The sequence below is a fragment of the Lactuca sativa genome, chromosome 7, assembly GCF_002870075.4.
Source record: "Lactuca sativa cultivar Salinas chromosome 7, Lsat_Salinas_v11, whole genome shotgun sequence".
NCBI lineage: Eukaryota > Viridiplantae > Streptophyta > Magnoliopsida > Asterales > Asteraceae > Lactuca > Lactuca sativa.
The window spans coordinates 124080812-124152900 of NC_056629.2; positions in this window are offsets into that span (position 1 = coordinate 124080812).

A 72089-nucleotide genomic window follows, 5' to 3' on the forward strand; every position below is an offset into this window, starting at 1 on the left:
AAATCAAGGAGATTTTTGGAAATAAGTTTTAAAATGGTTTTCAAAATAAAGAGGTTGCAGGATGCAGAGGGTACGATCAGCCGGAGCCTATAAGTAAACACCAAAATACCATGTAGTTATTTGATATTCTAAGATAATAGAACAACATGATAGTGCTAGGCTAGGGATCTTCAGGAATCACATGATAGATTTGCCTGATTGCATGATGCCTATTAGCCTAGGGTTTCTTGTATGTGGAATTGACATCATAACTGTAGATGTTTAGTGTATGCATCACGGTTGTGCATATTAAAGACCTTATAGCCTAAGAATGTTGATTCAACCTTCGGGTAGGATTGGATATTCGAAAGTCTATTGGGTCCAGCGTCATGTGCAGCTAGCATGCACTAGTGTTGCAGGGGATGATGAAAGTTTTATGGATGTGTGAGTCGTGATAAGTGGTGAGACTAGATGCGAGATATTTGGTATTCCCCTAGAATGAGGGTTGAGCGCATTTCCTAAAATGATGATACTGTTAGGGCGTAGTGGTGATACTTGAGACAAATATGGGTAGGTGTGGAAGGTAGTATGGGCACATACTAATGAAAGCACAGGACCGATACGCGTAGCAAGGAAACCACAAACCCAAGGGTTCTTGGGTTTTGGTCTCCCGACATTACGTTATTTATCTGATGACTTGTATATATATATGTATTTCAGTATTTGTGGTGATGAGACGTGTTGCTTCGGGATCTGTATTAGGATTAGGATCGGGGTCGGGATACAGAGGATTGGAGGTGCCGGTAGCACCTGAGCCCGTGGTCAGATAGGGAACGAGGAGTTGGATGCCAGGATCTAGGAGATCATGCATGACGAGATTGCTTCTGCATTCTGAGTGCAGCTGCCAGAGATGTTTGGGTCGATTAAGACCGCGATGGTTGAGTACTTTGATGAGCGATATGCAGCTTTAGCAGAGACAGCTGCCACTGCAACCACTTCGGCTGTAACTGCGGTATGGGTTGAAGGAGGAGCCGACAGGGCTTTCCAGTACCGGGACTTCGATAATACGAAGCCCCGACATTTGATGGTACACAGGACGCGATCAGGGCTATGCGATGGTTGTCTGACGTGGAGGGCTATTTCTTCACGTGCTCATGTCCTGCTGACCAGAAGGTCAGGTGTGCTCTGAACCTGCTTAGGCTCGGGGCAAAGGACTTGTGGAGATTGACGACAGGTTCATATTTTGATGATCAGTGGGCTGCTATTACTTGGGAGCAGTTTCGGGATATGTTTCGCACCCGCTACGTTCCGTGAGTGGAACGGGAGCGGCTTGCTCAGGAGTTTTTGACATTGAGAGAGGATGGGGAGTCTGTGATGGAGATCACCCGTATGTTCACGGAGAGGGCTATGTTTTCCTAGAGTTTCCTTCAGAGTAGTCTCAGATTTCTCTTTATCTGAGTATGCTTAAGACTGATATTCGACAGTCCATGTCTACATAGCGACGTGATACCCTCCTGGACCTTCAGGAAGTCGCGAGGTGGCGTGAGTTGGAGATAAAGCTGCAGCTGAAGGAGCAGCGTCAGGCACCAACACAGTCTCAGCCGACACCTAAGCGGTCTAAGACCGCTGATACACGGTCTGGGGGTCAGCAGAGCCGCACTTGTCGAAAGTGTAGCAGGGCTTATTCGGGAGTTTTTAGAGCAGGAGGTGGGTGCCACAAATGTGGCAAGGAGGGGTACTATGCCAGGGACTGCCGTTAGTCCGCCTCTCCCGCAGATATGAGGATTTGTTACCACAGTCATCAGGTTGGTCATGTGGAGGCCAACTGTCCACAACTCGCCACCAAGCCGGCACAGGGTTCCGCGCCAGCTGCTGCAAGGATTGGAGATGGGAGGCCAGTCAAGGTGGAGCCTCCAAAGGCTCAGGGTCGCGCCTTCCAGCTCACGGCCGAGGAGGCCAAGTCAGCACCAGATGTGGTTGCTGGTACGTTTCTATTCTCTATCTCATTTATTGTTTTTATGTTATGCTTATTGATTGTACCTGTGATTAGGTACGTTTTTAGTGAATTATTTGCCCGCTTTCATACTATTTAACTTGGGGGCTAGTCGGTCGTTTGTATCTCAGGTATTCTCTAGAGTGTTCAGTGTGTCGATAGATGATCTTGAGTGTCCGTTGCGAGTTTCGATCGCCAACGAGCATCGGGTTTCTGCTTCCTCGGTCTACCGAGGATGTGAGTTGGAGATTTTCGGGGTGTCCTTCCCGATAGATTTGATTCCTATCCACATGGGGGATGTAGGCGTGATTGTGGGGACGGATTGGCTTAGCCGTTTTGGCACCATGATCGACTGTGAGGGACAGCAGGAGGTGGTTCAAACCCCAATTGGGGGAGAACTTGTAGTATATGGTGAAGGCACCAGGTTGGGATCAGGGTTTTGTTCGGCAGCCAGGGCTCGACGGTATATTCAGCACGGGTGTGCCAGTTATTTGGCGTATGTGGTGGATACGCGGGTTAGAGAGCAGCTCTCAGTTTCTGAAGTCCCGGTGGTGAGGGAATTTGCTGATGTGTTTCCGGAGGAGTTTGTCACACCCCAAAACCATGAACGGCGGAAACGTTCATGGGTGGAGGACGTCATGTACAGTATCACAACAGTGTAATTTAATAAACAAGCAATAACATCATCCATTGCATTATAAGTAGAGTTTTAATACATGTGTGTTCTTTATGTAACAAGACACCAAAAATATACAATCAAAATAAAAGACGAGACTTGTCTGTTCCGTCTTCTCAAAACCTGGCCACCGTATTTGTCTACTGATGACCTGAGAATACAAGTTATTTTGAAAGAGACTATCAGCTTTAAAGCTGGTGAATTCATAAGTATTTAAGTGACATTGTCTTGCCTTGAAAAGCTGTTTTAAAAGTCATGAGAACCTTTAAATGAAAATGTTGATATAAGTATGAAAAGCCCTAGAAAATCCCTTATTTTCTATCAGTTTGAGATGTAGTCTTCTACCAAGACCCGAATGTTTTGTAAGTAAAATGATAGTTTTTCCTTCAATTGATTAGTACTAAAGTACTTAGTCTAACTCGTCGTTTATGTGAAAGCATCACAAAATAAAGTAAACAGGAAAATGTACTACTGTCAGTGTTGTCACTGGGTACTAGGACTAACACAACAGCGCATTAAGCGAAATATGTAACCTAATGAACATCCGAAGATTGTCCACAAAAAGTAATAATGTAGGTGTCATCGCTGGGTACTAGGAGTAACACAACATCGCAATAAGCGAAAAGTATAACCTAATGAACATCCAAAGATTGTCCAGAAAAAGTAATAATGTATGTGTCATCCCTGGGTCCTAGGAGTAACACAACATTGCAATAAGCAAAAATTATAACCTTATGAACAATCGAAGATTGTCCACTTGTCCTCTGTAGTAGCAGCAGGTGGGTGGAGGGGTTAACCTCGGTTATCGATCTACCTAGTATAAGTAGTAACCTTAGACCTCCATAGATGGTCATCGACCACTGGTGCTAATCAGTGGGGTTCGGAATGGTAAGTCCCGCCGAGGTATCCCATTGAACCGGGATAGGAAAGATAATTTACACAGAAAGTACTAATAAATCATCCTCGTAGTTCTAAGTACAAGTATACAGGTAAGTGAATACAGGATAACGCACCTATGTAAAAGTGTTCCTGTATGGTATTCATGTAAGTGTGTTCATGTAACGGGTAAGTATATGTAAACATATTCATGTATCAGGTAAGCATATTTATATGTAATCACGTATCAGGTAATGTACTAGTATAGACTCATGAATGAACTGACTCTTGTGTGATTCCTTGTAATAGGAAAAATGTTTGATATCTTCAAATTATCCCTATGATAATTTACTGAATGGTAATTAGTTGTTCAAGTAGGTTTATACACTCTTACTACTCAAGGGTGTGAGAAACTAAATAAAAGATGTAAACTGTAACATCAATACATATATAAGAATATAAGTGTATATGCATAGTTTAGTTCAAGAATGTAAAATGGTTTTGTAAGACATCTTATGGGTTTTGAACAATAATTAAAAATGACTTGATGTCATTTTAATAAACATTTCAAAAGAAAAACATTTGATAACAAAGTATTTTTAAGATTTAAAACCATTTCATGCATCACATTTTGTAGTATGTGAAATCTGTTAAATGACAAACACAGTTATAAAATACATATCAATGATTTAATAACATGTTTGTTTCTACTTGTATTCCCCCCCTTTTAAAGCATTTAAAATCATTCAAAACATTGATTAGGGGTATGAACTCACCTGTAGTTGGTAGTTTCGATGAACTGGACGGTGTAGGATTGTTAGGTGTCAAGCGAGGACTTGTACAGACACTACGATCCTAAAGAACATATAATCACACATATATGCACTCAATTAGACTTAAATTACTAATTGATAGAGTTAAGACATCCTAGAACATAATAAACACTTTATATAAGTGCTTTAATCCCTAAGGATTGCATTTAAGCTATTGTGGGACAAGGTACTTGGGTTTAGGGTTCCAAAGGACCCTATATATGAGTTTACTCTCCATATATCATCACACATGGAGTTTACGGTTGTAAACTCTTGAGTTTACGACCATAAACTCCCAACCATGGGTGTATTGTGTGTTTTGAAGTTCCAAATGATTCCTAGAATTATTCCAACTTGGTGGTTAAATTCTTGGAAGGGTTTAAGGCATATAAACACCCCTTTAAGGAGTTTACGGCCTTAAGGCCATTTCCTTTAAGAGTTTGCGGCCGTAAACTCTTAAGGGTGGGTGTTTTTGATGTTTTCAAGCCTCATGCACAAGGGGTATTGGTTCTAGGCTTTTATTCCAAGCATATGAAGACTCTTGACACACTTTGGTGTCCTTAAATCATGTTTACGGCCCATGAACCATGTCATGTCCGTAAACTCATTTTGAAATGTGTTATTGTTGTGTTTAAGGCCTTAGATTAAATGGGAACAAGTCTAGGTAAAAGTCTAAGGCTTTAGGTGCCTTAAAAGCACCATTTTGAGCATGAATTTGGCGTTCACGGTCCAAGATACTCTTGGGCCGTAAACTCCCAAACTTGGGTGATTCTTGCTTGATTTCATGTCCCTAATACACTCCTATAGAATTCCAAGGCAGTGGTATATCACGGGGGACAGTCTAGGTTCGGTTTCGGGAGTTTACCGCCCAAGAACACCATGGGGAGTAAACTCCTAAATCTAGTGATTTAGCCATCTAAATCATGTTATAACTACATAAAAAGCTTTCTAACACTACTAGAAAGAGTTACTCATGTTTTGGTATAAAAACCCGAAGATCCGTGAGAGAGAAAATGGCTTTTCTCTAGTTGGAAATGCGAATAATGAATGAATTTGGTTCAGAATTCTATTTATAGTCCTGAGATATTTTTGGCAGAAAATATTTTTATTCCTGAAATGATCTCTAATATAATAGAGTGTTGGAATAACAGTGTTGCACAAACCCCAAGTGCACCCACTCTCCTGATATTTCCTAAAGTATAAACCCTGACGTATTCAACTTAAACGAAAAAGTCTGAAAATCAACTGTGACTGTTGTATCTTCTATTGAATTGATATTGTTTGTACATAATGGAAATTTTGAGCTATCACATCATCCCCCCGTTAGAAGGAATTTCATCCTGAAATTAGAATTTAAGCAAGTAAGAAATTACACATAACTAAGCGAACATATGAGGGTATTTAAGTTTCATCTGATCTTCCCGTTCCCAAGTGAATTCAGGTCCACGCTTTGTGTTCCAGCGCACCTTCACTATCGGGATACGACTCTGCTTTGTTTGCTTGACCTCTCGGTCCATGATCTCTACTGGTTCCTCCACAAAGTTGAGGCTCTCGTTGATCTCGATCTCGTCGAGTGGAATAACAAGAGTCTCGTCAGATAGACACTTTTTCAAGTTTGACACGTGGAAGGTTGGATGTACGTTACTGAGTTCTTGCGGTAGATTGAGCTTGTAAGCCACAGGGCCGATTCTCGCGAGAATCTCTAAAGGCCCTATGTATCTTGGATTGAGCTTCCCACGCTTTCCAAAGTGTATCAAGCCCTTCCAGGGTGAGACCTTCAGTAGGACTCGGTCGCCCACCTGGAACTCCAATGGTTTCCTACGCTTGTCAGCGTAGCTTTTCTGTCGGTCTCTAGAGGCTTTCAATCGTTCACGAATTTGAACGATCTTCTTTGTTGTTTCCCGAATGATCTCCGGACCCGTGAGAGTGCTTTCGGGAACTCGTCCCTTAGCTAACTGGGTATCACCCACTTCAGCCCAGCACAGAGGGGATCTGCACTTTCGGCCATAGAGGGCCTCGAATGGAGCTGCCTTTATGCTCGTATGATAACTGTTGTTGTAGGAACATTCAACAAGGGGTAAATGGGTATCTCAAGCTTTTCCAAAGTCAATCACACAGGCACGCAACATATCTTCTAAGGTTTCGATAGTTCTCTCACTTTGCCCGTCGGTCTGTGGATGGTAGGCTGTACTCATGTCCAGCCTAGTTCCTAGGGAACTTTGTAATGACTGCCAGAACCTCGAAGTGAATCTACTATCTCGGTCCGAGATGATAGATAAAGGAACACCGTGCAGCCTTACAATCTCCCTAATGTAAGTTCTGGTAAGTTTCTCCATCTTGTCTGTTTCTTTGATCGGTAGGAAGTGTGCAGACTTGGTCAGTCTATCGACGATGACCCATATGGAATCAAGTCCACCCGTCGTCTTGGGCAACTTGGTTATGAAGTCCATAGTGATCTTCTCCCACTTCCATTCTGGTATCTCTGGTGGCTGCAGGAGACCGGAGGGTTTCTGGTATTTGACCTTTACCTTTGCGCATGTAAGGCATTTACTCACGAAGGTAGCAATATCTGCTTTCATGTTAGGCCACCAGTATAACTTTTTAAGATCCAGATACATCTTATCTGAACCCGGGTGGACGGAATAACGAGTGTTGTGAGCTTCCGTCATGACCAAGTCTCTGAAGCCACCGTGTTTCGGTGTCCAGATCTGATCCATGAGGTACAGGGCTCCGTGTTGTGAGCTTCCGTTATGTTCTTATCCATTCCTCGAAGGGATTCACCAGCCACGTTTTCAGGATTCAAAGCGTCGAGCTGAGCCTCCTTTATTTGCGTGGACAAGTGTGAATGGATGGTCAGAGTCAAAGATTTGACCCTATGACCAGAATATTCTTTCCGACTTAGGGCGTCGGCTACTACATTGGCTTTACCCGGGTGATAACAAATATCGCACTCATAATCACTGAGTAGCTCGACCCACTGTCGTTGCCTCATGTTGAGCTCTTTCTGGTCGAAAATGTGCTACAGACTCTTATGGTCTGTAAAGATCGTGCTTTTTGTACCGTACAGGTAATGTCGCCAGATCTTCAGAGCAAACACAACTGCTCCTAGCTCAATATCGTGGGTAGTGTAGTTAACCTCATGTGTCTTTAGCTGTCTCGAGGCATAGGCTATGACTTTACCTTGCTGCATCAGAACACATCCGAGCCCTTGGTTTGATGCGTCGCAATAGACCACGAAGTCTTTTATCCCTTCGGGGAGGGACAGTATTGGTGCGGTGCACAAGGCTCGCTTGAGCGTTTGGAACGCTCTTTCTTGTTTCTCTTCCCAGTCAAAGGCCACGCCTTTCTGGGTAAGTGTTGTAGGAGGTTTTGCTATGCGGGAGAAGTTCTGAATGAACCTGCGATAGTAGCCAGGTAGACCTAGAAATTGACGAATTTCAATTGGTGTCTTTGGTGCTGACCAATTCTCGATGGCCTTAATTTTGGAAGGGTCCACGTGTATACCTTCTTCGCTAACAACATGGCCCAAACATTCGACTCGCCGAATCCAAAATTTGCACTTGGAGAACTTCGCGTAGAGCTTCTCCGCTCGCAATGTTTCTAAGATTTTACGGAGATGTTGGTTATGTTCCTCCTTACTTCGAGAGTAGATGAGTATGTCATCCATGAAGACGATGACGAACTGATCCAAGTAAGGACGACACACCTATTCATCAGATCCATGAATATTGCGGGCACGTTAGTTAATCTGAACGACATCACTACAAACTCGTGGTGCCCATAACGAGTTCGGAAGGCTGTCTTGGGAACATCCTCCTCTAACACTCATAGTTGGTGATATCCGGATCGTAGATCTACCTTCGAGAAGTAATTGGCTCCTTGAAGTTGATAAAACAAGTCGTCAATACGGGGTAAAGGATAACGATTTTTAATGGTAAGTTTGTTGAGTTCTCTATAGTCGATGCACATGCGAAATGATCCATCTTTCTTCTTGACGAACAAGACCGGTGCTCCCCATGGTGAGAAGCTTGGTCAAATGAATCCCTTCTTGAGAAGTTCGTTAAGGTGACTGGAAAGTTCATGCATCTCGGCTGGCGCCAGACGATAAGGAGATTTGGCTATGGGGGTAGCCCCTGGCACTAAGTTGCGGTGGTAAACCGGGAAGTTCTTCTGGGAAGATGTCGGGAAAGTCGCGTACTTCTGGGATGTTCTGAATGTCTTTCAGTTCTTGACTGGTATCGACGACGTGTGCGAGGAATGCATGGTACTCCTTTCGCAAGCACTTCTGAGCTTGAATGCACGAAATGATGCGAAGGCTCATACTAGGTTTGTCGCGGTAGATAATTAAGGTTTCGTTGTTAGGAAGGTTAAGACGAACTGCTTTTTCGAAGCACATAATATCGGCACGAAGAAGACTCAACTAATCCATACCGATGATAACGTCGAAACATTTAATTGGTACTGGCATAAGATCTATCTTGAATGTATGGCCATCTAAAGTTAAGGTACAACCTACGTATATGCAGTTTGTACTCTCTGTTTTCCTGTTAGGCATTTCTACCGTGAATGAATTATCTAATGCACATGGTTTTTGTTTAAGCAGGTGTGCAAATTTGTGACTTACGAAACTTCTCTCTGCTCCAATGTCAAAAAGTATGCAAGCATATGAGTTATCGAGGAGGAACGTACCAGTAACTATCATGGAATCAGCTACTGCTTCCTCGTGGCCTAGGGCCATAACTCTTCCTACCCCTCCAGCCATTCCTGCTTTAGGGCAGTTCCTCTTGTAGTGGCCCACTTCGCCACAACCGTAGCAAGCTTTGCCCATACCGGCGTTAGGAACCTGGGCGGCCTGAGTTGTTGGAGCCTGGCACAAACGGGCTGTGTGCCCCTTCCTGTTGCAGTTGGTGCATTTCATCTCCCTACAAGGTCCGCGGTGGTGGAAGTTGCATTTGTTGCACTTCGGGAGAGATCCAACATAAGTTTTTGCTGGTAAGGAGTTCGCAGGGACAACGGGAGTAACAGTGGCAGCATTGATTGCCACAAGTTGTAGTCTCTTGGAGGATTCCTGCGAATCCCCACTTTTCCTCTTTGACCACCCTTTCTTGTTGTTGTTGGCCTTTTGTGGTTCGGGTGCAGGGATTGTTGGGTTCTGAGGTTTCCGATGATCAATGAGAGATTGTGCTAGTTCCTAGGCGCTATCAAAGGTAATAGGCCTGGAAGCTATCACACTTGACTGGATCTGGGGCGACAGTCCCCATATATATCTCTTTATCTTTTTGCTCTCAAGAGCAACCATATCAGGGCATAAGTTCGCCAGATCACAGAACCTATTTGTGTAGTTCGTGATGTCGGATCCAACCATTTGAAGACCCCAGAACTCCTGCTCGAGTTTTTATATTTCACCTCGAGGACAGTATTCTTTCATCAGCATGTCTTTCAGGTTTTCCCAGCCGATGGAATACGCCACCACCAAAGTCAGATACTTAACATGGCTGTTCCACCATGTTAATGCTCTATCAGAGAAGGTACAAGCTGCGAACTTGACCTTGTTGCCTTCTTGGCATCCGCAGATCTCGAAGACAGATTCCATCTTCTCAATCCACTGCCTTAACACCATAACCCCACCAGCACCATTGAAGCTGTGGGGTTTGGCGTTTGTGAAGTCCTTATAGGTGCATTCCCGAGAGTGTCCATGGCTTTCGCCGTGGTTGCAGGGAGGTGCACTTGATCCCAATCCACTAGGGATAGGAGCATTGATTGCTGATACAGCAGCTGCAACCGTCGCTGTGAAAGCTGCCTGGAACATGTTGGCATCGAAAGGAGTAGATGGTTGAAGAGGTTCAGGTGGTGGTGGAGGTGGTGGTGGTGGTATCGGTGCTTCGTTGTTTGGGTCACGTCTTGTACTTCTGCGTGGCGGCATCTTTAACTATACATTTTAAAGATGACGACATGGATAAGAATAAAGGATTAATGAATGTGTCTCATGGACTAACTCCCCATAGCCCAACAACAGAATGAATAGAATGACTAAATGATGATGACAGCATTTGGATAATAATTTCCATAAGATTTGATATCTGTCAATAATACTGGAATTACAGATGTAACAAGTTTGGGAAAAATGGCCTAGAAGTAGGCCTTACATCAACCAAGATGGAAAATTTTGACAGAATTAAGATTAGATCAATACCTAAAAGATCTAAGATTTATAAAGACAGGAAATTAGACCAAAGTTTTACATAAACTAGGTTATATCCAAAAGATGAGTTGACGATATTCTATCGGCGACGAGAACTGCTAGCATGAGTCCTCGATCCCGACAGTAGACGTTCAATGTCTCTTATACGCCTGTCCGACCTTGCTTGCTGAGCTCGAAGTTCTCTAACTTCAGCTCGGGTTTCAGCAAGTTCCCTTTGCAGATTTGCATTGCGGACCAGAGTCCTTTAATGAGCAGACTCTAGTTGGCGAATGTGGACAGTGTTAACGCCAACGTTGGCTTCAATCTCCATGACCCGGTCAATAGTTGCTTGACCCAGTATCGTGTTTCTGGAAATTCTACGAACCATGATGGGTGGGACCCTGTCAGTAGAACCTCCTTCGGTGAGGTTGTAGAAACTTCGGTCTCCATTGTAGGGAATGGGCTGACCTTGTTCCTGGCTCCATTTAGCCAAGTTAGTGGCCCACAGAGGCGTGGGTCCTTGAAACGTGGGACGGGGGTTCAGGTTTGGGTTTTGAGCAGCTGGGGGTAGGTTGTTGACTTCAGGCTCTAGTTCGGGAAGTACGGATCGCCGTGGTGAAATCCAGCCATTTTAATCTACGCGAGAAAAGGGATATAAGAAATAGCTAAATAGACGAACCGACTATGATACTTACAGTAAGACCAAATACCCCTATGGTATTTCTTTATGGTTGTGTTGGTAAGTTTTTAGACTTGTTGTCATATCACAACCATTCTTGGGCATAGGCTAATCACTCCTCGGACCAGCATAGTTGATCAGGCTATGCCATTCCCAAGACTGACCATATATCCCCAGGCTTACTTTTGATATTCAACAATCGTAATACTTTTGTTCTTGTCATTGTGACACTGATTTTAGTATGAATGCAGGCACGTATACTTTGTTAAATATTTTATTATTTAAAAGTATAACTCTTAGACAGAGTGTTTTAATCCCAATGTATTTATAGTTAGTATATCTTTTATGGGTTGATATACTTTATTCACTATAAACAATGCTCTGATACCAATCTGTCACACCCCAAAACCACGAACGGCGGAAACGTTCACGGGTGAAGGACATCATGTACAGTATCACAAGAGTGTAATATAATAAACAAGCAACAACATCATCCATTGCATTATAAGTAGAGTTTTAATACATGTGTTTTCTTTATGTAATAAGACACCAAAAATATACAATCAAAATAAAAGACGAGACTTGTCTGCTCCGTCTTCTCAAAACCTGACCACCGTACCTGTCTACTGATGACCTGAGAATACAAGTTATTTTGAAAGAGAGTATCAGCTTTAAAGCTGGTGAATTCATAAGTATTTAAGTGTCATTGTCTTGCCTTGAAAAGCTGTTTTAAAAGTCATGCAAAACTTTAAATGAAAATGTTGATATAAGTATGTAAAGCCCTAGAAAATCCCTTATTTTCTATCAGTTTGAGATGTAGTGTTCTACCAAGACCCGAATGTTTTGTAAGTAAAATGATAGTTTTTCCTTCAATTGATTAGTACTAAAGTACTTAGTCTAACTCATCGTTTATGTGAAAGCATCACAAAATAAAGTAAACAGGAAAATGTACTACTGTAAGTGTTGTCACTGGGTACTAGGACTAACAAAACATCGCATTAAGCGAAATATGTAACCTAATGAACATCCGAAGATTGTCCAGAAAAAGTAATAATGTAGGTGTCATCGCTGGGTACTAGGAGTAACACAACATCGCAATAAACGAAAAGTATAACCTAATGAACATCCGAAGATTGTCCAGAAAAAGTAATAATGTATGTGTCATCGCTGGGTACTAGGAGTAACACAACATTGCAATAAGCAAAAATTATAACCTTATGAACAATTGAAGATTGTCCACTTGTCCTCTGTAGCAGCAGCAGGTGGGTGGAGGGGTTAGCCCCGGTTATCGATCTACCTAGTATAAGTAGTAACCTTAGACCTCCGTAGATGGTCGTCGACCATTGGTGCTAATCAGTGGGGTTCGGAATGGTGAGTCCCGCCGAGATATCCCATTGAACCGGGATAGGAAAGATAATTTACACAGAAAGTACTAATAAATCATCCTCGTAGTTCTAAGTACAAGTATAAAGGTAAGTGAATATAGGATAACGCACCTATGTAAAAGTGTTCCTATATGGTATTCATGTAAGTGTGTTCATGTAACGGGTAAGTATATGTAAACATATTCAGGTATCAGGTAAGCATATGTATATGTAATCACGTATCAGGTAATGTACTAGTATAGACTCATGAATGAACTGACTCTTGTGTGATTCCTTGTAATAGGAAAAATGTTTGATATTTTCAAATTATCCCTATGATAATTTACTGAATGGTAATTAGTTGTTCAAGTAGGTTTATACACTCTTACTACTCAAGGGTGTGAGAAACTAAATAAAAGATGTAAACTATAACATCAATACATATATAAGAATATAAGTGTATATGCATAGTTTAGTTCAAGAATGTAAAATGGTTTTGGAAGACATCTTATGGGTTTTGAACAATAATTAACAATGAATTGATGTCATTTTAATAAACATTTCAAAAGAAAAACATTTGATAACAAAGTATTTTTAAGATTTAAAAGCATTTCATGCATCACATTTTGTAGTATGTGAAATCTGTTAAATGACAAACACAGTTATAAAATACATATCAATGATTTTATAACATGTTTGTTTCTACTTGTATTCCCCCCCCCCCTTTTAAAGCATTTAAAATCATTCAAAACATTGATTAGAGGTATGAACTCACCTGTACTTGGTAGTTTAGATGAACTGGACGGTGTAGGATTGTTAGGTGTCAAGCGAGGACTTGTACACACACTACGATCCTAAAGAACATATAATCACACATATATGCACTCAATTAGACTTAAATTACTAATTGATAAATTTAATACATCCTAGAACATAATAAACACTTTATATAAGTGCTTTAAGCCCTAAGGATTGCATTTAAGCTATTGTGGGACAAGGTGTTGGGTTTTGAGTATTCTAACACTCCTAAGTGTACATGCAACCCTAAATACCTTGGATCTATGTTTTCTCTATTATACATGCAAATAAGAACTTCCAAGGTATTATCCTAATCTAGCATACAAAACAATAACTATAGCAAGATAGAATACATACCTCTTTGATGTAGAAAGTCTTCATGAAGCTTGAGTGCCTAGTGCCCCAAGTGTGACACCTCAAATGGAATCACAATCATCAAAACACTTAGAATAACTTGAGAGAATTCTACAACTCATGAAATCGGCTAGCCCTCTCTAGAATAATACTAGTGACCGATTTTGCCAAGAATAATATCTTTATATAGTGTTACAATTAGGGTAAACTCTTAATTGTCATGGCTTTCCATTTCCTTGGATCCATGGGTTCAAATACACCATGGAGCATCCATGAACCATCCTATGGGTTTTAGCCCAACTTGATTATCCATGGAGCATTAGCCCACTATACAAGTATGGATGATTTACACAATCAACCCATATATTTAATTAGTCTTCTTTTGATCACTTAATTAATCCTAGATTAATTCTTGATCAATACTAATTAAATAATCTTATTATTCTTATTATTAATATACTAGAACTTATAATATATTAATAACCATAAGTGTCTTATTTCTCTCATTTAGTCTATCCAAGTGCATGATGGTATGCAACCCAAATGGACCATGCCGGGTCGGGTCAAGTCTTACCAATTATAGTTATGGACTTAGACATTAATCCAACAGTCTCCCACTTGGATAAGTCTAAAACTATTATTGCGTATGATTTCAGGAACCAACTGGCAATCGTAGCTCTCAAAAGCTTCTGTCAAACTCTGACCTTGTAGATGAACTCTGACCTTTGTCAATGACTTGTCCATTAGATAAGGGATCATATATTCCTCCATTCTAGATATCATATGGACTGAGACATGGATTATAATCATTCTCTCTGTCCATTTGTTGTTTCCCGATTTGCGATTTATGACGACTGACTAATTGAACAAATCAAATCAGTCCTGGCCCGGCCGAGCACTTCCATTTGTCATCATCAAATCATTGAGGGGCCCACAGATATCGCTTTTATCCCGAAGGTAAAAGGAACGGATAAACTTCGACTCATATGGCTTGTTCTACTACTTGTTGAATCATACACAAAAGCACGTTTTATAGCACCGAGTTACCAAATGCGGTTTCATGCAATCAATGTACTCTCAATTCATCGTAACAACTCATATCTCTAGGTTTGAAGAATATAAGATATTATCGTCTCATGATCACTCGTGATAAAATCCATGAAGTGATTCCAATGAGCACGGGTTGAATCCAATACTCAGAACTTATGAGCACTCATGATTGTTGTAGCCTTGTCCAACACCTTAGACCTCTACAACCCATCATGACAGTCTTAATTCATATCTACTTCCAACATATGACCGACTGTGGATGGTTTGAATAACTTAGTTATTCTGGAAGAATAACCCAGTTTATTCGGGAAGTCAAAACATGCAAAATGAAACACAATAATAATAGAATCCAATATGCTATCAAAACCTATCACCACATGATTACACATTATTCATTGTATACTGTTTCAGCTATCAACTTTATTCTTGAATTTAAAACAATAGTTGTCCCATGCTCCAAGCATGTACACTATGTTTTCTAAACACTAGTCATGCCATACACCAAGTATGCATACTATGTTTGTCTGTGATCTTTACTTTGTGAACTAGATCCATTGAACATAACTTCAATGATTCTCTTTTCACACTCCCAAATCCTTACTGCAAATGCAAGAATTCCAAATTCATGCCATTTACTGAAATCTGTTAGATTCTAAACTTATATGCATTGATCCTCTTGTAATGATTATGTACAAAGTCACAAAGACTTGGCAACAATCATTACAGAGTATTCCAAAGGAGATCAACTCCTTGGGAATATCCTTCTTGCATTAAGTTTCCTTAATGTTACACAGAATGAAATTTCTAACTTTGAAACATTTCCAGATTCCAATTTGACTATCACTTCTGATCAAGAGTTGCCTCCTTACAGATTATGTCAATATGGTCCTTCCAAAATTATCACTATACTTCCAACTGTCCTTGAGCAACCAATCTTTGGTAAACCTTAGATTGTCCTCGACAATTGTTTAATCCTTTTAGTCATATCTAGTTCTAAACCTTTTCCTTTCTTAATGCCCTAGGCATTTGGAAAATTTTAGAAAGGATGAATATAGCACATGTAATCGATCTTATATCCGAAGCATATGGGACACGATTCATGATGTCTCACATAAAGACTAAACTAGTCTTTTTCTATAGCATTTCCATTTCAATTTGCCAAGTTCTCATAATTCAGATTATGAAAAGGGATGCCGTAATCATAATCGAATTTTAGAACGCAAATAATGGACTCATATACAGGATTTCCTTATGTTGAGCCATTCCAACATGAAATTCATATATATCCTTGACTAAATGATTAAAACCTCACGATCTAAGCTTATAGATTTGAGATGAAGTATAATTTCCTCTCCCTTAATTATAGCAAAACAACTCTTTCCCAATTGAAACTTTTGTTTTCTATAATTAACATTGCTAACTTGCAATACTTATCATAATTATCATGCTCCCACTAACATGATGATTATTAGCATATCACTTATGCTCCCACTAGCTTTGACATGTACTCAGAAATCAGCTGGACTTCTAGAAATCAATACTTCATTGACTTTCTTACCAAAGTTCAGATTTCTGATACTAGATTGTTTTGATAAGACTTTATCAAAGTCATACACCTTCCCTTAGATAGCACACTTGTGTGTCTAAACAATTATGAAGAGGTATGCCGTAATCATAATGGTTAGACCTTTTTGCCACTTCTCACAAGTCCATATTAGTGTGTCGGTTAACCACACGCGCTCCACTAACGACTTTGAGAATGCAAATATCACAATTGCTATCTAGATAAAATCTACTTAGTGAAAGTCTTTCCTCACCATCATTTTCATGAATCGGAGAGAAACCTTATGACACTTAGATTTTTATGGTGTATGTGTTCTTATCCATGTGAATTGTCAAAACCATAGTCACAAGACAAGGATAATGACAAATCCAAACTCATATGGATTGAACTCAATCTTAATTTCTTGCCACCTGGTAGCTCAAGGGCCTGCCATTGCTTCCAAGTTGTTGTGCAACTAATTGAGAACTCTAAGAACTCATAAGAAAAGCCAACTTTAATTGGAATGGGCACAGAATATGCCAACACGATAGGTTATAAACCTCAAGTCATGTGCTAGTAAAGAACTTCAGGTTTTATTCTTGATTAGTTCTTGAGACTTTCAAGACCTTTAAGACTCCCACTGTCCTCTTGACCTATAAGACACCCTTGTCAAACATCCAAGAGATAGTGCGGATTCTAATCAAGACAAACACTTCACATAATTGGCCTTAGTTGGTCTTTGTTTTATCCAAAAGATCACAACTTACCAATTTCAAATGTACAAGAGTAGAAAACTTTTACTCTTACATTTGACAAGTGTTTTAAACCTTCTTTAAGACATGTCACTCAAGTTACAATCTTGAAGTATGACTCTCAGACTTGTATTGGAACGAAGTATGACTCATCTTCTTGATTTAACCACTTCAACAATTCAAGTTCCTCTTCTTAGTCATAAGAATGCACTAAGATTTTCCTTAGAGAACTAATTTTGATATGGTTTCTTAATCATTAAGATGATCACAAAAACTGATACTAAAGTACTCTCCCATCCTTTCAGATTTGAGAAACTTTTATCCTTCTGCCTAATTTGATTCTTCTTATTCGCTCTGCCATACATTGGAACTTTTTCCAATGTCTCAGAGTTACACTTAAGCTTGTAAGTATAATCATATTTACTGAGCTTTAGTAAACTATGACGAATAGTCTTATCCATTTTTTTTGTGGTGGACTTTGACAAGTGCACATTGATGTGTACTCAATCCTTTAGTCCTTTACTTGATTCACACATCCATGTGAACAAGTAATTAGTCTTAATTTTCCAATGCTTGGAAGTTCTCATTCATCATTCTATATAACTTGCATGATTCCAAGTTTCGTTCCAATTGAAACTTGGGTGATGAGAATCTTTCCTTATTTGGTAAATTTAGACATTACCACAAATAAAAGAATCAATTTCATATTTCCACTCTTGCTGTTAATGGAATCTTATAAGCAACAATTTTTCCTCAAATGCCATTGTAAGGGTATTTTAAAATAAATAAAATCAAAAATTTCCTTTTATTTTAAAACTTTTTGCGGAAAAACTTATCCTTACAATCCATATGAAAACTTGTTGTTATCTATTCCTAAGCAATAACTCATAACTCCTAAGAAGTAGCTCAAGAATCCGATCATCAAACTACGCGATAGAAAACCATCTACGCGATCAGATTCAACATATTTTTTCTTTAAGTTTCTTCACTTTTCTTTGATTCTTAAAACATCACCATGTGACCCAGTCACATCATGTATCAAGAATCTCATAATAGAAACTTAACAGAGTTAGATAGTGGACTTTACCTGAAGTAGAGTCAAACTTATTGACTTTAACATCCTTAGGTAAATCTGGCAGCTTCGCAACCAATGCCCCTTCCTTTGGCAATATAAACATATGGACCCTTTGATAATGGTACACGAGACTATCACAGACTTAGCTTTTTCTCTTTACCATTTGGTCAACCGAGTTGACTATGGCCGATCCCTTTCCACTAGGAAGAGAGAGCTTTACTGGATATCCAATGTCATCATTGTCAATGTCCATAAAGTTTTAGGAAGTTGATCTTAGCAAATAGATAAGATCATTAAGGGTCTTGTCATAGTCTTGTCATAGGTGTCCCAAAGAAACTCACTATGTGACTTAGAAACTGATTGAACCACCAACTTTCTCAAGACTTTGACACCCAACTCTCCTGGCTTGTCAATATGTGACTACATCTCCAAGATGTGATCACACCTAGACCTTGCCTTGCCAATAGGGCTTGAGTGACCTTAAACTTTTCAAGAACTTGTGGGTTAGGGAGAATAATTGGAGGAGGAGAAAGAAGTATCATATCCATGGGACATCATCTTCATTAGGAAACCTTGTTTCAAGAGATTTGGGAAGATCATGGGAGATATTCAAGATAGTTGATTTAAAGTCCTTAATATGACACCCAATATGAAATATTAAGGCTAGGACCCAACAAACTATTTTATAACTTAGAAGAGGGATGCCGTAATCCAAGCTATAAAATATTTGAAGGTAGGTGAATGACGATTCACCAATTTCCACCAAGATAAACGAAATGTATTATTAGGTTTTAATTGGTTTTGAAACTCCTAGATCTTTGAGATTCATTGAACTTTTCAAAGGCATGTTTCAATCTCGAGTGTGCCCTTCAGGTTTTGTGACTGGGATGCCGAGGATCACAAAACAAGGTGTGAAGTAACCATGCAAATCACTTGGTACCCTTAATAAATTACCCCTCAATCGATGTGCCGGTTAACCACACACGCTCCATCGATACTATGATAAATATTAAGTCACCCTTTACCTACCTTGTTAAGTCCAAGTTAGTGTGCCGGTTAACCACACACGCTCCACTAACGACTTAGACAAAGTGTAAAGTGTAATTTCATGGGTTAGCACCTTATTCACATTTTTCCTAAGTAACTAAGATTGGGTATTATTAAGAGTTTAGTTACTTAGTAATTATCATTAATACTTTTAATGAAGGGAGAATTATAGTCCTGTCAAACCCGTTCGACTAACAACCCTCCACCAGTCAAGCAAGCGGTGGGTGAGAGTGGACACCCATTAAGTTGCCATTTTATAGGCAACAACCTTATACCCACCTTATAGACCGGCTTCGTGAATGAGGCGTACTAGCGGTAAGACTGACTTTACTCTTATACATATATATATATTATTAACTTATAATATTATAAAGTATAAGGGTTGAACTTTAACTTTTAAAATTCTAAGGGCTAACTTGGAATTAAAGTATTCATAAGGAAAACTTTTCAAATTCCAAAACTTGAGGGCAAGTTTTGAAACTATTCAAAACTAATTAATTCCATAACTTATGTGTTTAAAGTAGTTTTAATCCAAAAACTCTTCAAGTTCCATAACTTGAGGACAAGTTATGGAAGACTTTAAACTAATAAAAGAACTAACTTTTTCTTTATTTTATAACTTATGGATTTAATTATGGTTACATATTTTTCTTTAATGAAGTGACTCTTGAACTTCCATAACTTGAGGACAAGTTATGGAGTCATAAAAATTATTCAATGACACAAGACTCTTCATTTTGTAACCATTGCCAACTTTTATGAATTTTATGAGTCTTTAATGTGACTCTTCATGTAACTTGAGGACAAGTTACACAAACACATTTTATACTCAACTCTTAGATTAAAATGGATTGAAAACAACTATTTCAATTAACTTTTCTATTAATCTAAGCAACTCATAAGAACAAGATAATTCAAATCAAACTTTTTCATGTAATTAGTCTAAACCTTAAACTAATACAAAACATGAATCTATTGACAATTATCTTTGAAAATGGATTAGCATGAACATTACCACATCAAAAAACAAGTTTATAAGTTCAAAACAACTTAGGGTAATGTTCCTAGTCCATTTCTAGCCAAAAAAACTCGAAAATATGCTGTCTGGGGGTCCAACTCGTCGAGTGCATGAACCAACTCGGCGAGTTGGATCGATTTGATCACTTTTTAGGCATGGACTCGCCGAGTCTCCTGATGGACTCGCCGAGTCTGATGAACAGACAGCAACAAATTCGTTTTTTCAGCTTCTATTGCAGGTATAACAAGAAAACAAGCCTAGGCTCTGATACCACTGTTGGGTTTTGAGCATTCTAACACTCCTAAGTGTACATGCAACCCTAAATACCTTGGATCTATGTTTTCTCTATTATACATGCAAATAAGAACTTCCAAGGTATTATCCTAATCTAGCATACAAAACAATAACTATAGCAAGATAGAATACATACCTCTTTGATGTAGAAAGTCTTCATGAAGCTTGAGTGCCTAGTGCCCCAAGTGTGACACCTCAAATGGAATCACAATCATCAAAACACTTAGAATAACTTTAGAGAATTCTACAACTCATGAAATCGGGTAGCCCTCTCTAGAATAATACTAGTGACCGATTTTGCCAAGAATAATATCTTTATATAGTGTTACAATTAGGGTAAACTCATAATTGTCATGGCTTTCCATTTCCTTGGATCCATGGGTTCAAATACACCATGGAGCATCCATGAACCATCTTATGGGTTTTAGCCCAACTTGATTATCCATGGAGCATTAGCCCACTATACAAGTATGGATGATTTACACAATCAACCCATATATTTAATTAGTCTTCTTTTGATCACTTAATTAATCCTAGATTAATTCTTGATCAATACTAATTAAATAATCTCATTATTCTTATTATTAATATACTAGAACTTATAATATATTAATAACCATAAGTGTCTTATTTCTCTCATTTAGTCTATCCAAGTGCATGATGGTATGCAACCCAAATGGACCATGCCGGGTCGGGTCAAGTCTTACCAATTATAGTTATGGACTTAGACATTAATCCAACACAAGGTACTTGGGTTTAGGGTTCCAAAGGACCCTATATATGATTTTACTCTCCATATATCATCACACATGGAGTTTACGGTTGTAAACTCTTGATTTTATGGCCGTAAACTCCCAACCATGGGTGTATTGTGTGTTTTGAAGTTCCAAATGATTCCTAGAATTATTCCAACTTGGTGGTTAAATTCTTGGAAGGGTTTAAGGCATATAAACACCCCTTTAAGGAGCTTACGGCCTTAAGTCCATTTCCCTTAAGAGTTTGCGGCCGTAAACTCTTAAGGGTGGGTGTTTTTGATGTTTTCAAGCCTCATGCACAAGGGGTATTGGTTCTAGGCTTTTATTCCAAACATATGAAGACTCTTGACACACTTTGGTGTCCTTAAATCATGTTTACGGCCCATGAACCATGTCATGGCTGTAAAATCATTTTGAAATGTGTTATTGATGTGTTTAAGGCCTTAGATTAAATGGGAACAAGTCTAGGTAAAAGTCTAAGGCTTTAGGTGCCTTAAAAGCACCATTTTGAGCATGAATTTGGCGTTCACGGTCCAAGATACTCTTGGGCCGTAATCTCCCAAACTTGGGTGATTCTTGCTTGATTTCATGTCCCTAATACACTCCTATACAAGTCCAAGGCAGTGGTATATCACGGGGGACAGTCTACTTTCGGTTTTGGGAGTTTACCGCCCAAGAACACCTTGGGGAGTAAACTCCTAAATCTAGTGATTTAGCCATCTAAATCATGTTATAACTACATAAAAAGCTTTCTAACACTACTAGAAAGAGTTACTCACGCTTTGGTATAAAAACCCAAAGATCCATGAGAGAGAAAATGGCTTTTCTCTAGTTGGAAATGCGAATAATGAATGAATTTGGTTCAGAATTCTATTTATAGTCCTGAGATATTTTTGGCAGAAAATATTTTTATTCCCGAAATGATCTCTAATATAATAGAGTGTTGGAATAACAGTGTTGCACAAAACCCAAGTGCACCCACTTTCCTGATATTTCCTGAAGTATAAACCATGACGTATTCAACTTAAACGAAAAAGTCTAAAAATCAACTGTGACTGTTATATCTTCTATTGAATTGATATTGTTTGTACAGAATGGAAATTTCAGATTGTCACAGAGTTACCCGGAGTGCTTCCGGACAGACAGGTTGAGTTCAGGATCGACTTAGTGTCAGGTGTGGCCCCTATGGCCAAGGCGTCGTACCAACTGGCACCGCCTGAGATGCATGAACTATCATCTCAGTTGTAGGAGCTACTGGGCAAGCAGTTTATTCGTCCGAGTAGTTCACCCTGGGGTGCACCGATCCTTTTCGTCAGGAAGAAGGACGGTTCGCACAGGATGTGTACTGACTATAGGGAGCTGAGCAAGTTAACGGTTAAGAACCGTTATCCACTGCTGAGGATAGATGATATTTTTGATCACCTGTAGGGTGCGTCTTGGTTTTCCAAGATTGATTTGAGATCAGGATATCACCAGGTTAGGGTGAGGGAGGAGGACGTGGAAAAGACCGCGTTTCGGACTCGTTATGGTCATTACGAGTTCGTGGTGATGTCATTTGGGATCACCAACGCGCCAGCGGTGTTCATGGATTTGATGAACAGCGTATGCAGACCAATGCTTGATCGCTCGATCATTGTGTTCATAGATGATATCTTGGTGTATTCCAAGACTCGAGAGCAGCATGAGGAGCATCTTAGGGAGCTGCTGGGAGTTCTGAAGCGAGAACGTCTGTATGCCAAGTTCTCGAAATGCGAGTTTTGGTTACGAGAGGTCCAGTTCCTCGGACATCTCGTTAACCAGGAGGGGATTTTGGTTGATCCGGCCAAGGTGGAGGCGGTAATGCAGTGGGAGACTCCGAAATCTCCCTTAGACGTCAGGAGTTTCTTGGGTTTAGTAGGGTATTATCGGAGATTCATTCGTGATTTCTCCAAGATTGTCGTACCCCTCACACGTCTAACAAGGAAGGGGTGGATTTCCGGTGGGGCCCCGAGCAGTAGATGGCGTTTGATACCCTCTGACAGTGTTTATGCGAGGAGCTAGTGTTGACACTCCCCGAGGGAGTGGAGGATTTTGTGGTATTTTATGATGCATCCATCACAGGCTTGGGGCAGTCCTCATGCAGAGTGGACGAGTGGTAGTCTACGCGTCGCGACAACTGAAGCCGCATGAGACGAGATACCCTACGCACGATCTTAAGTTGGGAGCAGTGGTTTTCGCTCTCAAGATTTGGAGGCACTATCAGTACGGGGTCCGTTCTAGTATATACACGGATCACAAGAGTTGGAGACACATCATGGATCAGCCGAACCTTAACATGAGGCAGCACAGGTGGCTGGATGTGGTCAAGGACTATGATTGCGAGATCCTTTACCATCCTTGTAAAGCGAATGTGGTGGCGGATGCTCTGAGCCGCAAGTCAGCTGGGTCCTCGACCCCAACCAGGTGTATGAGGATAGCAGTGGATTCCCCACTGGTGGGTTTGATCATAGATGCTCAGATTGAGGGCATGAGGCCAGAGAACTAGAAGTTGGAGAGGATTAAGGGCGAAAGTGCCCGGTTTGTTTAGGATAGTCGCTGGTTGTTGACCAGTTACGGTCGGGTTTGGGTTCCAATGTCCGGAGGGGTCCGACAGACAGTGATGGAGGAGGCTCATAAGTCTTCTTTTGCGATCCACTCGGGAGCCACCAAGATGTACCGTGATTTGAGTTCGAGTTATTGGTGGCCTGGTATGAAGCGAGATATCGCTTGGTTTGTTGAGAGGTGCTTAACCTGTACGATGGTCAAGGCCGAGCATGATAGGCCACATGGTAAGTTATAGCCTCTGGAGATCCCAATGTGGAAATGGGAAATGATCGCAATGGATTTCATCACGAAGTTGCCGAAGACGGCAAGGGGGTTCGATGCTATTGTTGGATTAGTGTCTAAGTCCATAACTATTTTGGTATGTACTTGACCCGATGGTGCATGGTCCTTTTGGGTTGCCTTCACCAAAGCAACTTGATAGGATAAATTATGGAGAGAAAGGATTAAATATGATTTATTAATATATTATGAGAATAATATATTAAAGGAGAAATCACATTGTTTAATTAATATTAGTCAATAATTAATTGGTAATTAGTTTTGTGACTAAAAGAGATTAATTAAACTTAAGGGACTGGAATTGTAATTATAAGATGATTGCAATTAGGGCCATGGATTGCCTTTTATTATAAGGTGGACGAATTCTATGGGGGAAGCCCATATGAAGTCATCCAAGGCTTTAAGAAAAGGGCTCCATCGGTTGCTTAGGGCTTAAGCAACCAAATTTGGGTTTCCTTGTTAGATAACCCTAATAGCCTTACTATATAAAGACCCCTTATGCCTAAAAAACGTGAACAAGCAACCTTCTAGGGTTTTCACACGTTTTGGGCAGCCTCCATCCTTTCTCCTCTTCATCCTCTTGCTTATGGTGTTTGTGAACCATTAGAGGAGTGACACTTGTGACTCTAAGCCTTCCAAAGTCAATTCAAGGAGGAATTGGGATTGTTATTACTACATAACAATCAAGGTATGTTCTTAAACCTAATTACATGTGAATTCGGATTTCCATATGCTAGAATTAGGGTTCAAAGTCTTGGATTCAAAGTATGTACAATAGAGAAACCTAGATCCAAGCTTTAGGGTTTGTATGAGCACATAGGATGTCTTATGACCAAAACCCATCAGTGGTATCAGAGCCTTGATTGGTTTCTATTGTATTGATGGTTGATATATCTAAAAAATTCGTTTTTTGGTGTTTTGGAGGCTGGACTCGCCGAGTCCATAGCTGAACTCGCCGAGTCCAAGGTGACTCGACGAGTCCAAGCCTGACTCGACGAGTCAGCTCGTCAGATGGAGGGTACTTCGGGATTTCTTGCTGTTTTTGCTTATGGATAGTTACCTTATCATGTTAGATCAATATTAATCAGATTATATGATATATTTGACTATATTTTTGATCTAATTGAAGATATTTATCAATTAATAAGATAAATGTTTCCTTATAAGATAATTGATTAATTATTTTGAGTAATTTGATAAATTGTTTTGCAAAAAATCATTAGATAAATCAAATATGGATAATTATGTGATTAAATGTTAATTTGAATTATTTGTTATTTGATCCTTGTTGTTGTGAAAAGTTTCATATTTGGCCCTTTAGGTTTTATAGTTTAAATTTGAACCCCAAAAGTTTTGTTGTTTTGAAATTTAAATAGTTGAAACCCTAATGTTTTGACAAAAGGTTTCAAAACTTGCCCTCAAGTTTTGGAATTTAAATTTTGATTAAATAGTTTAATTTTGATGTATATTTAAATTCTAAACCCTAATGTGTTGAAATGTTTCAAAACTTTCCCTCAAGTTTTGGAATTTAAAAGTTGATTAAAAGTTTAATTAGGAATGTTAAATTCTAAAACTGTAGTATAGTTTTGAAAAAGTTCAAATCACACCCTTATGGTTTTAGTAATTAATTAAGGTGTATAATTAAAACAGATTTAATAAATCCATAAAAGTTTAGGTTTACAATTTAATTGAATTAAAAGTATAATTGTTACATTAGACCACATAGTATTTTAAGTGTTAAAATACACCCTATACTATATATATAACATTAAAAGTCTAACATTATATATATGTATGAGTAAAAGTCAGTCTTACCGTTAGTAGGCCTCATTCACGAAGCTGGTCTATAAGGGGTGTTTAAGGAAATTGCCTATAAAATGGCGATTGAATGGGTATCCACTCTTACCCACCGCACTCTTGACTAGTGGAGGGTCGTTAGCCGAATGGGTAGGATAGGACGAAACCTTCCATTATAAGTATAATGAATTACTAAAGTAACTAAATGTTTTTCAAAATTCTCAATCTTAGTTACTTAGGAAAAGTGAATTGATGCAATTCCATGAAATTACACTTTGTGCCCTTGCGAAGACGTTAGTGGAGCGTGTGTGGTTAACCGGCACACTAAATGGGTCTAAGCAAAGGTAGCAAAGGGTGACTCAATGTTTGTCATAGTTCGGTGGAGCGTGTGTGGTTTACCGGCACATCGAATAGGTGACTGTAACATGTGAGGGCACCATGTAAGTTTGCATGGTTATTCACACCCGCTTTGTGATCCTCGGCATCCCAGTCACAAACAAGAGGGGCATATCAAGATATAAACATGCCATTTAAAGTTCAATGTATCTCAAAGGATCTAGGAGTTTTCATAGATTTAAAACTTAAATTTCTTTTTCGTTTTTCATGTTGGAAATTAGTGAATCGTCATTCACTTACCTTCAAATATTTTGCAACTAGATTACGGCATCCCTTTTCTAGGTTGTAGCGTATTGTGTTGGGTCCTAGCCTTGGAATTTCATTTGGGTGATCTACTAAGGACTCAATCAATCAACTAACTTGAATTTGTTTTTCTCCCGTTTTGTAGATGTCAAAGTTCGACAACTATGGTCTTCCCAAATCCCGTGGAACAAACATTCCACATGAAGATGGTATTCCACGATTCAATCGAGGAACAAGAAATCATGCTTCACTTCCTCCTCCCCCTCCTATTGTTCTCCCCAACCCACAAGATCGAAGAATTGAAAGGTTCAATATCACTAAAGCCCTATTGGAAATGAAACATGAAGATGGTAAACCCGTGTGTGCCCACGTTCTAGGAATGAAATCACACATTGATAGGTTGATAATGTTGGGTGTGTCATTCCCGAATGAGTTGGCTGTGAATTGGGTTTTGCAGTCACTTCCAGAATCATATAATGAGTTCAAAAGAAAGTATTATATGATGGATCATGACGACGACCTCATTGACCTAACTTACATGCTCATTGCTGCTGAATCAGAAATGATTTGGCAAAGCAATGGAGCGTATTTGTTGGGAGAGTCAACCGACCATACTTCCGAGGACGTTCTAGGAGAACCGACCTGCGTTTGCTGCCAAAAGAAAGGGCGTTGGATACAAGTCTGCCCAAAGAGCCTGAAGAGTCCAGAAGATGGGAGAGTCAAAGAGTATGGCTGCGCTTCAGGTAAAATCCACTATCTAACTCCATTAAGTTCCTATTCATTAATTCTTAATACATAATGTAATAAGATTGCATTAGAATGTTTTATAGGATCGGTGAAAAGAAAGGAAGCTTGGTGAAAGAGCAAGATGAATCTACTCACAAGGAATGGATCTTGATCGCATGGACTTGAAGATTAGATTTTGATCTTAGATAGTTATGATAGAGTTGTTAGAAAAACTTTCTTTTGAAATACATAGTTTTCAATGGATTTTGCATTGTAAGGACAAATGTTTTCTGCTGCTTTTATAAATAAAATAAATTTTCGTTTGACTTATTTATTTATTTGTTTATTTCTTGCAATGAAATCGTTATGAAAATTGGTGTTTGCATACTTCTACAACAAATGGATTTGGTTCTTATTATATTATGGAAAGTCGAGTATTTACCAAATAGGGAGAGTTTCTCATCGCCCAAGTTTCAATTGGACAGAAACTTGGAATCATGCAACGTGGATGCACGATGAATGAGAAATTTCGTATTTGGAAATTAGACTAATTCATTGACAAAGTGTCAAGTGAAGGACTAGGAGATCGAATACACAAAGTTGCGTGTTGATCAAAGTCCACCATAAGAGTAACAATGATATTCGTCATGATTTACTAAAGGTTTAGCAAATATGATTATACTTACAAGATTAAGTGTAATTCTGAATTGATTAAAGGGTTTAGATCAATAGCAGAACGAATAAGAAGAATCAAGTAGGCAGAAAGATAAAAGTTACTCCATTCTAAGATGAAGGGAGAGTACCTTTTACGCTTTATGATAGGTCTTAATGATTAAGAACCATATCTCAATTGATCCTCTAAGTGAGTCTTAGTACAATTGTATGTCCAAGAAGAGGAATCAAAGAATGAAGAAATGGTCAAATCAAGAAGTCAATCATACTTCGTTCCAATAACAAATCTTAAAGTTAAGATTGTGACATTGAGTGAAAGGTATTAAGAAGATTTGTAACTTTCATTAAATGTGGAAAGTTGTGATGTCTTGGATAAGACAAAGACCAACTAGGACCAATTTATGAAGTGTTTTGATAAAAAACTACACTAACTCTTGAATATTTGTTTGTCAAGAAATGTTTATTGACAAGAGAATCTTATATGTCAAGGAGTCAGTGGGAGTCTTAATGGTCTTGAAAGGTTTCAAGAACAAATCAAATAAACCTTATCGATCATCACTAGCACACGAGTTGAGGTTTACAACCTATCGTGTTGACATTATTTTGATTCTGTGCCAATTCAATCGAGTTAATTATGCATGTGAGTTCTATGAGTTCTCATTTTGAACACATAAAAGGCAAAGCACCTTAATCAATGAAAGGTACATTGATAGGAAAGGGTGAGCTGCTTAACTACTTAGAAGACATGGTGGGCAGCTGTGCTACCATAAAGGCAAGAAATCGAGATCAAGAAAGTTCGATCCATAAGAGTTTGAATTTGTCGTAAACTTTGGTTTTGACAAATTCACATGGATAGGAACACATACACAGCTCAAATCTAAGTGTCATAAGATTTCCTCCTTCATGAAAATGATTGTGAGGAAATGCTTTCACTAAGAAAGATTTAAGAAGATAGTGATTGTAAAATTGCATTCTTGAATTCGATTATGGTTACGGCATCCCTTTCCATAATTTGAATTGTGAGGTTTGGCAATTAGTCTTAATTGTTTAGACACACATATGAACTATCGAAGGCAAAGGTGTATAAGTTCAAGAAGCATTGATAAAGGATTATCAAAGCACTAAGTATTAGAAACATGAACTTAAGAAATTCAATAAGTATTGTTTTCTGAAAGTTAAGATGTTTATGAATACATGTCGAAGCTAGTGGGAGCATAAGTGTTATGTTTTATAATAATCATCATGATAGTGGGAGCATAAATGTTATGATTGTATGATTATTAAGGAAAGTAAAGTTAGCAATATCAATTATAGAAAACAAGAGTCATACTTTGCAAAGTTGTAAGAGTTGAAAGGTTGTTTTGCTATAATTAAGGGAGAGAATATTATGCTTCATTTCAAATCTAAAGGATTAGGTTGAGAAATGTTAATAAATTTAGTCAAAGGTACATAGTGTGTTCTTAAAATTTCGATTATGATTACGACATCCCTTTTCACAATTCGAATTTTGAGAACATAGCAAATAAAACATTATGCATCGTGTCCCATACGCTTCGGGTATAGGATCGATTGCAAATGCTTAATGTTTGACCATTCTAAAATTTTCCAAATGTCGAGCGCATTTAGAGGGAAAAGGGACTAGAATTGGTTTTGACTAAAAAACAATTAAACAACTATCAAAGGACAACCCAAAGTTCGACGAGGATTGGTCGCTTGTGAATAGTTGGAAGTATAGTATTGGAAAATATGGAAATGTTTCCATATTGGATGGACCATATCCACATCATTACGAATAGATAAGATTCTATTAAGAATGAGTTGTCATATGGAACATATGGGAGTGTGTCCATATTGGGAATTGATTATTGAGAAATCTATGACTAGATTAGAAACTTCTATGCAAAAGGATGTTCAAAGAATATACTTTGAGTGAGAGACATCACGTCTATGGAATTGTCTTGTAACAATCTCCGATAGAGGACTTTGTAATATCATTGGCAATAGTCTTTGTGACTTTGGTGCAGTGACATTACGAAAGGATAGTTGCATAGAATGAGAGAATCTAGCATATTCTATAAGTAGCAAGAATTTGATATTCTTTGACTTATGAAAAACGGATTTGGAGTTGTGAAATGAGAAGGATTGGAAATGTGTTCAATGTGATCTATTTCACAAAGTAAGAACCATAGGTAAACATTGTGTGCATGCTAGGAGCATGGGACAAGTGTTGGAATTCAAGTAAGAAGTTGATTACCCGAAACGACAAATAATGAGTAATCAATATGGTGATAAATAAAAGGCGTTTTATTTATACTCAAAGGTTTAAGGCCATATGGGATTAGTATTATTCTTGTGTTTGACCTTTGCATGTTTTGACTTCCAGAATAATTGAGTTTATTAAGAATAATCGAATTATTCAAACGGGCCACAGTCGTTCATATGTTGGAAGTAGATATGAATGAAGACTGTCATGAATTGGTGTGTGGATTGTCCATAAGGTATTAGACATAAGCAAATGTTTGCTGGAACGTTCATGAGTGCTTATGAATATGATTTGAGCATTGGATCAAACCCACGCTCACTTGGATCACTCCATGAATTGTATCACGAGTGATTGGTGAGACGATAACATCTTATATTCTTGAAACCGAGATGTGTGAGTTGTATCTTGCGAATCGGTTGCACATTGATAATATGTAAACGCACTAGTAACTTGGTGTTATAAAACATATTGTTGTGTGTGATTCGGTGAGTGAATACAAGCGAGCATTGTATCAAAGTTTATCCATTCCTTTTATTCAAAGTAGGATAAAAGCGATATCTTTGGGCCCCTCGATGGTTTAATGATGACAAACGTAAATGCTCGGCCGGGCTAGGGCTAATTTGATTTGTTCAATTAGTCAGTCGTCATAAATCGGGAATAGAGAAGTAGTACAAAGAGAATGATTTGAAATCATATCTCATATGATATCTAGAATGGAGGAATATATGATCCCTTATCTAAGGACACGCGTATTTGATATGATCAGAGTTGATAGCGGCTTTGGAAAGCTATGATTGCAGATCAGGATCCGAAGTCATATGCTAAATAGTTATTAGACTTATCCAAGTGGGAGACTGTTGGATTAGTGTCTAAGTCCATAACTATTTTGGTATGTACTTGACCCGATGGTGCATGGTCCTTTTGGGTTGCCTTCACCAAAGCAACTTGATAGGATGAATTATGGAGAGAAAGGATTAAATATGATTTATTAATATATTATGAGAATAATATATTAAAGGAGAAATCATATTGTTTAATTAATATTGGTCAATAATTAATTGGTAATTAGTTTTGTGACTAAAAGAGATTAATTAAACTTAAGGGACTGGAATTGTAATTATAAGATGATTGCAATTAGGGCCATGGATTGCCTTTTATTATAAGGTGGACGAATTCTATGGGGGAAGCCCATATGAAGTCGTCCAAGGCTTTAAGAAAAGGGCTCCATGGGTTGCTTAGGGCTTAAGCAACCAAATTTGGGTTTCCTTGTTAGATAACCCTAATAGCCTTACTATATAAAGACCCCTTATGCCTCAAAAACGTGAACAAGCATCCTTCTAGGGTTTTCACACGTTTTGGGCAGCCTCCATCCTCTCTCCTCTTCATCCTCTTGCTTATGGTGTTTGTGAACCATTAGAGGAGTGACACTTGTGACTCTAAGCCTTCCAAAGTGAATTCAAGGAGGAATTGGGATTGTTATTACTACATAACAATCAAGGTATGTTCTTAAACCTAATTACATGTGAATTCGGATTTCCATATGCTAGAATTAGGGTTCAAATCTTGGATTCAAAGTATGTACAATAGAGAAACCTAGATCCAAGCTTTAGGGTTTGTATGAGCACATAGGATGTCTTATGACCAAAACCCATCAGCTATATGGGTCATCATGGATCGATTGACCAAGAGTGCCCATTTCCTAGCAATACGGGAGAGTTCGTCGGCAGAGAAGTTGGCCGACCTGTACGTCAGAGAGATTGTCTCTTGCCGTGGGGTTCCAGTTTCTATCGTTTCCGATCGAGATGTCAGGTTTACTTCCGATTTTTGGCAGAAGTTCCACAAGGAACTAGGTGCGACACTGCATTTTAGCACGACGTTCCATCCGCAGACCAATGGGCAGAGTGAGCGGACCATTCAGACCCTCGAGAATATGTTGAGGGGTGCGTTATTGATTTCTGTGGGAGTTGGGATTCCCACCAACCGCTTGCAGAGTTCGCTTACAACAACAGCAATCATTCCAGTATTGGCACCCCGCCTTTCGAGATGTTGTATGGGTGGAAGTCTAGGACCCCAGTCTGCTGGGGCGAGGTTGGGCACATAGTGATGGGTCGGACAGAGGTAGTTCTGCAAACTAGCGAAATGATACAGCAGATTAGATAGCGACTACAGACTGCTCAGAGCCGGCAGAAAAGTTATGCCGACCGACGCCGATCTGAGCTGGAATTTCAGGTGGGTGACATGGTTCTTCTGAAGATCTCACCTTGGAAGGGTGTGATCCGCTTCAGGAAGAAGGGAAAATTGGGCCTCCGTTTCATTAGGTCGTTCAGGATTATTGCCAGGGTTGGCAGGGTTGCTTATAGGCTAGAGCTTCCGGAGGAGTTTAGCCGGATCCACAACACATTTCATGTTTCGCAAATTGCGAAAATGCAATATGGACCAGGAGGCAGTGGTGTCGTTAGATGACATTGAGTTCGATGAGCTCCTGAACTATGTGGAGAGGCCAGTGGCAATTTTGGAAAGGAAGAAGAAGATTCTGCGGAACAAGGAAATACCTTTAGTAAAGGTATAGTGGGAACATCGGAAGGGATCCGAGTGGACATAGGAGTCGGAGGCGAAGATGCGCGACCATTACCCGGCATTATTTATTCCAGCCGACTTCGAGGGCAAAGTCTAGTTCAAGTAGGAGAGATTTGTAACTCCCCGATTCTCAGGTATTGTCTAAATATGAGTTATTGGGTTAAGCCCTACTCGACGAGTCGTTGATATACTCGTCGAGTAACAGCAGGAAGGATCGCGGGTTAGGTAAGCTACTCGACAAGTCCATATTGGGACTCGGCGAGTAGGAGCTGCTAGCTGAAACCCTCAATCCCAGGGTTGTGCACCCTATTTAAGGGAGCATAAACCTCTTTCAGCCTCTTTCCAGTCTCTTAGCAAACCCTAATACGTATGTGTGCCCATTGTGTGTGTTTGAAGCCTTGGAAGAGGATTTTTGGTGAAAAGAGCTAGGGAAGCAAGTGGTTTGAAGCAAGGAGCTTGGGGAAAATCCGGATCTACTCCAGTTGTCATCTCTTGGGAAGGTATCAAGTTGTTATCTTCCTTTCTACTTCGTTCTATACCTCTTTGGTTGGAGGTTAGCGTTTTTGGTTGGGTTATAAAGTCATTTCTTGGAGTATGAGCCAAGTTCTTAAGTTGTAACTTCAGATCTGAACTCTCTATAGATTGAAGGACCATAAAGTTCTTAGCTTTGGCAAGTTTGAGCCCTCCCTAAGTGTAAAACCCCATTTCAAGCATAGTTTGGGCCTTTTGAGTCATTGGAGCCTTGCATGCACATAAAGTTTGCAACTTTACGTGAATAGCAGGCCCAAGGAACTTGGATCTACAATTTGGGGCCTTCCCATGGCTTAAAAGTTGTCTAAATGATAAAAGGACTGAATGGACTCAGCAAGTCGCAAGGTTGACTCGGCGAGTCACATGAAGATGGTCGCTAACTCGACGATTTGGATGAACAACTCGGCGAGTCCGATGAAGATCGCCATAAGACTCGACGAGTTGAAGAACAACTCGGCGAGTCGGTTGAGTTTTCTCTTGGATATGTATGAGTGTGTATCCGTCGAGTTGCAAGGAGGGAACTCGACGGGTGGCCTTAAAGTTCGAACGAGAATCAAAGGAACTCGGCGAGTTGGGGTCAACATGGACTGTTGACCTTGCCTAAGGGATTTAACTTTGACCAGGGGTTGACTAGTGGGTTATGGGGTACCTTATAAGGTGAAGGAATTATGAGTATGACGTACTATGATGATAGGTGGTGGAGCCTGTTTCAAGTGGTCCGAGAGTTGGATTTTACCTTTCGCGTCGACATCTGCGAGGTGAGTTATCCTCACTATATCGATAGGGTCTACGGCTCCAAGGCCTGCCCTTTAGTTTTATTGTTATGGTATGCTACATGTGGTTATGATATGTTAGATCGGTATCCAGATAGACAGTATGTTGGCATGCTCTTATGATCCGTTAGGATTGATATGTTAGTGACTTGGTTAGGTCGGTGTTTTGGTTATGAGAGATTACTATGATCGATGATCTATGAGATACTTATATCTGATATTTGTACATGTACGGGTTGATGTGCTTATTGACCTGATTAGATTGGCGTCCTGGTAATTAGGACAATATTATGTTAGTGACCTGGTTTAGGTCGGTATCCTGGTTAGGATGTTGCTATGCCTTATGGTCTGCTAGATCAATTTGTTTGTTTGTGGACTGTTATGTCATTACATGTTATATGTGCACATGGTTATTTGCTTGTGGTTAGGTTGAGGCGGTCCTACTTTGTGCTGAAGGCCAATATACCCCATGAGCGGTCCGGGAAGATTGTAGGCCCACGTGGCGGACCAGTCATGCTGAAGACTCGGGATAGATTCAGACAGACTGTAGGCCCGACAGGGCGGTCCAGTCAGGCCGATAGCCCAGTATGCATGTTGATTGACTGGTTATTATTGATATGGTATTGTCAGTGTGGTATTGGTATTTTGGGGGTAGCTCACTAATCCCCGGGCTTACAGTTTTCAGTTTATTATTTTAGATACTTCAGGAGGTCATGAAAAGGTGAAGGCGTGACTGTACCGCTCCTCATTCTTATGTTATGATTTTTGGGACACTCTGATGGGAAATGATTGGAAAACATTTTGTAAACAATGCTATTTGGTTTTTATTTATGATTTAAAAAAGTTTAAATTTGATGTAAAATTTATGGTTGTTACAAAGATAGTTACAAATTTGGGCTTAGGATCCATAAGGAAGCAATGGGCGAATTCTATATGGCAATGCACGTAGAAATCTTCCAAGGGGCCTTCTGGAAGGATCCTTTGGGCTGCTTAAGGAATAAGCAACTAGATTAGGGTTTTAACTGAAACCCTAATTGCTTAGCTATATGAAAGCCCTTGGGCATGCCAAAATCGGCCACTAGAAACCCTAGAAGGATTCCATAGTCGATTTTGCGCCTCTCTTCCCTCTCTTGTTTCTTCCTTGTTACTAGTGGTGTTTTTTAATCCATTAGAGTTGCAACATTTGAGGCACTAAGCTTTCAAAGGTCAAGGAGTTCTTCTTATCACTACATAACAAGTTGAGGTAATCATTCTAACTTGTTTATTATGTTTATTTCAAAATAAGCAAGCTAGATTAGGGTTTATTGCTTTGGTATTCAATGTTGTATGTTCAAATCAGAAAAACCTAGATCAAAGCAATTAGGGTTGCATGTACACCATAGAAATGATGTTATGCTTAAAACCCAACAATTTCGTGTCAAGCAAGGTCTAAATTGTAACTGTGTATAAATGAATTCACAATGTAACCTTGTTGCAATAGATCCTTGAAAATCAAAAAGGGAATTATTTGTATAAGTATGTATGTATATATATATATATATATATATATATACACACTTTAAACACCATGATGCAATGACCCTTTGAAAGTCAACAAAATAGAACAAAAATCATAAAGTAAACCATGCTTTAGGGTTCTCGACCTAGGAACCCAAATCTATGTGATTTCGGTTTGGCTTGGACCGAAATCACATGTGATTTCAGTTGGACCATGTCCGAAATCACCTTGGTGATCTCAGTTAAGCCATGGCTGAAATCACATGTGATTTTGGCTAGAGCATTTGGCCGAAATCTCAAGTAAAGGGGGAGTGTTCCGGTGGGTTTTCCTATGTGATTTCGGTGGGAATAGAAGATAAGGATAGTTGACTTTATGAATTGATGTTTCACCCTTTTCCCATGCAGTATAATACCCAACAAATATCCATGCATTACCCAACAGTTAACTAGGAAAACATCCCATCACTTCCCTTCTTTAATTAAGGCTGAAATCCCCCTAAACTCTCCACCAATTGTATTGCTTCATACTGTTAATACCATTTTTCTCTCAAAGAATCAAGTCCAGATCCTTCAAGTTTTAAAATCTCCAAGTTTACTCTTAGAAATTTGTTAAGTTCTTCTTGATTATCTAGTGTTTTCATACCCTTTTATGTTAGTCTCATTAAATTTACACATATTATTATGTGTTAAAAATCTTAGGATAATATCACCTTCAAAGAGTTCATCAACCACATTCAAGTGTTTAGGCTTGGAAATCTTCACACCATCTCTTCATACAACCCACAAATCCACTCAACGTGAGTTCATACTCCCCATATATTCGAGATTTTCCATGTTTTAGGGTGGGGGGAATACAAGCCAAAAACATTTATCATACAAATACTTGCATGTTCATATTTATGTTAAAAATAAGATATTATTTGCATGAGTTATGGCTGTTACTTGCTTTTATACAAATATTTGTGATATATTAGTTTTCAAATGCATAACTAACAAAAACCAAATATGATCCATGACATAAAATCATAAGTAATATTATGATTTGTAAAACTACAAGGTTTTTGAAAGCTTTTTACTAATAATATAGCTTTTCAAACAAAAAGGAGTACATTGTAGTTATTTCACTATCTTGTGGGTTACAACCCGAAATATAATGTTTTGACCATACATTTTGACATTAGACAAGATTATAACTTTGTATTTATATAAAAGATTATATATATGTTCTTGACAAACATACAAGATAAATTATAATTGGTATAGTTTGGGAGTCAAACACTACATTATCAGTTCAGAAGAAACTTATAATTTTTTAAAGGTATAATTATTAAATTTACAAGAAAAAAGGAGTTTTTCAGTTCACATAAATCGGTTAATACTGGTTGTGAGACATTTAGCTTCATCATACTCACCAGAGTACATATAATGTCCTGAATTATAACTAGAGTCTCTTGTAGGGAGAGCATGACACTTGTGTATAGATCTATACGGGATTGACAACCCCGCACCTAAACTATTAGCTACAGTTAGACCGGCAGCTTTAGGGTGACGAATGTCGTTACAGTTCCGATGCCCGAAGCACGTCGTTCAGGTCACTAGTCGCATTAGTATGGTTATAATAACTCACATAAGGTATCGACAACACATTTGATTAACGGGTTAACATACATTCAAGTAGTTTTATATAAAGATAAAACTTCATAACACTACTTTACAGTACAATATTACTTAGGCGTTGTTTGTTTGGCGTCTTAATGATCTCATAAAGAGGCTGGCTCCGAATGGTTCAGATTCAGAGCGTTTGGTTGACACTATTTCAGCCTCTTATTCGGCTAGACATTAAAAAATATTCTCTTATTCGGTCAGATGAGATAAGGAGTCTGTATGGTAATTATTCCTTTGATACCCTTTCCCTAAAAACAGATACCAAACGTCCGTCACTTTTTTTTCAGCCCCCTTCTTCTTCTACGAACGTCTTCTTCCCAACTTCCTCTTCCCTGCGTCGATTTCAATCAGCCACCATCGGACCTCCAACACCGGACAACCTCTGCCTTCGTTGCTTCCTTCCTCATCGTCTCCCCCTTTACCGGTACATTTTTCTATTTTTTCTAGCCTACCTCGCTTCCTTCTTGTTCCCTGCTTTGATGTCCTGTTGCAGTTTCATTGTTGTTTTGTTGTTGTTTTCATGTTGATTTGTTCTTTTCTTGCTGTTAGATGTGATTATAAGTCTGAAAATATGTGCTCTTGCTGTTTTGTTTACGTTGTGTTGTTGTTTTGTTGTTGTTTCTTGCTAATTTGCTATTTATCTGTGATTGGAAGTTCAAAAACTATGTGTTCTTGTTAATTTGATGCTATAATTTTTTTTGTCCTTGCTGGATTTTCTTGATGAAACATGTTGTTGGTGAATTTTGAATACTAGACATGGCACAAACGGCACAAAAAAAAGGCCAAGAATTAACTGGAAACAAATAAAAGGTGTGGAAAAAACATTTCTCGAAGCTTGTATTCAAGAAATTTCTACTTAAGGACGTGAAGGGAGTAGTTTGAAAGCAAACTCAGGGAAGAATGAAGCTAAAAGATTGAAAACAAATTACAATTTTTTAGTTGATCAAAAGAAGATGAAAAACCGATACGACTACTTGAAATCAAAGTATTATGCTTGGTTGAAATTAAAAAACAAAACAGGCAACGTCTATAACCCCATAACTAACACATTTAACATTGAAGAAGACGAATGGCAACTAGAGATCAATGTATTGTGATTTTTGATAGGAAGTAACAGATAATAATATTTTATAATATTTAATAATATTTATAATATTTTTAAGTAGTCGAACAGAATGGAAGAAACTTTGAGGACTTCTCCATTAGTGTACCCTAATCTTTGTGTTTAGTTGTTTCATGGGTCGGCTGCAACTGCCATTCATGGTTGGGGGCCATCTTCTACACTTCCCCACCCTTCTCATAACTCGCACGACATTAATTTAAGTGACATCGATGGTATTAATGTAACTCACATGGAAAGTATGACTTCTCCCGAAATTCCAAATGAAGGAACCTCTAGTGTTTCCAAAAACAAAGGATGTAAAGGAAAAGGAAAAGCAACAATCAACGCAAAGATCGTTGAAGTCGACGATGAAATTAGCAAAGTTGCAAGAATTTTATTGGAGAAACATAAAGAAAACGATATGGCATCATGTACGGAAAAGTTGGTGAAAATGGAATGGGGAATATCTGATCCAAGATACCAAACCGATGTTTTGTTTTTTGGTGAAAGTGTTGATCTTAGAAAAGTTTGGTTATTTCTTCTGACGGAAGCTAGTGAGATGTAGTTAAAGAATGTTGGATCAATGTATGGCTTGATGTGATGGTTTTTTTAGGATTTTATGTGATGTGTGTCGTTATGGATTTAAAATGTTAAATTTTTAGTATTTTGTTTGATGTGTGTTATGGATTTAAAATGTTAAACTTTTTAGTATTTTGTTTGATGTGTTTTATGGATTTAAAATGTTAAACTTTTTTAGGATTTTATTTGATGTGTGTTAAGATTTAAAATTTTAAACTTCTTTAGGATTTTATTTGACATTATTGTGTTTAAAATGTTAATTTTATATGTTGTTTGACATTATGTTTTTAAAATGTTGACTTTTATATGTTGATTGACAGGTGACTTATGCATATCGATGATGATATTGTGTATTTCATGTTGCTTTCTTGGTATTGGATGTTTTTAGCTTCGACAAGAATAGAAAGGATAAGAGACTTGAATTCGACATTGACCGGTCATGAATTTACACAAGAATTATTGCATGGATCTTCTTTACAATGTAATGAGTTGGTGCGTCTTTCACGGGAAGCATATGTACTACTATGCAACCATTTTAAACAAAAAAATTGGTTGCAAAATAGTCGGTCTATAACCTCTAAAGAAAAGTTTGCTATGTTTTTTACTGTCATCGGACACAATGAGCGGTTTAGAATGGTTAAACGCAGATTTCAACATTCAACAAAAACAAATCATAGGTGTTTTCATGAGGTTCGAAATGCGATGATGAATTTTGCAAGAGAAATTATTGTGCCAACATCTTCTAGTGCAACCTAAAACACATCAGGACGACATAGAAGGTTGAAAGAAATATTTCCGGGAGCGATAGCTGCATAAGATGGAACTCTTGTACATGCAGTCGTGTCCGCTGATCAACAAACTCGTTATAGGGGAAGAGGAAAAGGTGAATGCTATAAAAATGTTATTGGAATTTGTAATTTTGATATGATATTCATGTTTGTATGGGCCGGTTGGGAGGGCATAGTACATGATTCACGAATTCTAAAAGAAGTTGTATTTAACCCACCTTCCGGCTTTCCATTTCCTCCATTAGGTTTGTAATCTTTTTTTTAACTTTGATTATTCAATACATTATCTAGTTTTTATATAACAATTGCAAAATTAACATTTATAGACAAATATTACCTTTGGTGATACCGCATACACCAACTCTCATGGATTTATGGCTCCTTACCGCAATATAATGTATTGGTTATCCGATTTCCGAAGACAACGTGCATTAACCAAGGAGGAAAAGTTCAACCATGCTCACGCACAACTTAGAAATGTTATTGAGCGCGCTTATGGAGTTTTGAAGGCGAGATTCCCTATCCTAAAGCAAATGGCTCCTTATCCTTTTCCAATATGAAGAGACATAGTGCTTGCTTATTTTGTAGTCCATAATTTTATTAGGAAATGTAATATTCGTGATCAATTATTTATGGACTTCAAAGAGGAAACTATGTTTACTACTACAGAAGGTGGAGGAAGTGATGACCAAAGCGTACATGACATTCAATGGAGTAACCAAGACAACGAATATATGGCTAATTTGCGTAACGAAATTGCTAACCAACTACTTTAAAACTGTATGCTCGCGATTATGTTTAATTTGGATGTTATATGATGTTTAATTTGGATGTTGTATGATTTTAATTTATATTTTGTTTTATGTTTAATTTGGATTTTATATGAAGTTTTGTATTTTATTTATAATTATTTCCAAATCTAGCATCATTTAGCACAATCATTCAGTCCAACCAATCAGTAACAAATAATTCAGAAGGATAAAATGGTCATTTTCACCGTTAAGAGACAGACATTCAGATGTTTGACCAAAAGTCAAATTATCATTCAGATACAGATTCATACAGAGCCTCTACATCATCTAGACATCTGCATAATCCAGATATGAATAATCCAGATGCTACCAAACTGCCCCTTACATTTTTAGTATTTGGATTAAGACTTACAACTCAGTTATAAAGAAAATATTGTATTCTCAGGAAATCAGTAGATAGGTAACCACAAGAGTTTTTGGTGGATGGGACGTCGTCGCATCACGTTATTTATTTTTGTCATATGCATATGATATCATGTAAACAATGTTTTTGATCACAATGTAAACTTATTAAATATTCAATACAATGGTTGTAATGCTTTGATCTATATTATTCATTTGTTATGATATTGTACATTAATTCATCCACCCCCAGGCATTTCCGTCTTTCTTGTTTGGGGGTGTGACAAATGGGTTACTAGGTTGGCGTTGTCTTATGAGGTTCACACTATTGGGATGGTTTCTATGCCTATCAGGGAGCTGGGTACTACCGCTCTCGGGAAGATGCGGGTGTTGGTTCAGGGAGTTGGGCAATAGTGGAGGATTACGGAGGATAACATCATGGATCCAATTCAGTAGGTGGAGCCGAAGGACCTACATAAGTGTGCCTTCGTGAGGCATCATAGCCCTAGGTATGCAAAGCCTCATTGGCCGGAGCCGACTCTACGTGACATGATACAATATCTTCTTGTTGCATTAGAGGAGCGTCGTTGGATTATAGCTTTGACCTCTACGGTGATGCAACATCTTTGGATGAACCATCCACCATTTACTAGGACATGTCCTGGTGTTCCACCCCCTTCTAAGCCACAAGGAATCGGTCATGATGGTACAGTCACTTCAGGCACTCATTCCGAAGATACTAACGATCACCACGAGGATATGGAGGACGAGGAGGTTGAGTATGAGAGCAGAAATGAGTAGGTTGAAGTTTTTAGGTTTTATACTTTGTATTTTGATACTTACAATGTATTTTGATACACTTTATCTATGTTGGCTGTATTTGCATATATGAAATATGTTTTATCGTTTATCTATCCCTAATTCAGTCGATGTATTGGTTCAATCAAGACTAAACATATTTAATTAAGCTATGTTTAGGAGTGACTCAACCTTTACATATTGAACCATCTTGGACATTCATTTCATTTTTAGATTTATATACGTTATTCGAGGTTGGCGATTATCAGTGTTTTGTACTTTTAGATAATGTAAGGTTCGGCCATATAGGAAAATTCAATGGTCAGGACCATTTTGGTGTATAGCTATTCTGAAATCTAGCAGCCCAAGACGACAGTTCCAACCTAGGCACCTCTCTAGTATGTAATCTATCGGTAGGGTAATTAATAGTAATATTTTTATTTATAGGTATGAGGATAAACCTAATCAGAGTATATGTCCTAATCTATATTCTTAATTCCTAAAGAAATATTCATTTCCTATAGCAACTAGTTCTGATACAAATCTATCACACCCTCCCCGGCCGATGGCGGAAAATGTTGAGTAGTAACGGTATAAAGATTTCCCAAATCATAGAGCACAAATCATAATTACCTATCTAAACGAAAATCTACAAGTCTTCATGTTGACAATCCTTCCTTGACTTGATCTCTACTCCACCCTAAGAACACATGCGATTTTTGAAAACGTCAACTTGATGTTAGTGAGTGCGCAGGCATTTATAGTTTTCGACTTTTATTTGGTTGAATTAATTTATGAATCCTTTTTATTTTATCTACCATTCTAATGTGTCCCTAATGGTAGTCACTCTAAGGTGATCTAATGTATTACCATGAGCCCCCATAATTGACATTGTTTGACCAATAATTTTCCCCGCCACGACGCTTAATCGGATGTCAAATAGTAAATAATAAGAAAGTTATCATGTCGGGATTGTAGCTAGCAATCACAGGTGGGGTTGTCAGACCCCATATAGATTTATACATATCTTTCAATCTCTCGTAAAATTAACAATTATAGGTATCGAGGAATGTCGAATTTAATCAAGGCCTTTGGATGAATATATCAAATCACTAAGGCATTGACCTTAGGTATTTATCTTTTATCTTTTATCCTTCAATCCTTCTAAGGGATTTCCTATAAGTCTCACAATATAAATCTTTTATCTTATATTTGATAATTATAACTTTTCATCTCATAACTATTTTGTGTGTATATATATATATATATATATATATATATATATATATATATATATATATATATATATATATAGAGAGAGAGAGAGAGAGAGAGCTAGGTTCAAATGTTTCTAGCAACTATTGTATGCATGTATGCACCAATGAGAATTTAGCAAATAAATAAATAATTTATTAAATAGATAAGGGTATAATAGTAATGTTAGCTAATTTTAATTATAGTAAATATTCAAAACATTTAATGTCCATTTAAACTAGGAAATCAGTTTTAAAACCCTACAAAATATCGACCTCTCATCTATTTCATCATCATCGACCGTATCATCACGCACAAACATCTCGCCACCGGTTCTCATCGTCACTCACCTTTTTCAACTAGTTGTCTTCTTCATCTTTTTACATAGAACCTGTTACACTGCTTAATCCTTCGACCAAAACCAATCCCATTACTGATGTTCTTGCTAATGTTTGTTCTAAATATGAACCTTGTACTGTGCATCGACGATATCACGTGCAAAATCCTTACCAACACCTTAACTAATGTCGATGCCTGATGTGGACGAGTGCAATGGGACTGAAGTTCATCAACTGTAGCGCTGATGGAGATCAAAATTGTATATGACATCCATTGAGAACATGTTCATTGAGAAATTGATAAGAGGGAGCCATTAGAAATCGAGCAATGTAGACTGAATGTAAAAAAAATTAGGTTTTGTGCCTTTTTTGCGATGGAGACGTCGAGTGGCCAGAAACGTTTATCATCTTATTTCTCAATTGCAATAGTTAGAAGTTTGATTCAATCTCCAAATATGACAATCGTTAGGTAACTCTTATCATCTGTTTTCTTGAATTGTTATTTTGGTTAAAGCAAGTTTTGTACTTTTTTCTCCATTACATTTTGATTCAGTATACCTTGTCACACCCCCGAACCAGACGGCGGAAACGTCCGGGGGCTGTCGTGACTCAATTGCATACCATAACATTGAATATATATGAAGCATAACAACATTCGTCACCATTCATTTCATAATACAACCAGTAGTGTTTACATGTCATACATTGTTTAAAACATTACATTCCCAAAAATTAATTTGTTCGATTCATACAAAAATAAACTGCAACCGTCACTGAATATGAATTCCCTTGATTCACTGGTTCCCTGAGAATACAAGTATTTTGAAAAACGTCAACATATGAAATGTTGGTGAGTTCATAAGTAGTGTTTGAAATCGAATGTTTGTATTGCTTGAAAAACCACCAGAAAATCCGATATTTTCTGAAAAGAAAAGCTTTTGAAAACGTTTGTGAAGATCCATAGGTATGCTTGTTTGTTTCTATACTTGTAAAAAAAATGTTCATTGAAGATGTATGCGTTTCAAATCTGTATGAAATAAAAACCCTAGGGAAACCCGATGTTCCCCTAATTCTTTTGGAATCCATTAAGTAGCGTTGAAACCATTACGAAAATAGCAGTGTCAGTCCCAAGCGACGTTGGAAGGTTCTCGAGCAGGATTATTTACTACAAACCCACGTTACGCAAACGCCCAGTTTGTAGATATACCAACGATTCCCGAAGGCATCGTCAGTACTAATCGCGTTATCCAATCGCCCGGACAATGTGTAGTCCCACATCCGAAGAGAAAGAGGTCACGAAGACCCCGATGACTCCATTAACCGGTTGGGGAAAATATGCGTGCGAGGGGTCCCCGACCCGCCTCGTAAAATATGCAGACTTTTCTAGCAATACCATGGACCCTTGGGGACCAGTGGTACAAGCCATTGAAAGTCACTCTACGTGGTGCCAAGTCGGTAAAACTCAACACTCCGTAGAAAATATGTGTCTTCGGGCCTTAAGATCAGGTCATTGGGCTAGCTAGGCCCAACAAGCAAGATTTTACACTTTTGGGGCCCGAAGATGGTGCGTAGACGTCTGTGCACACTCGTATGTATATGTATTACCAAACGTTACTTGTATAATTCGTAGTGTCGAAGAGTTAGTAGTTGTAGATTTCCATTGGCTCGAGACCGAGCCAATTCGTTTAACGACTTTTGGTATTGTAATGGGTTGTATTTCGTTGATATTCGAGGTGTCATTATTTGGTCAAATTGTACATATTGAATTAGCCTTGAAATATTTCTGTTTTCAGCCCCTCAGTATTTGTAAAATTTACATTTTTAACCCTTTTATTGCAATATTTACCGGTTTGGTCCTTAAACTATTTTTCTTGACATTTTAACACCAAAAATTATTGAAATTAATATTTTCCAGCATATTTTTCATAGAAAACAGTTTAAGTCCCTGAAAATGCAGTTTTCTCGGTTTTAGCCCTTCTTTTCGCAATTTTGACAATTTTGGCCCAAATTGGAAAATTTTTGCAACTTTGGTCCTTTTTAAATTTAAAAAGCATTTTAAACCTTTGAAAAGGGTTTGGGACACTTATAGTCCACTGTTTTACAGAAATTCACAGTTTTGGCCCTTCAAAACAGAAAAATTCGCATAATGGGCCTACTTGGGCCGAAATTTTCATTTTTAGCCCAATAAGCTTGAAATTTATATTTTTAATCCTCTAATTGAATAGAATTCCAGAAATAGTTTTATGGAAACTGTTTTGGCACATTTCAACCATCAGAATCTGTAAAATGTCAATTTGGGCCCTTAATTTTGTATTTTTCACATTTTTGGCCCAAAATGTGTGTTTTTAGCTTAAAGAAAATTGTTGCTAACCACTTAGCTATTTTTCTTGTATCACTTATTATGTAGGAACACGTTTGAAGCTAAAATCATAAAACATAAGTTATATCTCGGTTTTGAGGGGTTTAATGGCTAGATCCAACATTAAAACACATATAAGCATACATATAAGCATGGAAATCATACAAGGCATACAAACACATATAGATCTACACTTTCACTTGTATTCCCCCCCCCCCCCCCCACAAAACTCATAAAAACAGAAAATAGGGGTATGAATCTCACCTTGGGGTGTTGACTCGGTTTTTGGAAGGAAAGATGGAAGAAAAGTGAAGTGTTTTTGGCCTTGGCTCCCTTTGATGAAGATCTTGAGTTTTGAGATGATTCTAGGGTGTAAGATCACGATTTTTGTATAGATTAGGAAAGGATTTTGATAACAAAAGAATTTAAACCATAGATCTATGCATAATCTTACCTTAGATGATGATTTACTTGCAAAAATCCTCTTGGAAAGTCCCTAAATTTCGAGATTTTTGGAGAGGGGAGGAAGGAGAGTTCTTGAGTGTTCTAGAGAGAAAGTTGAGATATTTTTTTGTGTGTGGTGTTGCTCTCGGCCGAACAAGAAGAGAAGAGGGAAAGGAAGTGACTTTTGAAGTGATGCATGCATGGAGGTATGTGATATGTGCCTAGAAATCCATTAGATAATAGTGAAGTGGCAACCAAAGTCAACTTCCCTTGGATTTGGGCCTTGGGCCGAGAATATGAAGGGAAAGAGGAAAAATTTGGGCTTTTGCCCCTAAGCCCAACATTAGAGGTAGTTTAGGGTATTTATTGGACTTATAAAGTAAAATTGTGATTTTTATGCTTTATTAAGCTAGGTTAGGTTAAATTATGGATCAAAACTTGTGTTTTATTTCCTTCTAGGTTCTACCTAGCCCAAAACATTGAAATAAACAAATGTGGGTCCAATTAGAGCCCAATTAGGGTCCTAAACCCATGATAGTCCAATTGGAAGCTTATTGGTCCATTTGGATCCAATAAGGAAGTCTTAGTCCAAAATGGACTTAACCAAAACTTCTAGGGTCTCCAATTGTTTGATGGCTATTTATAGTACTTGTATCTTGTATTTGACTGAAGTTTTTGATTCACATTAGATTGAATGCATAGATTACATGGCTCAAAATTTACAGTTGTGACATCATCCCCCCGTTAGAGGGAATTTCGTCCCGAAATTCTGTTTGAAAGCTAGATTTGAGAAAACTAGAATAGGTGAGGGTACTTCTGCTTCATTTGATCTTCGTGTTCCCATGTGAATTCTGGCCCACGCTTTGCGTTCCATCGTACCTTCACGATCGGGATGCGACTTTGTTTAGTACGCTTCACCTCCCTGTCCATGATTTCGATTGGCTCTTCAACGAACAGGAGATTCTCATTGATTTCGATTTCGTCAAGAGGAATGACGAGAGTTTCATCTGATAGGCACTTTTTCAGATTAGAAATATGAAACACGGGGTGTACACCGTTTAGCTCCGGGGGTAGTTGTAGTCTGTAGGCTACCGGACCTATTCGGGCGACGATTTCGAAAGGTCCAATGTACCGTGGGTTTAGCTTTCCGCGTTTTCCGAAACGTATCACCCCTTTCCAGGGTGAGACCTTCAACAATACTCGATCACCGACCTGGAACTCTAAGGGCTTTCGCCGTTTATCAGCGTAGCTCTTTTGCCGGTCACGCGATGCCTATAATCGAGCTTTGATCTGGACAATCTTTTCTGTGGTCTCGCGAATGATTTCCGGTCCTGTCATTGCCCTATCCGACGTATGTGTCCTTGCTAGCTGAGTGTCACCTACTTCAGCCCAACATAACGGTGATCTACATTTACGCCCGTACAGTGCTTCGAAAGGGGCCACCTTAATGCTCGAATGATAACTATTGTTATATGAAAACTCGATCAACGGTAGGTGGGTATCCCAAGACTTTCCGAAGTCTATCACGCATGCACGAAGCATATCTTCAAGCGTCTGAATGGTTCGTTCGCTTTGACCGTCCGTTTGTGGGTGATACGCGGTGCTCATATCAAGATGAGTTCCCATGGCCTTGTGGAGCGACTGCCAAAAGCGTGACGTGAACCTACTGTCCCTATCCGAGATGATAGATTTTGGCACTCCATGAAGTCTTACAATCTCGCGTAGGTACAAACGCGTCAGCCTCTCCATCTTGTAGGACTCTTTGATTGGCAGGAAATGGGCAGATTTCGTCAGTCGGTCGATTATTACCCATATGGTGTCCAATCCGTCCGATGTCTTGGGCAGCTTGGTCACGAAGTCCATAGAAATCCCCTCCCATTTCCACTCAGGGATTGCCGGTTGCTGTAACAATCCGGAAGGTTTCTGGTACTCCACTTTTACTTTGGCGCACGTAAGGCACTTACCAACATAACTAGTGATTTCTACCTTCATGTTAGGCCACCAATAGTGCTGCTTAATGTCCAAATACATCTTGTCCGAACCAGGATGAATGGAGTATCGTGTCTTGTGGGCTTCCTTCATAACGGTCTCCCTGAATCCTCCGATTTTTGGAACCCAAATGCGGTTCATGAAGTAGTATACCCCATTCTCTTTGACTTCCAGGTTCTTCTCCATTCCGCGTAATGCCTCGCTAGTTCTATTTTCCGCTTTCATAGCCTCTGTCTGGACTGATGCAATTTGAGTGGTCAGATGGGACTGAATGGTTATCGAGTGCGTTTTCGTATGGCGGTTTGTGTATTCCTTCCGACTTAATGCGTCAGCTACCACATTGGCCTTGCCTGGATGGTACTTGATCTCGCATTCGTAGTCGTTTAACAATTCCACCCATCTTCGTTGCCTCATGTTCAGCTCCTTCTGATTCAAGATGTGCTGGAGGCTCTTGTGGTCTGTGAAGATGGTGCACTTAGTGCCGTACAGGTAGTGCCTCCAAATTTTTAGGGCGAAGACCACGGCTCCCAGTTCTAGGTCATGGGTCGTGTAATTTACTTCGTGCGTCTTTAGTTGACGGGACGCATATGCTATCACTCTTCCACGTTGCATGAGAACGCAACCTAAGCCCTGATTTGACGCGTCACAGTAAACTACAAAATCTTCCGTTCCTTCAGGTAGAGATAGTACAGGAGCGCTGCAAAGAGCTTGCTTCAAGGTTCGAAACGCAATCTCTTGTCGGCCTGTCCACTTGAATGGCACGCCCTTTTGCGTAAGCAAGGTAAGCGGCTTGGCGATCTTAGAGAAGTTTTGGATGAATCTCCTATAGTAGCCTGCTAGGCCTAAGAACTGACGAATTTCCGTGGGAGTAGTCGGAGTTGTCCATCCTTCCACAGCTTTGACCTTAGAGGGATCCACATGAATTCCATCTTGGCTAACTACGTGGCCTAAGAAATTCACACTCCGAAGCCAGAACTCGCACTTGGAGAGTTTGGCGTAAAGCTTTTCCGATCGCAGCGTTTCTAGGACTTGTCGGAGATGTTGGCCATGCTCCTCTTTGCTTCGAGAATAGACGAGGATGTCATCGATAAACACAATGACGAAGTTGTCCAGGAACGGTCGACAGATTCGGTTCATTAGGTCCATAAATGCGGCGGGTGCATTTGTTAGACCGAAGGGCATTACGACGAATTCATAATGTCCATAGCGGGTTCGAAAAGCGGTTTTTGGAATGTCTTCTTCTCGGACCTTGAGTTGGTGGTATCCGGATCGTAAGTCTATTTTAGAAAAATAGCTAGCTCCTTGGAGCTGGTCGAATAGATCATCGATTCGCGGGAGTGGGTAGCGGTTTTTGACAGTGAGTTTGTTTAACTCTCTGTAATCGATGCACATTCTGAAAGATCCATCCTTCTTTTTGACAAAGAGCACCGGAGCTCCCCATGGCGAGTAGCTAGGTCGGATAAATCCCTTGTCCAGAAGCTCACTGAGTTGGCTGGATAATTCCTGCATTTCAGCCGGTGCCAACCGATATGGTGATTTAGCGAGGGGAGTTGCTCCTGGAACGAGGTCGATTCGGAATTCAACCTGTCTCTCTGGGGGTACTCCTGGAAGATCTTCGGGTAACACGTCCGGAAATTCACACGCTACCGGAATGTCTTGGATGTTAGTTTCTTCTTTGGCCTTGTCCACTATGTGGGCCAAGAATGCCAAATTGTTCTTTCGCAAGTGTTTTTGCGCTTTGATGCACGAGATGAGGCGGAGATTCGTACTGGGTTTATCTCCGTAAATTACTAGGGTTTCGTGATTCGGGAGACGAAGGCGAACGGCCTTCTCGTGGCACATAATCTCAGCATGGTGGGGGCTTAACCAATCCATGCCGATAATCACATCGAAACTCCTAATTGATACTGGCATTAGGTCTATTCGAAAGATGTGCTGGTTAAGGGTTAGGGTACATCCGATGTAGATCTCCCTAGTGGATTCGGTTTTCCCATTGGCCATTTCCACCGTATAGGTTTCATTTAGCTTCTGGGGTTGTTGTTTTAGTAAATGTTTAAACTTCTCGCTTACGAAACTTCGCTCCGCTCCGGTATCAAATAAGAGGCATGCATAAGTGTGGTTTAGGAGAAACGTACCGGTCACCACTGCGGGATCTTGAACTGCATCACTCTGACCCATAGTCAGCATTCTTCCTGTTCCTCTATTTCCTGAGTTGTTGTTGTTGTTAGGGCAATCTCGACGGAAATGTCCCGTCCTTCCACACCCGAAACAGGTGTGGCTAGGCCCTGCGTTGTTGCCGCCGGCATTGGTGTTGTTGAGGTTGCGGTGGCTGTTGTTGTTGTTCTGGTTGTTTCCCTGACTCTGGTTCTGAGAAGGATAAGTCCTGCAGAATCTGGCAGTATGTCCCCTTCGGTTGCAACTGGTGCAATGGAACTCCTTACATTCTCCATGATGATGGAAACTGCACTTGTTGCACTTGGGAGCGCTACCAGAATAGGGCCTTGAAGCATTTGAAGCAGCTGAGGCTGGAGCATGTGGGGTGACTGGAACCGGCGCAGTGACAGCGTGAACTGCCACCGTTTGCTGCTTTTTAGAGGTCTCGGGACCTTGACGCCCCTTCCTCTTGTTGTTCCATCCTTTCTTACCATCGCCCTCCTTCTTCTTCTCAGTCTCTACCGGTTTCTCGCCCTTTTTGTGGTTATGATCATATAGCCTCTTTGCCAATCTCTTCGCACTGTCAAAAGTTTCAGGGTTCGCAGCTATCACATTCCCTTGAATGGGGGATGTCAGTCCCCAAATGAATCGTTCAATCTTCTTCCCCTCTGATGTGATCATACCCGGGCACAACAGAGATAGTTCGCTGAATCTCGATATGTAAGCATCGATGTTCCCATTCTGCACCGTGAGATTCCATAATTCCTGCTCCATCTTCTGTATTTCGCCTCGGGGGCAATACTCAGCCGTCAACATCTCTTTCATCTCTGCCCAGGGAATAGAGTTGGCGACAGGGAGTGTCATAGCTTCCACATGACCATTCCACCAAGTGAGTGCTTGGTCCACAAAAGTGCAGGCCGCGAACTTCACTTTCATCTGCTCGGGGCACTCGCATATCTCGAATACCGACTCTACCTTCTCGATCCATCGCTTTAGGGCGATCACTCCTCCGGTACCGTTGAAAGTTCGGGGTTTAGCGTTCGCAAAATCCTTGTAGGTGCACGTTTTAGTGAGTCCTTGGTTCGTCCCGTTGTTCGAACTTCCGGAGCCTTGACCATTGCCTCCTCCATTGTTTCCTCGGTGAAGTTGTGCCATAGCTGCCGTGACCGCAGCAGACACAGCTGCCTGGAAAGCAATGGAGTCAACTTCCGGCGGGGTTGGTTCGGGATTTCCGCGAGTAGCTGGGTGAGGCATCTTTCTGTCATGAAACGGAAAGATGTTGAGTGTACGTGGTTTCGGTGAGGTTATAATCCTACTAACTAGGTGTAGGGTACGAACCTAAGCATTACTATCATCAAGCATACAATCATAACACCTCAACACATAACAACTGAGAATATCATAGTAAAACACACAAAAGTTTATTAGTATTATCCGTGTTTCGTACAAGAAAATTTGCTCGTAGGAGCATACATAAGTAACACTAATCCGACAGCATAACGGCTCCATGAGTAGTGTAGTCACTTAAACATAGAGCCGGAGTACATAGCATAATTACTAATATCCTACTACGATAGGTCTATCCCTAACCGTGATGAGCTGCGTCAGGAGGTGGTGCCGAAGTCATATGCCGAAATGTTGCGCCAGTAGCTGCGCCATCTCTGCCATGTCTCCTATAACCTCATCCCTCTCGTGCTCTGCTCTCACTGCCCGAGCCTCCATAGCATACAGCTGTTGTCGCAGTGCGGCGATCTCAGCTTCGAGGGAACGGTTCTCCCTTGGGGGGTTCACTGGTGGAGCGTGGTGATCTGGTTGTGCCTCGTCCTCGCATGGCGGGATGGGGTCCTGGCCCCCGACCTGACCCTCCTCGTCGTCATCGTCGGTCTCTCCAAACTCGTAGTCGGTGTCTATATATTCGTCGGGTTCGACGTCGTGTGCTCCTCCCGGATTCTCTCCCGGCTCATCCACCAGCATCCCGTGAGCTACTAAGGCCTGATGAAACTGGATACCCGGCTGCTCCTCCTCAGGCTCCTCCTCCTCCTCTAGCCACCCGTTGTTTCCCTGATTAGGGAAGTAGGGGTCTCCAGGGTGATGAAAACCAGCCATGCTGTCTGCGCGAGTACGTAATTATGCTACATTATTCCTAGGGTACTATGACTATTGTACAGACTAAGCAAACATTCTCTTTTTGGGTGATAAGGGTATAGTTTTAGGTTCCCTGGCTATTCCGATCTCATCAAGACGTGTGTTAGTTTTACCTTGGAGAGAATGTAGTTGATCAGGCTACATTCACTCCTTGGTATCACTAAGAACAGTCCCGAGTTAACCGAGATACCAGCATTATGGTGTTTGATTCAGCGTTAGGTCCTTACTCCTAATGCAGGCAAGTGTATTTTATTTATTTGTTTTGTTCAGAGTTATGTTAGTCCTTCTTTTTGGTTTATAGTTGCATATCAATGTATGGCTCGACATGCTAGTTCACTATAAACAAAGCTCTGATACCAACCTGTCACACCCCCGAACCAGACGGCGGAAACGTCCGGGGGCTGTCGTGACTCAATTGCATACCATAACATTGAATATATATGAAGCATAACAACATTCGTCACCATTCATTTCATAATACAACCAGTAGTGTTTACATGTCATACATTGTTTAAAACATTACATTCCCAAAAATTAATTTGTTCGATTCATACAAAAATAAACTGCAACCGTCACTGAATATGAATTCCCTTGATTCACTGGTTCCCTGAGAATACAAGTATTTTGAAAAACGTCAACATATGAAATGTTGGTGAGTTCATAAGTAGTGTTTGAAATCGAATGTTTGTATTGCTTGAAAAACCACCAGAAAATCCGATATTTTCTGAAAAGAAAAGCTTTTGAAAACGTTTGTGAAGATCCATAGGTATGCTTGTTTGTTTCTATACTTGTAAAAAAAAATGTTCATTGAAGATGTATGCGTTTCAAATCTGTATGAAATAAAAACCCTAGGGAAACCCGATGTTCCCCTAATTCTTTTGGAATCCATTAAGTAGCGTTGAAACCATTACGAAAATAGCAGTGTCAGTCCCAAGCGACGTTGGAAGGTTCTCGAGCAGGATTATTTACTACAAACCCACGTTACGCAAACGCCCAGTTTGTAGATATACCAACGATTCCCGAAGGCATCGTCAGTACTAATCGCGTTATCCAATCGCCCGGACAATGTGTAGTCCCACATCCGAAGAGAAAGAGGTCACGAAGACCCCGATGACTCCATTAACCGGTTGGGGAAAATATGCGTGCGAGGGGTCCCCGACCCGCCTCGTAAAATATGCAGACTTTTCTAGCAATACCATGGACCCTTGGGGACCAGTGGTACAAGCCATTGAAAGTCACTCTACGTGGTGCCAAGTCGGTAAAACTCAACACTCCGTAGAAAATATGTGTCTTCGGGCCTTAAGATCAGGTCATTGGGCTAGCTAGGCCCAACAAGCAAGATTTTACACTTTTGGGGCCCGAAGATGGTGCGTAGACGTCTGTGCACACTCGTATGTATATGTATTACCAAACGTTACTTGTATAATTCGTAGTGTCGAAGAGTTAGTAGTTGTAGATTTCCATTGGCTCGAGACCGAGCCAATTCGTTTAACAACGACTTTTGGTATTGTAATGGGTTGTATTTCGTTGATATTCGAGGTGTCATTATTTGGTCAAATTGTACATATTGAATTAGCCTTGAAATATTTCTGTTTTCAGCCCCTCAGTATTTGTAAAATTTACATTTTTAACCCTTTTATTGCAATATTTACCGGTTTGGTCCTTAAACTATTTTTCTTGACATTTTAACACCAAAAATTATTGAAATTAATATTTTCCAGCATATTTTTCATAGAAAACAGTTTAAGTCCCTGAAAATGCAGTTTTCTCGGTTTTAGCCCTTCTTTTCGCAATTTTGACAATTTTGGCCCAAATTGGAAAATTTTTGCAACTTTGGTCCTTTTTAAATTTAAAAAGCATTTTAAACCTTTGAAAAGGGTTTGGGACACTTATAGTCCACTGTTTTACAGAAATTCACAGTTTTGGCCCTTCAAAACAGAAAAATTCGCATAATGGGCCTACTTGGGCCGAAATTTTCATTTTTAGCCCAATAAGCTTGAAATTTATATTTTTAATCCTCTAATTGAATAGAATTCCAGAAATAGTTTTATGGAAACTGTTTTGGCACATTTCAACCATCAGAATCTGTAAAATGTCAATTTGGGCCCTTAATTTTGTATTTTTCACATTTTTGGCCCAAAATGTGTGTTTTTAGCTTAAAGAAAATTGTTGCTAACCACTTAGCTATTTTTCTTGTATCACTTATTATGTAGGAACACGTTTGAAGCTAAAATCATAAAACATAAGTTATATCTCGGTTTTGAGGGGTTTAATGGCTAGATCCAACATTAAAACACATATAAGCATACATATAAGCATGGAAATCATACAAGGCATACAAACACATATAGATCTACACTTTCACTTGTATTCCCCCCCCCCCCCCCCCCACAAAACTCATAAAAACAGAAAATAGGGGTATGAATCTCACCTTGGGGTGTTGACTCGGTTTTTGGAAGGAAAGATGGAAGAAAAGTGAAGTGTTTTTGGCCTTGGCTCCCTTTGATGAAGATCTTGAGTTTTGAGATGATTCTAGGGTGTAAGATCACGATTTTTGTATAGATTAGGAAAGGATTTTGATAACAAAAGAATTTAAACCATAGATCTATGCATAATCTTACCTTAGATGATGATTTACTTGCAAAAATCCTCTTGGAAAGTCCCTAAATTTCGAGATTTTTGGAGAGGGGAGGAAGGAGAGTTCTTGAGTGTTCTAGAGAGAAAGTTGAGATATTTTTTTGTGTGTGGTGTTGCTCTCGGCCGAACAAGAAGAGAAGAGGGAAAGGAAGTGACTTTTGAAGTGATGCATGCATGGAGGTATGTGATATGTGCCTAGAAATCCATTAGATAATAGTGAAGTGGAAACCAAAGTCAACTTCCCTTGGATTTGGGCCTTGGGCCGAGAATATGAAGGGAAAGAGGAAAAATTTGGGCTTTTGCCCCTAAGCCCAACATTAGAGGTAGTTTAGGGTATTTATTGGACTTATAAAGTAAAATTGTGATTTTTATGCTTTATTAAGCTAGGTTAGGTTAAATTATGGATCAAAACTTGTGTTTTATTTCCTTCTAGGTTCTACCTAGCCCAAAACATTGAAATAAACAAATGTGGGTCCAATTAGAGCCCAATTAGGGTCCTAAACCCATGATAGTCCAATTGGAAGCTTATTGGTCCATTTGGATCCAATAAGGAAGTCTTAGTCCAAAATGGACTTAACCAAAACTTCTAGGGTCTCCAATTGTTTGATGGCTATTTATAGTACTTGTATCTTGTATTTGACTGAAGTTTTTGATTCACATTAGATTGAATGCATAGATTACATGGCTCAAAATTTACAGTTGTGACATACCTAAAGGTTGAGGCTAAAGCTAAAGATTCTGAAGATGAAGCAGGATGCATTTTAACTATAGTTGTATATTCTTGATAATACAAATTCTTTAAGAATATTCAATACCATTCTACAAGAATAGTTTATTCTGTAAGAATATTATTGTTGTATTCTGATAGAATTGTAGTTAATTATTTGTATTATTAATGTGCAGTTGTTACAAGTGTATCACTACAAATAACTTGGCAATGAATTTCTGATAGAAATGGCTTGAAGAATAGCTTGAAGACCTAATGGGAAAGGCTTGAAGAATGAATTAAAGAATGATCACACTCATTGTTTAAGAATGTTGTTATTTTTTAAGAATTATACTTGTTATTCTTTCAGAATGTTTGTTATTATTCAATGAATCACAATCATACAATGTAATTATTTGGTATATTATTAGTTCAAGAATCAATTTTGTGTATTCTTTCAGAATGTATTTACTAGTTTATGGTTGGCATTCTGTCATTTTGACAGAATAAAATCGAAAAATATATTTACTTATTTATGGTTTAAATTCTATCATTCTGACAGAATAAAATCGGATTTTTAATTTGAAATTAATTTAAAATATTCATATTTTTTAAAATAAAGGAATTAATTATCCCTAAAAATCTGAAAATTTCCTTTTTTAATATAGGTTAATTGACTAAAATGCCCTGATGCTCAAATTTGTGTGATTATATGGTACATGTGATCCTATTCTATTATCCTAGACCCTCAGATCATGACACTTGATTATATTCCATCCAGTGGTCCAGATCTGTGTATTCTGGCACACAATAGTTACTAGAAACAAAATAACCTAACCCTATATATATATATATATATATATATATATATATATATATATATATATATATATATATATATACCCTGATTATGGTTATCTGAAAACAGGATATTTGGATAGAGTAACATCTAGGTACGGTGCATATCCTTATATTTGACCAGCATAACTTCTAGGTACTACGTTATCCTAGGGATTTAGCCATCATAACATCTAAGTATTATCTCTTCCTATACTATCGGGCATCATATCTCTTAAGCATAATATCATAGCTTACAACTAGGTGTAGTATCTATAACTACATTATCCTAAGGCTTTAGTCTTTATAAAATGATTTGATATTTATACATATAAATATATTTTGATAGAATCATTTTATAAGCATGTATCCCACCCCCTCCCCAATAAAACATTTAAAATAGTAAAATAGGGTCCATGAACTCACTCTAGTAGCATATTCCGAAGCATCTGAGCCATTGCATCCGAAGCTTCACGCCATTAAGAGGGTCTCCGAAACAGTTTGAGAGGCATAAAGAGAGTGTTTGGAAGAGTATTTGGGATGAGAAAATATGAAAGTGATCACCTCTATTTATAATGGTTGTGCGCGCGGCACACTTCATGCGCAGCATGCAGTTGCTTCCTGGCTCCATCTAGAACTTGCCATGTGTCACACTTCTGATGGTCCATGTCTCCCTAATCTTCAACGAATTTGGGTGTTAGCTGTCTGTGACAGGCATGACGCGCACTTGACGTGCACCCCTAAATCTTTTATAAAAATTCATATCTTCCTTATATGAATCTTGTTTCTTACCCTCGTTATACATTTGTGTAGCTCTCTACTAGTACTACAACTTTCCTTAAGGTCGCGTTCCCAAATTCTAACTTTTGTTTTTAACCCATATTTAATAATTTTTTTAAAATCGTATCTCCTTCATACGACTTCGATTTTGACTTTTTTTCCTTTCAAAGTCCTTAGCTTATGGGTTACTACGATTTTACTTTTAGCGACGTTAGTCGAAACTCAACCGATCTCTATATGATATTTTGACATTAATAGCATTATAAAAGCGGTTGGTTTATGTATTTTAAAAAATCATAACCCCTTCAATCAGAGTCAGAATTTAGAAATGCGTATATATGTGTATCACTTTGTTGTGTAGTTTCCAAATACACTAACCGTTGTAAAAATTAATATAACTTTTTGGTAACCCATTTTTGACCCTATTATTATCATTTAACTAATCATATTTTCCTTCAATATGAAAAGTTCTATCATTATCATCGGTTAATGCTAATCTTTAGTGACAATTGGTAATGGGAAATTCCTAATTGTTACACTAAATATCCTATTTTTTTCAAATTAACCATAATTAGGGTATCTATGTATGGAAAAATAATATATATATATATATATATATATATATATATATATATATATATATATATATGTATATATATATATAATACAAACCTTACTATTTCCAAAAATAGAATTAAGAGTCCAAGTGTTTAAGCTTAAAGTACAACAAACCAATTATATAATAATATTATAATTTAAATCATCCAAATATCTAAACAGAATATACAATTGGTGTATGCATACGTTTCCTTATTTCACTCAAACTTTGACCTATCCGCTTAATCGGTGCATAGTTCCTTATTTCACTCAAGCTTTTGACCTCGCCCTTATCAGGTTATACTGAATCCTCTTGAATCCAAGATATATCGCCAAAATCAGTCGATTCTTGTTCATCTTGAACCCCAAGTCCTTAAATATCGCATGTTGATTCAAATATCCCTCCCATCGCTGCAGATGCGTCTTTTCTCCATCCCCTACTATAAATCCCACCGTTAATCATCAGCTTCTGCCTTCCCTGTATCTCCTTGCTCATTGTCACCCTTAAGATCAAGTCTGAAGTTTGAAACCTCAGAATTAATCAAGTTTGTCCTACTTTCCCTTGTATCCCGCTCACATCTCCTTATCTACATACTGAAATAGGGAAATATTATTCGATATCATGTCGTATTCTCAGTATAAAATTGAAGGTAAATGATGCTCTACTTTGTTCTGGGTTTTTTTCTCTAAGAGGAAATATGCATTCCGGCTACGTGTTTGTATGTATCTGTTTTTGTATATGATGTGTGTATCATCGCTCATCGCTCTGTGGAAACCTAGACACAACCACTGACTGTCGTCTCCAGGTACCTTCTCTCGATCCCTCTCTCTCAACCACCATAACCTTCTTTGTCTCTTTCTCTCTAAATCACCATAGAACCACCACCGCTCAACCCTATGTGAAAACCCTAGGCACCACTACAGACTTCTTTGCTATTACCAGTCATCCTCTTCTCTCTCTGGTTATAAGTCACGGATCCACAATTTAGGTTTTTTTGCTCTTAACTCAGTTTTCATTGTCTTGTGCAGGTCAAATGAATCTAAAGGATTATAAGAGGAACAAAAAACCCAACGAAATGTCATACTTGATTATCAGAGGAACAAAAAACTGAAGATAATGAACTTCTTTGCTATTTCTTAGTATTACCCCCTCTCTCTCTTTTTGGTTTCCTTTTAGTTTATTGCGGTTTAATATCATTGTCTAATGGTTTACCTCGGTCTATTTTATTTTCAATAGGTTTGTTTATGCAATAGTTGATACTTGTTGAGAGAAAAAATTAAGACACACTTGAACAAAAGTTAGAACAAGTATAGTTGCGGAATTAGTTAATCTCAAAGGATCTAAAATCTCAACAATAATATTAAGTTAACGAGTTAGATGGGTAGAGAGTTAGTTGCAGAAATGTAAGCAAATATAAATGGCAGCAGGTAATATACCAAGTATACACATAAGTTGATTTATAACATGGTATGCATTCAGACCAAGTTAGTGAGTGAGATCAAGCTTAGTGATAAAGTCATGAATGACTTGCTCCGAAGTGTCACACCCCAAAACCAAGAACGGCGGAAACGTTCTGGGGTGGAGGACGTCATGTATAGTATCACAACACAGTAAATGGAAATAAGCAAACAACATCATCCATTGCATTAAATATATATAATTTTAATACAAGTGTGTTCTGTACAGATATAGACACCAAAAATAATGAAACACAAAATAATATGAGATGAGTCTTGAATGCACTCCATCTTCTCAAAAGCTGGCCTCGGTACCTGTCTACTGATGACCTGAGAATACAAGTTATTTTGAAAGAGTTTATCAGCATAAAGCTGGTGAGTCCATAAGTATTTTAGTGTCAATGTTTCTTGTAAAAATGTTTGAACCTGTCTTAATGTATAAGTTTGTAAAATGTAAGCAAATGTTTGAAAGTGTTTGTAAAAGTTTGAATCCCTCAGAAAATCCTATATTTTCTATAAGAGTAACCTTCTACCAAGGCTAAACTGTTTTGTGAACCTGTCTGTTGTAAAAGTGTGTAATTACCCAAGTATAACTATCATTTGTTAAAATATAGTTTGTACATTAATGCTTGAGTGATGTTATCACTAAAATATGTAATGGGTAATTCATTGTAGTATTGTAGCTTTGTATAATAAGACTACTGTTGTACTAAATACTATTACTACCTTAAACCGGATTTATATTAAGGTATATTGTGATAAATTGCACCATGCTATCGACTGGTAACAACGACATAATGAACTGTCGTAATAAAAGAAATGACGTTTGGCACCCGCAGACCTGCAGGTCCGGCTGTAGCTAGCAGCAAGGTGTAGGATAGTCAATCCAGTATAGATCTATACGCAAACTCACGCTCTCCCTCCAAGAGAATTATGGCGACAACTCGGGCCACGAAATTTAAGGCATGCCCGATATAGTGGATCACAATTGTTAAGTATTCATGTATATGTAATGTTTCTCGTTCTAGTGTTTCTGTATATGTTCATGTTTCTCGTATATCTGTATATGTATTGTTTCTAGTATATCTGTATATGTATTGTTTCTAGTATATCTGTATATGTATTGTTTCTAGATATCTGTATATGTATTGTTCCTGCGTTACCCCGATGGTAACCAGCTAATGGTGTACTGATGAGTATGACTATGGAAGTACTTTTATGTCTATACATGTATATATGATATATAAGTAATATGGAAATGACCTTCGGAGGGTCACCCGAAATCCCACCAGACCACATCCAAATCGAGGAAAAGGAAATAGGGCGGATGGCATTCCTAAGTCTTTTGAACATTATTTATATACCTATACATATATGGGCATGCAATTGGATATATAAAAGCATAAATAAGTTTTCATAAAACATTTGAAGCATAAATATGATTTCAAGAGGAGATCGACTTGATGTCGATCTATAAAACAATTTGAAGGCATAAGTTAATAGAACAGTTTAAGTATAAGAAGAACCTGTTTAAATCACGGTTTATAAGTAAGTTTGGATAGTAAAACAGTTTGTAAAACATTTCAAAGTAGAGCATTTTGATAAACAGTTTGAACAGTGGTAAAAATCGTTGTTTTCCTAGTTATTAATCACATGTGATTAAACACAATCACATGTGATTGAAGCAATAACTTATAAGTATTTGACTTGTATCCCCCCCATAAAGTATTTAAAACACTTAAAATCATTTCAAAGGTTGATTCAAGGGGTATGAACTCACTTGTGGTGAGTCGTTTGAATTGCAGTGTCGGCTACCGTGCTAGGTGACAAACGGAGACTGGTTTACACGCACGAGCCTAGTTATCATATAATAAGCATATAAATAACTAATTAGACAAATAATAACTTAAATAAATAAGTTAAGACACTTAGTAAACATTTAAACACTTTTATGAGTGTTTAAGGTCCAAATGGTTGCATCTAAGTTGCTACGGGACAAGGCAAAAGGGTTTGAAACATCAAAGGGCCTTGTATAGGAGTTCACCACCCAACAACCCCACACCTTGGAGTTTACGGCCATAAACTCATAGGTTTATGGCCGTGAACTCCTCAAATGGTGTTTTTGGGTGTTTTGTGGTGCTATCTTGATCCTAGAACACTCCTAGCTTTATTGGAATAACACATGAAGTAGTTTAAGGCTTTAGAACACTCCATATGGGAGTTTACGGCCTAAGGTCCTTCACCTTAGAGTTTATGGCCGTAAACTCTAGGAAATTAATTGATTTGAGGTACTTAGACATCAAGAATGGCATCCATGATTTTATCTAAGGCTAATGGGGACAAGAGGCACACTTTGGTGCCTTCACTTGGAGTTTACGGCCCAAGTCATGTTCCTTGGCCGTAAACTCCTTCCAAGGAGTTGTTTCTATGTGTTCTTCTCTCCATTCTAGTCCCAAAGGTGCAAGGTAAATTGTCCAGAGGCTTAAGGGTAGCTTGGAATGATTTTTGTCCCACAAAAAGGGGTTTACGGCCCAAGAAAGGTTCTTGGCCGTAAACTCCTAAAAACTTATGGTTTTTATGGGCTTTTGATGTTCTAAACAAGCACAAGTACTAGTAGTTAAAGTCCTTAAGCATTTGGGGAAGATTTGGGGCACTTTAAGCCCTTGAAAAGGGGTTTACGGCCCAAGGGAGTTCCTTGGCCGTAAACTCCTAGAACTTATGTTTCTTGGATGATTTCTAGGCTACAAAGCTCATACACTAAGTCCTTTACAAGTCCTCTAACATAGGAATGGGTCTAGAAAGCATTAAAGTTCCATTTTGGAGTTTACTCCCCAAGAACGTTCTTGGGCGGTAAACTCCCGGATCTTGATATCTAGACAAGTAATTGTTGTTAATATGCATTAAACAAGTATTGAAACACATATAGAAAAGTAGACTCACAATCTGGGATGAAAACCCGAAGATCCGTCAGAGAGAATATGGCTTTTCTCTATTTGGAATTGTGACTAATGAATTAATTTAATTCAGAAAACTATTTATAGTCCTGGAATATTTTGACAGAAAATATTTTTATTCCTGACGTTGGACTGTAACAGTATGAAACTTGAAATGCCCAAGTTTCACAAAACCAGGAGTATCCACTCTCCTGATATCATCTAAAACATGAACCCTTATGTACACAAATTTGTTCGGAACAGCTTGAAAATCACAGAAACTGAACTTGCTTCTATTGAATAGATGAGGTTCATACAATGGAAATTTCGGGTTGTCACATCATCCCCCCGTTAGAGGGAATTTCGTCCCGAAATTAGAATTTAAGCAAATAAAAGTTACAAACAATTAAGCGAAAAGATGAGGGTATTTCAACTTCATCTGATCCTCGCGTTCCCAAGTGAATTCCGGTCCTCGCTTGGCGTTCCAACGAACCTTCACGATAGGGATACGGCTTTGCTTCGTCTGCTTGACCTCACGGTCCATGATCTCTACAGGTTCTTCCACGAAGTTGAGGCTCTCGTTGATCTCGATCTTGTCGAGTGGGATTACGAGAGTCTCGTCTGACAGACACTTTTTCAAGTTAGATACGTGGAATGTAGAATGTACGTTACGCAGTGTGTCGGGTAGATCAAGTCTGTAAGCTACGGGGCCGACTCTGGCAAGAATCTCGAAAGGCCCTATGTACCTCGGATTAAGCTTCCCACGCTTGCTGAAGCGTATCAAGCCTTTCCAGGGTGAGACTTTGAGAAGGACTCGGTCTCCCACCTGAAACTCCAAAGGTTTTCTTCGTTTATCGGCGTAGCTCTTCTGTTGGTCTCTAGAGGCTTTCAATCGTTCACGGATTTGAACGATCTTCTCTGTCGTTTCCCGAATGATTTCCGGACCAGTGAGAGTACTGTTGGAAGCTTGCTTCCTAGCTAGTTGGGTATCACCAACCTCAGCCCAGCACAGAGGGGATCTGCACTTGCGGTCGTAGAGAGCTTCGAATGGAGCAGCCTTGATGCTCGTGTGATAACTGTTATTATAGGAAAATTCGACAAGGGGTAAATGAGTATCCCATGCCTTCCCAAAATCAATCACACAGGCTCGCAACATGTCTTCCAATGTTTGAATGGTTCTCTCACTCTGTCCGTCGGTCTGTGGATGGTAGGCTGTGCTCATGTCCAGCCTTGTTCCCAGGGAACGTTGTAGGGATTGCCAAAATCTTGAAGTGAACCTACTATCTCTATCGGAGATAATGGAAATAGGTACACCATGCAACCGTACAATTTCCCTAATGTATGTTCTCGTAAGTTTCTCCATTTTGTCGGTTTCTTTGATAGGCAGGAAGTGTGCAGACTTGGTCAATCTATCAACGATGACCCATATGGTGTCAAGTCCACCCGTCGTCTTGGGCAACTTGGTTATGAAATCCATAGTGATCCACTCCCACTTCCATTCTGGAATCTCTGGTTGTTGCAGTAAACCAGAGGGCTTCTGGTACTCGACCTTAACCTTCTCGCAAGTAAGGCATTTACTCACAAAGGTAGCAATCTCTGCTTTCATATTAGGCCACCAGTATAGCTTTTTCAGATCCAGATACATCTTATATGAACCTGGGTGGACGGAATACCGAGTGTTGTGCGCCTCGGTCATGACCAAGTCTCGGAAACCACTGTGTTTCGGTGTCCAGATCCGGTTCATGAAATATAAAGCTCCGTCACCCTTGGCTTCGAAGTTCTTGTCCATTCCCCTAAGGGATTCACTCGACACATTCTCAGGTTTCATGGCCTCAAGTTGAGCCGCCTGAATTTGCTTAGTCAAGTGTGAATGGATGGTTATTGACAATGACTTGACCTTGCGACCAGAATATTCTTTCCGACTTAGGGCGTCTGCTACTACGTTGGCTTTACCCGGATGATAACGAAGATCGCATTCGTAGTCACTGAGTAGCTCGACCCACCGTCGTTGTCTCATGTTGAGCTCCTTCTGATCGAAAATGTGTTGTAAACTCTTGTGGTCGGTAAAGATAGTGCTCTTCGTTCCATATAGGTAATGTCTCCAGATCTTCAGAGCAAACACTACTGCTCCTAGTTCAAGATCGTGGGTCGTGTAGTTAACCTCATGTGTCTTCAACTGTCTCGAGGCGTAGGCGATGACCTTACCTCGCTGCATCAGAACACATCCGAGTCCTTGATTGGAAGCATCGCAATAGACTACGAAGTCTTCTATTCCTTCTGGAAGGGATAGTATTGGTGCGGTGCACAAGGCTCGTTTGAGCGTTTGGAACGCTCTTTCTTGCTTCTCTTCCCAGTCAAAGGCCACGCCTTTCTGGGTCAGGGTCGTAAGAGGCTTTGCTATTCGTGAGAAGTTCTGAATGAACCTGCGGTAGTAGCCAGCTAGACCCAGAAATTGACGAATTTCTGTAGGTGTCTTTGGTGCTGACCAGTTCTCAATGGCTTTTATTTTGGATGGGTCCACGTGGATTCCCTCTTCGCTCACCACGTGTCCTAAGAATTCGACTCTTCGGATCCAAAATTCACATTTCGAGAACTTCGCATAAAGTTTCTCTTTCCGTAATGTCTCTAGAACTTGTCGTAGATGATCACCATGCTCCTTCTTACTTCGGGAGTAGATCAGGATGTCGTCAATGAAAACGATGACGAACTGATCTAAGTAAGGCCGGCATACTCTATTCATCAGATCCATGAAGACTGCGGGCGCATTGGTCAATCCGAATGGCATCACCACGAACTCGTAGTGTCCGTAACGAGTTCGGAAGGCTGTCTTTGGCACATCCTCCTCGAGCACTCGTAACTGGTGATATCCAGATCTCAGATCAATCTTGGAAAAATAGTTCGCCCCTTGCAGTTGGTCGAATAGATCATCTATGCGTGGCAGAGGGTAACGATTCTTGATCGTCAATTTGTTGAGTTCTCTGTAGTCAATACACATACGGAATGATCCGTCTTTCTTCTTGACGAACAAGACCGGTGCTCCCCATGGTGAGAAACTTGGTCTTATAAAGCCCTTGCTGAGCAGTTCGTTAAGTTGACCAGAGAGTTCTTGCATCTCGGCCGGTGCTAAACGGTAGGGCGACTTGGCTACTGGGGTAGCTCCTGGGACTAAGTCTATTCTGAACTCGACTTGTCGTTGCGGAGGTAACCCGGGTAACTCTTCTGGGAAAATGTCGGGGAAGTCGCTCACTACTGGGAGGTTCTTTAGTTCTTTCGTTTCCAGGTTCGTGTCGACGACGTGAGCAAGAAATGAGTGGTATTCTTTGCGCAGATATTTCTGTGCTTGAATACTAGATATAATGCGCAGACTCGCACCAGGTTTGTCGCCGTAGACTACAAGAGTTTCGTTAGACGGGAGGTTTAGTCGGACTGCTTTCTCGTAGCACATGATGTCGGCGCGATGAAGACTTAACCAATCCATGCCGATAATAACGTCGAAACTTTTTTTTGAGACCGGCATAAGGTCGATTGGGAATGAATGGTTATCTAAGGTTAGAAGACAACCTAGGTATATGCTATTTGTACTTTCATTTTTCCCATTGGCCATTTCTACTGTGAATTGTTCATTAAGTGCATGTGGTTGTTGCTTAAGCATGCGAGCAAATTTGTGGTTTACGAAGCTTCGCTCCGCTCTACTATCGAACATAATGCATGCATAGGAGTTATCAAGGAGGAACGTACCAGTCACCACTGTCGGGTCAGCGACTGCTTCCCCGTGGCCTATTGCTAGTACCCTCCCTGCTCCTCCAGTATTCCTCGCCTTAGGGCAGTCCCTTTTAAAGTGGCCTGTTTCGCCACATCCATAGCAAGTTGGGCTCGCGCCTGAGCCAGGAACTTGAGAGATCGGTTGCGCCGGGAACTTACAGAATCGGACAGTATGTCCTTTTCTGTGGCAGTTAGAACACTGCATTTCACGGCAGGCGCCGTTATGGTGGAAGTTGCATTTGTTGCACTTCGGCAAACTTCCAGAATACTGCTTCCCCGGAGCAGTAACAGTAGTAGGGGCTACCGCAGCATGTACTGCTACGATTTGCTGTTTCTTTGAAGCTCGTTGCTTCTTCTTCTCATCCCAAAGCTTCCGCTTGTTGCCAACGGGTTTAGAGGGTTCTGGGATGGCTAGAGTGGTTGTAGTTGCAGGGGTCTTGACTCCATGGTCAATAAGTCTTTGTGCCAATCGCTTGGCACTGTCGAAAGTAGCAGGGTTGGATGCTAAGACGTTCCCCTGATACGGAGGTACTAGCCCCCATACATACCGCTCAATCTTTTTCCCTTCAGTGGGAACCATGTTGGGGCATAGGGCCACCAGTTCTCTAAAGCGGGCAGTGTAAGCGATCACGTTGGTGCCCTTCATTGTCAGATTCCAGAGTTCATGTTCCAACTTCTGGACTTCGCCCCTAGGGCAGTACTCCTCAGTCATGAGGTCTTTCATCGTTGCCCAGCCCATGTCGTTAGCCACGATGAGAGTTAGGGATTTGACGTGGCCGTTCCACCACGTTAGGGCTTTATCCTCGAAGGTGCACGCGGCATATTTCACTTTAAATGCAGCTGGGCACGAACATATTTCGAAGACTGATTCAGTCTTCTCGAACCATTGCGAGAGAGCAATGACTCCGCCGGTGCCATGGAAAGGCTTCGGCTTGCAGTTTGTGAAATCCTTGTAGGAGCACTCCCTCGAGCGCACAGGGATTTCAACTGGGATAGTTTCAACAGGGGTTCCACCTCTGCTAGTATCTGATGAGTGATACTGAGCCATGGCAGTTGCCACTGCTGCAGCTACGGCAGCATTCAGGGCTGCAGTATCGATGACTGCAGGCGGTGGAGGCGGTGGAGGTACAGGATTATTCCTATTTCTGGGAGACTTGCGAGGAGGCATCCTTCAGCTATAAGTTTATAAAAACAAGAAGGATGATAAGAATCAATTTGTAAGTGATGTGAGAGTGACCCATGGACTAATTACCCATAGCCCAACAGTTGAATGAGTGTTAGAAATCACAATAAGAAATATCAGTAGGAATACACAAGTGTACAAATTTTTCCCACGGATTAGGTAGATTTCAATAGTACGGGTATTACTGATGTAATAAGTTCAAGGAAAATCGACCTAACAGTAGGTCTTACATCATACCATAAGGACAATACTGACAGTCCTAGATTCCTAATTAGAGTACCGAAAGTTAGGAATATTTTACAGACAAGTGCTACTTAGAGCACATAAGTTCAAGGCTATCCCTAAATCAAAAGACAGAGATGTACTAGACATCATCTAGTGGCGATGGGAATTCCTCGGGCGATCCCTGAGGTCGGACACTTGGCGAAACACCTCTTGAAGGTGTCGGTCCTGAGCTCTCTGACGAGCTCGAAGTTCTAAGACTTCGGCACGGGAGGCAGCCAGCTGTTGCTGCAGAGTTTCGTTGGTTCTCCGGGTCCGTTCCATGTCCTCTTCGAGACGGCGAATGCGGACTGTATTGACACCTGAATTGGCATCAATCTCCATGACCCGGTCGATGGCTGCTCGACCTTGCTCGACGTTACGAGCTATTCTGCGGATGATCACCGGCAGAGCTCTGTCAGCAGAGCCACCATCGTTGATGTTGTAGAAGGTTCGGTCTCCAAAGTATGGCAAGGGCTGACCCTGCTCATCACTCCAGCGATTCAGATTGTTTGCCCACATGGGAGTAGGACCTGGAAACGCTGGCCGAGGGTTGTTGTTCGGGGCTTGACCTACTAGCGGTAGGTTGTTGACTTCAGGCTCGGAGTCAGATCCATCTGAAAAGCCTTCTGCGAGGTGATCATCCAAAGGGATTGGATGCTCATCTTCAGGCTCTTCATCGATCCACCCGGCATTGCCTTCATTGGGGAAGTACGGGTCGCCATGATGGAATCCAGCCATTTAGATCTACGCGAGAAGAGAGGTATAAGAATATAGTATACGTGTAACTAATAGCACAAAATATTCCTATAGTATTTTAAGTTTAAGTTCTACTGATCTTCTTGTGGTATTGTTGGTAAGTTTTTAGACTTGTTAACATATCACAACCATTCTAGGGCATATTCTAATCACTCCTAGGACCAGCATAGTTGATCAGGCTATGCCATTCCAAGGACTGACCATACATCCCCGAGCTCACTTGTGATATTCAACAATCGTAATACTTTTGTTCTTGTCATTGTGACACTGATTTTAGTATGAATGTAGACTAGTATACTTAATTAAATATTTTATTATTTAAAGTATAGACTCTTGGTCAGAGTGTTTTAGTCCCTTTTGGGTTTATAGATTAGTATATCTTTTATAGGTTGATATACTTGGTTCACTATAAACAATGCTCTGATACCAATCTGTCACACCCCAAAACCAAGAACGGCGGAAACGTTCTGGGGCGGAGGACGTCATGTATAGTATCACAACACAGTAAATGGAAATAAGCAAACAACATCATCCATTGCATTAAATATATATAATTTTAATACAAGTGTGTTCTGTACAGATATAGACACCAAAAATAATGAAACACAAAATAAAATGAGATGAGTCTTGAATGCACTCCATCTTCTCAAAAGCTGGCATCGGTACCTGTCTACTGATGACCTGAGAATACAAGTTATTTTGAAAGAGTTTATCAGCATAAAGCTGGTGAGTCCATAAGTATTTTAGTGTCAATGTTTCTTGTAAAAATGTTTGAACCTGTCTTAATGTATAAGTTTGTAAAATGTAAGCAAATGTTTGAAAGTGTTTGTAAAAGTTTGAATCCCTCAGAAAATCCTATATTTTCTATAAGAGTAACCTTCTACCAAGGCTAAACTGTTTTGTGAACCTGTCTGTTGTAAAAGTGTGTAATTACCCAAGTATAACTATCATTTGTTAAAATATAGTTTGTACATTAATGCTTGAGTGATGTTATCACTAAAATATGTAATGGGTAATTCATTGTAGTATTGTAGCTTTGTATAATAAGACTACTGTTGTACTAAATACTATTACTACCTTAAACCGGATTTATATTAAGGTATATTGTGATAAATTGCACCATGCTATCGACTGGTAACAACGACATAATGAACGGTCGTAATAAAAGAAATGACGTTTGGCACCCGCAGACCTGCAGGTCCGGCTGTAGCTAGCAAGAAGGTGTAGGATAGTCAATCCAGTATAGATCTATACGCAAACTCACGCTCTCCCTCCAAGAGAATTCTGGCTACAACTCGGGCCACGACATTTAAGGCATGCCCGATACAGTGGATCACAATTGTTAAGTATTCATGTATATGTAATGTTTCTCGTTCTAGTGTTTCTGTATATGTTCATGTTTCTCGTATATCTGTATATGTATTGTTTCTAGTATATATGTATATGTATTGTTTCTAGTATATCTGTATATGTATTGTTTCTAGTATATCTGTATATGTATTGTTTCTAGATATCTGTATATGTATTGTTCCTGCGTTACCCCGATGGTAACCAGCTAATGGTGTACTGATGAGTATGACTATGGAAGTACTTTTATGTCTATACATGTATATATGATATATAAGTAATATGGAAATGACCTTCGGAGGGTCACCCGAAATCCCACCAGACCACATCCAAATCGAGGAAAAGGAAATAGGGCGGATGGCATTCCTAAGTCTTTTGAACATTATTTATATACCTATACATATATGGGCATGCAATTGGATATATAAAAGCATAAATAAGTTTTCATAAAACATTTGAAGCATAAATATGATTTCAAGAGGAGATCGACTTGATGTCGATCTATAAAACAATTTGAAGGCATAAGTTAATAGAACAGTTTAAGTATAAGAAGAACCTGTTTAAATCACGGTTTATAAGTAAGTTTGGATAGTAAAACAGTTTGTAAAACATTTCAAAGTAGAGCATTTTGATAAACAGTTTGAACAGTGGTAAAAATCGTTGTTTTCCTAGTTATTAATCACATGTGATTAAACACAATCACATGTGATTGAAGCAATAACTTATAAGTATTTGACTTGTATCCCCCCCATAAAGTATTTAAAACACTTAAAATCATTTCAAAGGTTGATTCAAGGGGTATGAACTCACTTGTGGTGAGTCGTTTGAATTGCAGTGTCGGCTACCGTGCTAGGTGACAAACGGAGACTGGTTTACACGCACGAGCCTAGTTATCATATAATAAGCATATAAATAACTAATTAGACAAATAATAACTTAAATAAATAAGTTAAGACACTTAGTAAACATTTAAACACTTTTATGAGTGTTTAAGGTCCAAATGGTTGCATCTAAGTTGCTACGGGACAAGGCAAAAGGGTTTGAAACATCAAAGGGCCTTGTATAGGAGTTCACCACCCAACAACCCCACACCTTGGAGTTTACGGCCATAAACTCATAGGTTTATGGCCGTGAACTCCTCAAATGGTGTTTTTGGGTGTTTTGTGGTGCTATCTTGATCCTAGAACACTCCTAGCTTTATTGGAATAACACATGAAGTAGTTTAAGGCTTTAGAACACTCCATATGGGAGTTTACGGCCTAAGGTCCTTCACCTTAGAGTTTACGGCCGTAAACTCTAGGAAATTAATTGATTTGAGGTACTTAGACATCAAGAATGGCATCCATGATTTTATCTAAGGCTAATGGGGACAAGAGGCACACTTTGGTGCCTTCACTTGGAGTTTACGGCCCAAGTCATGTTCCTTGGCCGTAAACTCCTTCCAAGGAGTTGTTTCTATGTGTTCTTCTCTCCATTCTAGTCCCAAAGGTGCAAGGTAAATTGTCCAGAGGCTTAAGGGTAGCTTGGAATGATTTTTGTCCCACAAAAAGGGGTTTACGGCCCAAGAAAGGTTCTTGGCCGTAAACTCCTAAAAACTTATGGTTTTTATGGGCTTTTGATGTTCTAAACAAGCACAAGTACTAGTAGTTAAAGTCCTTAAGCATTTGGGGAAGATTTGGGGCACTTTAAGCCCTTGAAAAGGGGTTTACGGCCCAAGGGAGTTCCTTGGCCGTAAACTCCTAGAACTTATGTTTCTTGGATGATTTCTAGGCTACAAAGCTCATACACTAAGTCCTTTACAAGTCCTCTAACATAGGAATGGGTCTAGAAAGCATTAAAGTTCCATTTTGGAGTTTACTCCCCAAGAACGTTCTTGGGCGGTAAACTCCCGGATCTTGATATCTAGACAAGTAATTGTTGTTAATATGCATTAAACAAGTATTGAAACACATATAGAAAAGTAGACTCACAATCTGGGATGAAAACCCGAAGATCCGTCAGAGAGAATATGGCTTTTCTCTATTTGGAATTGTGAATAATGAATTAATTTAATTCAGAAAACTATTTATAGTCCTGGAATATTTTGACAGAAAATAATTTTATTCCTGACGTTGGACTGTAACAGTATGAAACTTGAAATGCCCAAGTTTCACAAAACCAGGAGTATCCACTCTCCTGATATCATCTAAAACATGAACCCTTATGTACACAAATTTGTTCGGAACAGCTTGAAAATCACAGAAACTGAACTTGCTTCTATTGAATAGATGAGGTTCATACAATGGAAATTTCGGGTTGTCACACGAAGAGAGATATTTATAAGTTATGTTTGAGAGGATTTTAGAGAATAAGAAAGATTTGAGATGCGTAAGAGAAATACTTGAAGATAGTTCAGTTTGATAGATGAGTAAAGATATTTGTTTTGATTGAGTAAGAGTGAGATCTATTTATAGAGACTCAAGAATTATATTTGATTC